Source organism: Cibotium barometz, chromosome 57 (genome assembly GCF_041138505.1).
Source record: "Cibotium barometz isolate CiBa-2024 chromosome 57, ASM4113850v1, whole genome shotgun sequence".
Lineage (NCBI taxonomy): Eukaryota > Viridiplantae > Streptophyta > Polypodiopsida > Cyatheales > Cibotiaceae > Cibotium > Cibotium barometz.
In genome coordinates this window covers 29,737,087-29,809,175 of record NC_141102.1, presented here as the reverse complement: position 1 = coordinate 29,809,175, position 72,089 = coordinate 29,737,087, and the positions used below count along the sequence as shown (strand labels likewise).

Genomic DNA, 72,089 nt, shown 5'->3' with positions numbered 1-72,089 from the left:
ATTGCGTCCACTTCAAGAGAACCGTTTGGCACACCAAGTCTAGATGGGATATTTCTCAATGAAAATTGGGAATATGATCTACATACAGAGACTCTAACTGACCTATACACAGGTTACACATACCATGTAGGTTGGTTAGAAGTCCTACGATCTACATCTAGCGCCACTAATCTAGAGGAGCAACAACACATGATATGTGAGGTGATTCATAGAATTATCCAAATTGAGAGGCAAAATAGGGGAGTGGACCTAGTTTCCACTGGCCCTATGAGGTTTTTGGATACGGGCAAGGCCAAACAACCAACCCTATCACAATTGGAGACTCCCTCGGTGAGTCCCATAGACCCTTCGTATGTTGTTTCGCCTGGAGTCTCAATGCAGGTTGAGCCCACGAGTAGTAACTTTAGCTTTCCAACCTTGGCTCAACTCTCCATTAAGGAATCCACAATGCCTACCCCAATGATGAGCATGACAGAAAGCGCACCTGTTACCGCTGTAGTTAGTACGACACCGCTACCTAGTAGTGGAACAGTACCTACAACAGTGCGTGCCAGTGCCTATCGACCCTATGTACCTATTTCTACTCATGCTCAGGTAGCTCCTACGCCTCTTAGTATGCCAATGGCGTATGCTCCACGACCGCTTTATCACCACCCTTATCCAAGAGGAGCTAGGCCTAGCCACATATCATATCCTACGTCATTTGCCAACTTACTCAGACCAACGCCAACTCCTATCAGCCAGGCTTTCCCAGAAGTGCCTCCACCAGTTATGCCTGCTCACCTAGGTGATCTCGCAGCGTTTGCCCAAACGATCGGACGATCTATTGCGGAAAACATGCGGGGTATGCCTGAGAGAGAACCTAGAAGCAAGGCAGTACAAGTGGCTAAGCTCACTCAAAACTTCAGTGGTAATGAGGATGTTAGGAAGCACATTGAAGTCTTTGAACACGTGTGTGATTCCTTGGAAGAGCACAATGAGCTGCATAAGTGTAAAGCCTTAGGCTTAACCTTGAGTGGGAAGGCCGGAGATTGGTATCGAACCTTAAGGGTTGACGAGCGCACTCACTACCCCACTCTCAAGAGATTGTTCTTGAAGGAATACATACGTGAGGGTGTGCTTTGGGGAGTAGCATCTCAACTCCAAAAAGCTGAACGTGAGGAAGGGGAGTCAGTGAGAGACTTTATAAGTCGATTGAAGCATCTAAATTCTCGCTGCACTCCCGATGAACGCTTCAATAATAACCAACTCCTCGATAGATTCATCCGAGGATTGCGCCACGAGGACATTTACAATGGCCTAGTCATTAGAGGTCTTACAACGTGGGAAGCAGTCACTGCCAATGCAATCCAGTTAGAAGACAACTTGATGATTGCAGGTAAAAAGGTGTCTTCGGAGACAAAATCCGTTAGTTCGCAAGTATCTGGGCACGAGCCAATGACGGTAAAACCTATTGCAAAGGAGCCCAAGATATCTGAAATGTCTGTGACCGACCTTACTAAGGCTCTCCAAGAATACTTTAGGGGTAATCGAGCTCCTCAGAATAGCCATATGTACCCAAGGAGAGAGCAACAATGGTGTTCGGTGTGCTTAGGACCACATAGCACGAGTGAATGTCCCACATTCAGAGTCAAATTCAATGGGAATTGCAATGCATGTGGTAAGTATGGCCATCAATCTAAAGATTGCCTAACACTTAAGCGAATGTTGGCAAACCAGGCACCACTAGCTTGGTCAAACACACCTCAAGTACCCGCGCTAATGCCTGCACAACCTATCGAGCAACCATCACAGCACATAGTCCCAAGGAATCCGAATGTAGTCCAGTCTGTGCCATTACCACCGCCAGTGCTAGGACCACAACCTCCACATCCAAGGATTACCCCAATAAACCAGATGGGTTGTGAGTCACATAGTGCATGTGGGGATTATGAAGAGGAGATAGACCCTACTGCTCCATACGGGATTGATACGTTTGAAATGATTCCCCAGTACTACATGGAGGATCATTTCGGACAAGTCAAGCCTGTATATCAAGCGGCTGCTCTCGCCACTAGAGGGCAAAACCTTAATACCATGGCAAGGAGACCACCTCTTCAATGCTACGAGTGTGGTGGACCGCATCGTGTAGCGGAGTGCCCTAATAGGCTACAGAAGATCGCTACTCAAATGCAACCAAATCAAGGGAGCACATCGGGAATGCCGGTACTTACATGTAATCGTTGTGGCATAGACCATTTGATTGCTCAATGTCCACATAATCCTAATGCACCCAAGATTACGCCATTGAATTTGGTTGAGGTCACCAACCAAGCACGAGGAACCACACCTGTTGTACCCGCGAATGTAGTTACACGATCAATGCTTCAAAATCAAAACTACATTCTTGAAGAGAGGGATACTGCATCAATCGCTCAGGCAAAGAAAAAGAAAACACGACGAAAGAGATCGCTTAATGCCACGAGCTCCAAGCCCAGTTCAAAGACTAACATAGGGACGGGAGACGACCCCGTGTATATGAATGATCCTGAAGATGATTCTGATTCAATAGAAACCATGGGGACCAAAGCCACTACCTTAAAGGAGGAACCCACTCGGGAGCTTAATGAAGGAGAATCAAGCGAGTACATAAATAAGGGAAAACAGAAGGAAACTTCCTCGGTCCCACAACCAAGTCAGTTAATGCCCTCTCGACCACCCAAACTGACTGCCGAGATTCCCCAAGACAAGCCACGTGGGCCAAAAACCCTCAAGAAAAAGATTGGTACTTACCCAAACCCAGTTGAGGAGATTGAATAAGTGCAACACTTAAGGGGTTTGGTGGAAGAAACACAAGGAGAACTGGAGCCAAACCCGAGAAAAATCAAAATTCCAGACACAGTGTTTCCTACGCAAGTTCAGCCTCACCGGAACCATAAACCGTTAGCTATACCTAGTATCATTCGGGAAGAAAGTGAGGATAGGACATCTGGAAGTGGGCAAACACCCTTCTTGCTGGAAAGAATGTTTAGTGAGGGAATGCCTGACCCCATCGAAGAGGAAGTGATTCCATCTTCACCAGTCCCTAGTCAAGGGGCGATGTCTCGAAAAGTACCGTTGAATGTGTCTAAGCTAATGGATTTCATGTCCTCTGAGATCAGAACCACGATCATATCCAAATTATACGGAGATCCTGAGCTATTCTTAGCTCTTCGGGCATTTCTCAATGGAGAACTAAAGGCGGGGCTACCACAATTTGCAAATATGGATAGACCCGACACACTTCAAGATGAAGGGGAGCATTGGGATCTACAACCCAACTTAGATGAAGATTCGGTCGTTGAAATACCTGTGAACAAGTTGGGACAGTACTTTGAAGGTGATGAATCTAATGCCACCCTCCCTATTACTACCAAGGGATTAACTCTAAAGGGAATCCTTGATGGTGGTGCTGGAGTGAGCATTGTGACTAAAAACTGTTGGGAATCCATGGGGAGACCTCACCTCGAAGTCACAAACATAGTGGTTAAGATGGCAAACGGAACCATAGCTAAACCTATTGGAATGTTAAGGGACCTTAAGATCAAGGTCCTGGGATACAAGGTACGACATACCTTCATTGTAATGGACTTCTCCAAGCATCCTATGTCATATCAAATGATCTTAGGACGTCCTTTCATGAGGGAAGCACAAATGGTGCATGACTGGTCGAAAAACCATGTCTATCTACAATTCCAGGACTCTGTCATTCGAGTTGATCTTGAGAATGGTCGTGCGCATCCTTTAGGAAGCAAAGTTATCATTGATAATCGATCGGATACCACTATTCACTCTGCCCCATTAAGATATTGCTACACATGCAAAAAAGAGACTGATGATGGGAAAGATTCTCCTTATATGGATGTCCTACCGGGTATGACTGAGTCAGATAACGTGGATTGGGTACACCTAGCGGCAACCATAGACACATGGGGAAATAGAGGCACAAGTTGGGTAACACCTGAGGGGCAAGATATGCCACCGTTAGTGCCAATAAACATGATAGGTGTTATGCACTTGACTCCTGATGGCGAGAACGTGGCAAACTCCACCGACACTGAAAGTAGCGAAGAAACTGACCCTGAGCCTGATGGAAAAAATGAATCAAATATTCACCCAAATGTGGAAGCAAGGTGCTCAAGGCCTGGGACAGTGGCCTCCTGCAGTTCATCCGAAAGTGAAGATCGACCAAGTGAGTCCGAATCTGATAGAAACAAAAATCAAAAACTTGGTAAGAAGAAAACGAGACATAAGCGCCAACGCTATCGAGCTAATGTACGCACTGCAATAAACAAGGAAAGATCCACTGCAGAATGGCTCAGTTATGTAGGAGCCATTGATGCTCATCGAAAGATAGCTAATAATTGGGGACAATATCTCCAAAGTGTCATGTGGTGTATTCCGCAACCTCATGACGTCGCCCAATTAGAAATCGAAGAGAAGCCGAAACTAAGTCGTACTGCAAGAAGGCGGCAAAACCAATAGTTGGCTCAACAACAAAAGGAAGCGGAATTGAAAGAAAAAAGTCTGGCACAACAAGAACCAGTAGACTTACACCCCGCACCCGAGCATTTCAAATCATTCACCACAGGGGAACGTAAAGTAGTCTACACAAAAGCCCAACGAACGCCTACCAATGGGAGTAGCGGTGTCTACGATGGCCCTGCGGTAGTTAAGGAGATAGACTTAGCAGATCCGGGTGAGGAGTCTAAACCAGTTTTTATTGCTCAAGACCTCACCAAGGCGGAAGAAGCTGCACTTACGAAGCTTCTTAAAGAATTCAAGGACATATTTGCTTGGACATATCATGATATGAAGGGTGTTCCACCCTCGGTGGTGCAACACACGATTCCAATAATTAGCACTGCTAAACCAGTCCAGCAACGTCCCTACCCAATGAATCCTAAGTACGCAAAGATTGTACAAGAGGAAATTGAAAAGCTGGTAAAATGTGGATTCATATACCCAATTGAGCACTCAGAATGGGTTTCTCCGATAGTCATCGTACCAAAGAAGAATGGGAAACTTAGAGTGTGCGTTGATCTCAAAAAGGTTAATGCAGCCACCAGAAGGGATCATTACCCCTTGCCATATTCTGAACATGTTCTTGAAAGAGTGGCAGGCAAGGAGGCATATAGCTTTTTAGATGGGTACTCGGGTTACAATCAGATCACAATTGCAGTCGAGGACCAAGCTAAAACAGCATTTATCACGGAGTTTGGAGTGTTTGCCTTTCGCGTCATGGCTTTTGGCTTGACCAATGCACCTGCAACATTCCAACGATTGATAAACACGGCCTTTAAGGAATATCTAAGGGACTTCTGTGAAGCTTTCTTAGATGATCTTTGTGTTCATTCCTCTTGGGACGAGCACTTGATGTGTTTACGAAAAATATTTGAAAGGTGTAGATTATATCGCATCTCCTTGAATCCTTTCAAATGCCAATTCTGGGTTAAACACGGAGTTATCTTAGGGCATATAGTGTCCAAAAATGGGATTTCCACGGACGAGAGTAAAATCAAGGTCATTCTGGAATTACCCCCACCCACCAACTACAAGGGAGTCCAACGCTTTATGGGCCACGTTGGTTATTATCGAAGGTTTATTCTATTCTTCGCCGAGATAGCTCGACCATTGTATAAGCTTCTCATCGAGTTTATTTGGACCGAAGAATGTGACCGTGCCTATGAGCTATTAAAGAAGGCCTTGGCGAGTGCCCCAATCTTGAGAATGCCTAACTGGGATTTACTCTTCCATGTGCATATTGATGCATCAAACTTTGCTATTGGGTGTGTGTTAACTCAACCTGGAGAACATAAGCTAGACTACCCCATTAGCTTTGCCAGTCGCCAGTTGAACGATGCTGAGATGAACTACACCACTACGGAGCGAGAAGGGTTGGCAATGATATATGCAGTAAGGAAATTTCGTTATTACCTCCTTGCCACCAAGTTTGTTTTCTATGTGGATCATCAAGCATTATTGTATCTGGTAAACAAACCATGCTCCACAGGAAGAATCACACGATGGCTATTGATTCTCCTTGAGTTTGATTTCACAGTTGTTGTGAGACCTGGCAAGAAACATGTTATGGCTGATCATTTGTCTCGCATACCTAATGGTGAGGCTCCTACGGGGGTTGATGATGACTTACCTGACACTTCCCTGTTCATGGTGGAGACAATGCCTGAATGGAGCGAGAAAATTGTTAACTTTTTGGTTAATGGCTTTCCACCCAAGGAGCTTCGTAAAGATCTAGCTCGGAAGCTGATCAAAGAATGCGAACCCTATTGCCTGATAGCCGGGACTCTTTATAAAAGAGGAAAGGATGACGTTCTTAGGCGTTGTGCCCGAGAGGATGAGTATCTATACATTTTGCAAGAGGCACATATGGGCGTAGCCGGTGGTCACTTCTCTGGAGACTTAACTGCGCGAAAGATCTTACAATCAGGGTATTGGTGGCCCACTATGTTCCAAGATGCATCACTCTTTGTGAAGGGTTGCGATGAATGCCAACGATACAAGAAACCCCAGAGGAAAGACCAGATGCCCCTACATCCGATCAAAGTAAACCAACCATTTGAAAAGTGGGGTTTAGACTTTGTAGGTCCAATTAGCCCAGCGGCCCGAAACACACAATCTCGCTATATTATTGTGGCCACTGACTATATGACCAAATGGGCTGAAGCGAAAGCGACACGTAAGGCAGATGCAAGGACAACAGCCAAGTTCCTCTTTGAAAATATAATCACACGATTCGGTTGTCCTTTTGAACTTGTGAGCGACAATGGTACGCATTTTATAAATGAAGTGATTAAGGAGCTCACAACAAATTTCATGATATCCCATCATAAATCTACTCCTTACTATCCGCAAGCGAATGGCCAAGCCGAGAGTACCAACAAGACTTTAATCTCTGTTTTGACAAAGACAGTTGAAGCTCATCGCACGGATTGGGATCTAAAGCTTACGACAGCTTTATGGGCCTATCGTACTGCGTACAAAGTGGCTATTAATTGTACACCATTCAAAATGGTATATGGCCAAGAAGCAGTCATGCCGTGGGAATTTATCATTCCAAGTCTTCGTGTTGCTACTCAAGAGGGTTGGGATGGTAATCCCTTAGCAGAACGTCTGTATATCCTTGAGCGGCTAAATGAAGAAAGACAATTGGCTGTATACAATGCCCTTGTGGAGAAGGATAGGAGGAAAAAATGGTTTGATCGCCATCTAAAGGACAAGGACATCAAGGTTGGGGATAAAGTCCTGATGTATGGAGTGCGAAACGAAAAGAAGAAGCTCAAATATGCTGGTAAGGGACCATATAGAGTATGTGAAATTACCCCGCAAGGTACCATCAGAGTGGAGACTCTCGACGGAGTTGAAACCATTGGATTCCTTAATGGGAGTAAATTCAAAAGATACTATGACCCCCTAAGCCAGGAGGAGTTACATGCAATCCATCAAAAGAAGGCAGCTAAAGAACAAGCTGAGCTTAAAAAGATACAAGCGAGAGTCGAAGCCAAAGAACGTCAACAGCGTGCTAGGCGACAACGAGAAGCCAACTTGGGAATTACGCAAGTATTTTTCGAGGAAGCAGAGGAGGATGCACTGGAATCTGACCCACCTCTAAGATACCCAATTGAGTTACAGAGTCCTTACGGGGAGGTGCTGTATAATGCATTATTGGATACAGGAGCTCAACATAATTTGCTATCATATGGCGTGTGGTGTCAACTGGGAAAACCACCTTTAACCAAGAGTTCTATCCAAGTTCAAGGAATCAACAAGAAGAAAACCCCTGTATCAGGAATTCTGCACACTCCGGTTGCCTATGACAAGGGAACCATAATTCAAAGCTTTTTGGTTATGCCTACTGGTACCATGGGAGGGACTGTAATCTTAGGGCGCAAATGGATGATGGCCACCAAGTGCAATATCGATTGGGCAACCAGACAAGTCACAACGCAAGAACCAACACTAGGTCTGACCGCTCAAAATCCCGCACCTAAGTCATCCACTCAAATATTAGATAACGAAAAATCACAAAGTCCAGTGGTGGCAAAACCATCTTTGATTGTTGGCCACCCCTCTAACGCTTCAATGCCAAGAGTGGAAACAGGCAAGGTGGTCCCTAAAGCTTCACTTACTATGCCAAAGAGTACATACAAATGGGTCCCCAAAGCTTCGTTAACAGCTACTTCCCCTGCTCAATCTCGTTCAGCCACCAAGAAGCCTCGTAAAAGGAAAGCAGCTACCTACCCGAGAAAGGGCAATGTAACATCGCGATGGATCCCTAAAAAATTATTAGTAGCCCAAGGGTACTACGAGGGGAATGACCAGATTTGGGTCCCTAAACATAAGGTGAATCCCTCTACATCACCTGTAAAACCTTGCAAACCAATTGTTGCCACCCCAATGACAATTCAAGACCGTGGTAAGGGAAAGGTAACAGAGTGCTCCGCACCACTTCCAGAGTTAGTTTGGATTCCCAAACGATATCGATCATTACCACCTAGCTCAGGAAGGGGGGAGCCACATGAAGCTTCTAGCTCCTCATGCCAGGCACACAATCATATAGAAGTTTCTACATGCTCTACACCTACTCTTGTCAACACCCAACAAAAAACCGATGAGTCTACGTCTCCCCTTGTAATAGTATCGTCCGAAACCATTTCCTCCATTCGTCAATGGGAGCGTACACTACCATCTCTACAATTGGATGTGGCTACAAGGGTCATAAAAAGTTATCTGCCCACATCACAACCTATGACCCGCTGGACAAATTGGTTCCAAGAGGCTGCAACATCATTGCAAATAATATGATCCACCCAAGGGAAGGGAGAGCATGTACTCACGCTCGACATTCTAATGCTTTCTCCTTAACCTTCTCCCCTGACCATGTAATTGCCAAATTCAAGGGGATGTATATATATAGCTTCATACATAAAAAAAAAAAAAAACATAGACAAGAAAAACAAAAAATAGTAAAAAGAGCAAGAGCACAAAAAGAACTAGATTGACATGTCACAAACCTACTGATGCTATATCTGTGTTTGCAGATATGGCAGATGCACGATCATCATACACTTCATCCACTCCTACCTTTGATGAAAGGTATCATCTGTACCTTTCGCAGATATTTCACATGTGCTATCCTGTAATTAAAACTGAATGGGATCATATAGATGTACTAGCCAGAGAGGAAAATGTTGAGGAATTAGAATGGCTACTTCGCCTATTGACCATGACTGACCCCTACTCCGTAGAGGAAATATCCCCGATAGCCCAATGCTTTCCTTTCCCACAAGATGACTATCCTCGCATGGTTGCATTCTTGATGAGTCTGTGTGGATGGGACAATGAAGAGGAAATATCTGACAATGATGAATGGACGGATGAAACTCATGGAACTACTGAGGTTGATTTTATTTATTTGGATGATGCGGATAGAGGCTTAGCCTTAGGGCTAGAGCCAGGACTCTACAACATCCTCTTACCGTATCCTCAGTAGTAGTGTGGTGACTGGTAGGTAGGTTAGTGTTTTCAAGTTTTTTCTAGTTTAGATTCCTTAAACGAGTCTTGAAATCTTCACACTGATGTGCCTCTCGAGGTATAGTGCTTGTTAGTTGATTGTACAGGTTAAAAAGTTTGAGGTGGGTTCGCTTCCAAGTCTTGAGAGACTGCCGCAACGTTCATCAAAATATATCTACATCAAATTGCGAGCATTTCTCATCGAATCAAGGAGATCTCCAATATACAGGTGTAATTCTTCCATACCCACTCTCTTTCATTTTTTCTGTTCAATTAATTGCATGAACTATAATGCATGACTACATGGAAATTGTCAATGTACTACTTAGTTTTTGAAGTTGCTTGCATGCTAGTGTAAATCATTAATGAGCTTAACTTTATTGGAAATATTCCTAGGTAGCATGACGTCTTTAGTTAACCTTGGAATACGATTGTCTTAGGTCTAGGGTCAAACCATCTTAATGTTTGAACACCTGGCTGTGTGTGTGTTGACCTCTAGGACATAGCCTTTACCCCTTGTCGAAAGGATGTAAGAACACATTTTAGTTCAGGAGCGAAGATCAAAAGAAACTTTATATGAAAAAAAAAAAAGGCCTACAATAAATGGCAATACAAGTCTATGATGTGCTTTAATGTTGGCCTATCGCCTTATTGATACTTGGTAGGCGAGGAGTATTCTACTCCAGACCGATGCCTTGGTTGGTAGGGGGTAGCCTTGCCTAAAGTGAGCTAATAGATTCCTGGATAATGCCTTGTGTTAAACATGGTACCAGGATCGATGTTAGTTTTGCCTTAGGAAGGTCGCCATTGTGTATAAAAATTGTCACATGCATAAAGAAATAAAGGCAAAAGGCTCCTGTAACTCTAATGTTTCTTGTGTCCCTAGGCTCGTGGTATTAATTTGTTCTTAGAGTAGACACAGTGTGGTCATCTGTTTATTTATTAAGCTTGGTTATTTTCCTTGACTTAGGCCAGTTAAAAACCTTGATTAACCTTTGACACCTTGCTAACTCTTGATTTACTTTCAATAATTTTAAACTCCTGTTAATTTGCTACACTAGCACTTTAATGTGACCCTTAAACTAAGTTCTCATAGCAACATCCATTGTGGTCTAACATGCTTGAATTTATACACTTTATATCTTTTGAATTCCAGCATACTTTCACTCTTTTCCCTGTTTTGCAGACGGTCAACCACAGCAACCCTATCGAGCTTACCATCCCATAGCTTCCGAGGACGGAATCTACATCAGGAAGGGGGGCATGTTAACCCATGGCGGACATTGAGACGTACTATATTTTACGTCATTAATTTAAATATTTTGAGTCATGGGCCGGGCTTGTCGGCACCATATGTTAAGGATAAAGGGATTGGGTGATCGCCGATGAGAGGCGCACCTTGGATATCAGTAGGGTTAGGGTTAGGATCGGCCGGCCATGTATGGGCGCCCAAGTGTGAACGGCCAAGTCACCTATAAGAGTCAAATGTAACCCTAAAATCCTCATTCTCATGTGTTGTGAATAGAAGAGTGCTCTTGCCTTATCTCCTTGGTTTCCTTCTCCTGCGTGTGTGTGTGTGAGAGAGAGAGAGAGAGAGAGAGAGAGCGATCGAGCGCACTGTGTAGCGGCACGGCGAGGCGACGGAGAGGCGGTAGAGCGGCGACGGCGGCTCCTCCTTCACGGCTGCAACGCGGGAATCCTTCAAGGCGGCGGTTGAGCGGTGAGTGACACACCCTTTGGCATTCTGTTTGAGCTTCCTTCCCTGGTTGTATGCTTGTAGCCATTAGTGGCTCGCATACGGTGTCTGGCAAGTCCCCAGCTACGACCTGTGCGGCAAAAGCGCACAATCAATCATCTCTACTGGCCATAGAAGTGATTTGAATATCCTCACATGTTGAGATAATCATCTTATGAAATTGTGCTTGTATCTTGGGGGTGCACACGCAAGATATTTGTACAATAAATTTGAGAAATAAGATTGGGGAGAAAACCTTTTGTGAGAAAAAACATAGGGTGATCAAATTAAGAAACTAGTGAGAGACTGAATGACTAGAAGGATAGACCGAAACTTGTTTAGAGAAATTTTCAGGATATATCTCATTAACTTGCATATTATAAATTATTAAGATTGTAACTCCATTAAGATTTGAATAGTTGACGTGTGAATGCCATCCATTCGATACTGTACACTAGGACGATCATCCAAGATCTTTAAACCATCTCAGACAAACATGGGTCGTCTTGGATGTGTAATTCCCAGAGGATCATGCTCTTAGATGTGTTAGTCCCAAGATACCAGACGTGTAATTCTCAAAAAAATGAAGATCTCAGATGTGTTAATCTTGACTACCTTTAAATGTGGTGCTATGATAAGTATTTGATAGTTTTGAACTTTTAATGGATACAATGAAAGAAGCAAGCTCACCCTTGCTCGCGTCTAAAAATCATAAGAAATGCTAAATTAGTTGGAAGCATTGTTGTCAATCTAACCATTGCAGCTAGAAAGTTAGAAGCATTGTTGTCAATCTAACCACCACTGGAGCTAGAATCAGTTATGGGATGCCATGAAAGTATACCTTCGTGAAAGATTTTGTCCTCCAGGATTTTGAGAGGATAAAATGAATGAATTTTCTGAGCTAACCCAAGAAAGGAAGACCCTAAAAGAATACCACCAAACTTTTGTTAAAGTTCTCCGATTTACTCCAGAGATGGATAAGGTAACTCTTCTCCATCGATTCATTTGGAAGCTTAATCTACCTTTGAATAACCTCATCAAGAATGTAAAACTATCCTCTATTTCAGAAGCCATAATTATAGCCAGAGACTATGATAAAGTTTTTTTTATATAGAAAGTGTCGAGAAGGACATGAGTCCTTCCATGTTAATCAAGAAGAGGTCTCGTAATTCAAGAGGAACGTCTAGCCCACCCCTAGCTACAAGGAATCATGAGCTAGCGTAAAAATTAGGTCAAGAAAGAGAGATAGCTGGGTTAAAGATAACCGAATTCAACAAGTATTTCTATGAGTAAATAGAAGAGGATTGGTGCAAGATTCATGTGAAGTAATGTGCATGATGAATAGAGGTATTCTACAAGACGATACTAAAATTATGAAATTGCTATCATAGGTTAGATTGCGTAAAGAATTGATCTCCTTACATTTTTCCATGAAAATTTGTTAAGTACCATATTACATGGGGGTATAGAATAAGGATTTCGAAGGTTCATATCATATGAGAGGTATATGGATGCATGAATTTAGGATAATAAGGCCTATTAACTTTAGAATGATAGACATTTTAGAGGCACAACAAAACAAGCCAAACACATGAAATAAAAGACTCTTTAAGAACAATGTTTAGATAAAAGAAGATTTTTACCTAGTGGTGGGGACACCAATTTGAAAGAGACAGGAGGATTTACTTAGATACTACCCTGGCTCGCGAGATGAGGACATCTCGAATCTTTTAAGTGGGGGAGATTGTAACGTCCCTCCCAAGCCATGTATGTATGTGTCTCTTTTAATATAGATTTTAATAAGAAAAGAGAGTGTACTTAGAGAAGAGTGAGATAATAAGGCTAGAAACATTAGGAAAGTGTTAGAATAAAAATATTAGTTCCAAAAATCCTAAAAGAAATAAGAACATAAGAATAGTTCTATTGAGAGATAAGTATATCCAAAAATAGAATTTCGATTTTAGGTGATAAGAGGTCATATTTAGAGTACTTTTACACATTTAGAGTCCATGCATACTAAAAATTGTGAAAAAATAACGCGTTTCTAAAGATGGCGCGTTTGTGGCTATATACAGACGTTTTTGCCTATTCTGCCCGCGTAGGCTTGTAGAACAGATGCCTTCCCGTTCTTTTGACTGGTTATATGACTATATTCTGAGTTTTTATCAGAGAGTTATGGTCGAAACAGTTTTCTGTTTCTGTCAGGGTCTCTACACAGAGAAAACTGTGAGAAGGCAGCAAGTAGCCTCAACGTAATCCTAGAGTTTGAGATGTATATGTCCCTTCATTCTTATCTAATATCTTAGAAAAGAAGCTTAGATTGCTATGGTCTTTCGAAGGAAGAGACCAAAACTCCATAGCTTTTTTGTAGAGAAAGAATAGTAGACCGTAGTCTTGTAAGAGAAGGCTATTTTGCCATAGATCTTAGAAAGAGAGAAGAATCACAGTATGAGTAAGAGGAGATAAAGCTTGGAGATGATTGGATGATTTCAATCAAAGGACAAGGTATTAGAAGACTCTATTCTCATATGTCAAGTTCTAAAGCTCTTGTTAACAAGCAAGGACAACGAGATAAACGACAAATTTCTATAAGGTATATACATATTTTGTTTTTTCTTATTTACATATCATTCTTAGGGGTTGAGGTATGGCCCTGGCTTCTCTATTGATTGTTACAGTGATCTATTTAATTGATTTACCATTTAAAGTTTGTATTCTTTTAAGCAATAGCATATGCCTTAATAAAGAATGCCTTATCGCAATCTCAAGTTGAAATGCTAAAATCTTTGTGAAAAAGATTGTTTTCTTAAAGAAGGTGACATGGATCCTAGTCATATGATTTAGTGAGTAAATGGATTGTTATCTTGGTTAAATTAAGGTACATGTACAACTTCTCCCTGCCTTGACGCTGCCCCGTTCTTGTGCTTGTGTAGCCGGACGGCGGAGACGTTAGTAAGGCCCGGAGTTGGCCCATGGTATCCCTCATACCATTGGGAGAATGAGGTTTGCCGATTGAGGCAAGTGATTGTGATGATACTGCCTAGTTCTGAGGGCCCAGGCTAGTGCGGTGAATTAGCCCACCCTAGTGCGCAGACATCCCTCTGAGGGGCGGGAGGATCGAGCGATGGAGCCTAAGAGGGCGACAGGCCGGCTTGAGTCCTCGCCAGCGGCCGACGATGAGGTGTATGGTCCCGTAGGGTTTTGCCCAGCATGTGGAGGCTGGAAGGCCGAATTCTAGATCATCGACGGTATAAAGGAAAAGAATAAGAGAGCCAGTTGGCTTGTATGAAATTGATTCATGTTTAAACTTTGTTTTTATAAATCTTGTCTTTGGTATTATTGTGGAAAAAGGCAAAGGCTGTTTTAATAAACCTTGTGAAAGGGCCTTAATTAAAGAACATGTTTGTTTATGTCAAACAGTGTGGTAGGATTAATTAGAAAACAAATTGACGCGTGAGTAGGGTGGAAAGTGGGAGGATGGAATGCCCCGATGGCACCATCCTACGGACGGGTGGACCCGATTAGTCGGGTAGCTTTTCAACATATTAAGTGAAAGCCCTACGTTAGATAAATAGGTTCTCGGGCAACTCTATTCTAGAAGACTAGGCCAGCGGCTGTGCCTTGCATGGATGAGGAAAAAAGCGTTGCCTCTAGAAATCAAGTCTTGTAGTTGCCCAATTTATGTGATCAATTACCCTATGGGTGATTTGATTTTAAAAGACCACGCTCCCCCTGCGGGATAGAACTAGGTCTTACCTATGAATCGTATCCTTGAATCTCTATATGGTCAAGGTGTCGATGAGTAGGAAATTTTCTCTAAGATAAGACTTAGCGGACTATCTTAAGTGTTTCCCCTATTTGTGGAAGGGGGGAACCTTACATAAGTGCTCAGGGAAGGGTTGTGGAATGTATGCCTCATCTGATACACTTCGATTACCCTTAAGTCTTTCAGTGTTGAAATCCTTACATGGGGCTCCACACATCCACAGATCCTCTCACCCATCTGACAATGCAACTCTTGAGCCCTCAGATGAAGCAGAATCAAACTCATCTATTGGAGACCGCGTTACATCACGATATGAGTGATTCTTTAGGTTGACCCTTGTGATGACAGAATCATGTCAGAGGTACAAATAATTGTATCCCCAATCTTGAATCATTTGAAATTGTCGTATGAATGGTCTACCCAATATCACTTCATAGTTTGGATGCTTTCCAAAATCCACTACTGCAAATGTGTGCTCATATTCAATCCCACATGTGGTGACCAATATGTTCTCTAGCGGCCCAATGGGATGTTCTAAGCTTCCATCTGCTAGCTGCAAGTGCATCCTTGTACTCCTAATAGCTGGTTTGCCCCACTTTTCCCAAATGGACCTTGTCACAATGCCCACTCCTGCACCACTATCAAGTATTGCAGTTGAAGCTACTTTTCGCACTTCTAATGGGAGGGTAGCATTTCCCTGATCGTCCTCACAAAATTTTCCTACTTTATTGATAGGAATTGGCATAACATGCTTTGTCTCAATGTGTATAGTACATTGATGGTGACCCTTTTGTAGCAATACCTGCTCTGACAAACATGTGGCAATATCATTCCACAACTCTGGTCGAAGCTTTATCAAATCAAGCAAAGGTAAGGTACAAGTCACTGGTGTGCTGGACAAAATAGCTTGCACGATATCCATATCCATCTCCTTTGTCAACCTTCTATGCATGGAGGGTATCCTCAAGGTTTGAGAACAGTTCTCATATTCTCCCAAATAAGATGGTAAGGTTTTCATTGTATGCTTACTTCTAGGAGAAACAATTGTTTGAACTTCCTCCTGGATGCTTGGGCGTCTAAAGTTGTTTTTTGTGCCCCTGGTAAAATCCACTTCAGAGAATGGAGGTGAAATAATAGAGGACATATTCTCATTAACTTTCTCATGAACTGCTGCCCACATCTCATTTGCCATGTCCTCGTTAGCATCAATAACTTCATCATTGCATGGGAAGGCAAGACTAGGTGGTGGCAGAATGCCTTCTTTCAATGGGATGTCAATTGGTGCATACTTCTCGCTATGAGCTTGTGAGATCAGCTCACTTTTCATTTCCCAACTTGATGACACTTCTGGTATGGTTTCTAATGTTGGCTTAAGAGAGGTTGGGCCCCGAGGGATAGGTGGAGGTGGGCCCTCAAGTATTGATTGAGTTTCCCTAATGAGTTGCTGATGTATAGCTAGATTGATCTTCTCCTCACTCACGAGGGTTTGGGTATTCTTGAAGCTTCTTGGGTAGCTCAGATAAAGCTGCAATGCGACTTCTATGAGCATCAATGATGGCATCTAGAGTCTCGTTCACCTTATCCACAAAAACAGAACCCTCAGAACTATCCTCGGTTGTACTAGCCTCATCTTGTTTAGCACTAGGCCCAGGTTGAGGTTGATGCTCCTCATGCACTTCTTGGGATGTAAAAGCTTGATCCTTCATGTTTTGTTTAGAGACTTCTTGAGAACTAGTGGATGCACTCTTAGTTTGCTTGTTTTGCACTTATTTTTCCTCCTAGTGGTCCTTTTTCTATTGGAATGTAGGGTCTTGTCCACTAGATTTGCCTTTGCATCCCTAGTTCGAGGTGTCTCATCAGTCTGCATTTCAGCATTTTGTGTCTGTGATCTAGTCATGACTCTAAGTGGCACGACATCCTCATTCTCTGATGAAGGTGGCGATGGAACTACCTCTACAAAGTTGAGTGAGACCTTTGGTTTTGAGAGGTGCCTTCCTCATGTGGTTTCAGCCCAAACAATCCTTTGGAAAGTGTTCTACACAACACCCTAGACAATATCTTTCAATTGGTGGAAATTGTGGTACTGTTGTATTGGATCGAGCTGCTTGCCTTGGGCGATGTGGACAATCACAAGCCCAATGGGGTTCTCCACACTCATAACAAGGGCCCGGGCCTGAAGTCCTAGGTTGGTAGTCGCCTAACAACATCAAAGAATTTTGTTCCCCCGGTTGAGGCTCCAGTGCTTGGCTTGGATATGCGGGACTTTAAAATAGATTTTTCTTGGGAATGAATATGATGCATATTCCTCCTCCACATAGCTTGAGTTTACCAAGTCTCTACACATATTTGAATTGTCATAGTCAACAAACCTCACAGGAGCAGTCCCAGGAGCAGGAGGTTGAGCTCCAAGTACAGGTCCTGCTTGCTCTTGTGCCATCGGTGGCTTATGTTCAAAATTAGTATATTGTTGATGCATTTGTGGAGCCACTGCACCCCTTTGCTGCTCACGCTCTTATCTCATTCTTGCAATGCGAGTACATTCCTGTGTGGTCTGGGTATAATTCCAAGCACAGGCCTGGCACCACTTCTTTGTGGGTTTGGTTTGTGACTAGAGGAGAAAAGGTATTACATTCTTCGGTTTTATGGTTACCGCCACATGCTCCACAAAGACGAGGACCTGTAGGTAGTACACTCCTCATTCGCTGCTGCTGCTGTTGTTGTGGCTGCATGGGTGGGCGATAGGTTTGTCCCAATCTCCTTAGTACTAGGTTAGCTATCTGGTCTGGATTTACTAGTGCGCTAGACCCTGAACTTTGGTCATCGCCCCACTGATCTCTAGGTTGCACCTCAGGGCCAGTGCCATCTTGGAATTTGAAGTTATCTGTGAAATCCATAGCATCATGGCAACACTCATTGAAATTTGTATGCTTCTTTGCATAGAGATGTGTGTGCAGTGTTGAATTTTTGAGTCCTTTTAAGAAGAGAGAAATTAATCGACTCTGGGTGGGCTTCTCATCTTCTGGGCAATGATTAATGTACTGCTTCATCCTATTTACACAGTCTCTAACACTCTCAGTCTCGCCTTGCTTGAAAGAGTAGATGTTTGCTACTGTGTCATGCTGAATCCCCATCAAGGAAAAAGCAGCAATGAATCTCTCTTCCAAAACTCATAAAGAAGATTTGTCTAAAGCCTCTAGCGCCTGAAACCAAGCAAGGGCCTTTCCCTCAAGAGTAAGCCCAAACCCTTCAATTTGTGTATTCTTGTCAGTCACTTGCTCAGCTCGAACTGCTTGCCTAAATGCTGCTACATGGTCATATGGATCTCCCGACCCTTCGTACTTCTTTACCAATTTCTGAAGAGTTGATGGCCTTACTCATCTTGAATACTCATCATCAGGCCTACGGCCTCTCACTCTCAGTGGTTCCTCTCTTTGGTAAGGTGGTCCATATGCATCCCGAATTGGTGCGGGTCCCCTATGACCTACCTCACCAACCCTCTCCAAAGATCCTGTTACCCGCATTTCAGGAGGTGCATTTATGGGAAGCCAAGTTGGCTCCCCTACCCTCCGATTGTCATAGTGAGAGAAACGTTGTTGTGGTGTGATCTGTGGTCGCACTTTTGGTGTAGGATAATATCTTGGTGCTAGAGTTGGGCTACTTGCAGTGGTCCACTTTGATGTTGAGGGTCCCTCTCTAGTGAACTCTCGTAGGGGAGGAGCAACAGTTTCTCCAAGAAAGACTGTCTCTCCTAGTTTAGCTGTATTAGTAGAGAACACTTCCATGAATAATGGTTGTCCTCTCCACGTGAGCTCACGAATCTCCTTCCAATCTAAGGTTCGATATTCATTGGCCCATTTATCAACAATGATTCGGTTCTTGTATCCTGCAAGCTTCTCGACTACCACCACAAGTGCTAGAGGAAGATCTAGCTCTGGTAATCTAGTTGTGGCATAATATCCTTCTAAAGAGTCCTTATAGACCTCTTGAAGTGGGTCATCCTGAAAGACCTTTGTCATCACTGGCATTTGTCGTACAAACTCCCATTGGTTCTCAGCCCCCTGATCCATTTTGCTCTTGCCTTTCCTGTCCCTTTCCAAATTTAGATCTACAAAAAGTAAATCATCTATGGATGGCTTTGAGGACTGGGCATTGGATAGTCCAGGCATGTCCGGGTTAATGAGCCAATCATCTCTAGACTCCCTTGCTCCGGAAGGCTTTGATAAATCTAAGAACTCACTCTTAGAGAGCTCTCCTAATTTGTCTAGATTCTCTGGATGATAGGTGACTTCGTAGAGCGAACACCATCTCCACCCATATACATGTTACCCTGGTCATTGACTAGAGGTGCTCTATCAAGTTCTGAGAAAAAGTCTGCAATCTTAACGAGATACCGTTGTTGTGGATCCCTAAAGATCTCAGCTCCTTGAGCATTCGTGTAGACATATTGAAGTCTCACATTGAGTGGTAACCCCATGATGTCGGCTTCAAATGGATTAAAAGATCTTGTGGGTGTCCTATTTGGGGCTAAGGGATGACTATTTGACGGCCCTAGATTGTCCATAGACAATGAGCTAGTTGTCCTGGAAAGGGTATTAGATTGGGATTCGAAAAAGGTTTCAGCAATATCTGCCAAATTTTCTACCGATTGGGTCCCACTCTTCTGCGTAGGTACTCTAGAAGGTGCCCTAGACCCTATGGCAGTGTCTATATGACGTCCCGCCTGCTGCTGCAAGTGCATAAGGTCAAATTTTAAGGTTTTTTTTTTCCAAAAAAAATCCAAAAATTTTCAAGTTGGCTCAAACTTTGCCAAAACCCATTTTGAACCCCTCGAACACATTAGGCTAAAAAAATAGTGTATTTTTCAGGATCAAAAATCGCCTAAAATTTACCAGTTTCCCATACTGAACTCACTATGGGAAAATGGTTCGGGGACCAAAATTTCGACGATGGGTGTTTTCTAACTCCTCTCGGAAAGTTAGAAAATCTCCCAATTTTTTACGGCAGAAAATGAAAAATTTTCCAAACTTTTTTTTTGTGCACCCCTTTATCCAGTGCGGTAGCGGTCTTTATGGTGCGGTGTGTGGGTCTGTCCATGCGGTGCGCTGTTCACGCACAGTCGCCTTCCTTTATTATTATTTTTTTCTTTTTTGAAGTGTGTGCTCAATGCGTGTGCAGCAAATTCAATGCGTGTGCAGCTGTGAGATTTGCAGCGAATTCAATGCGTGTGGCAGGGAACTCAATGCGTGTGCAGCTGTGAGTTTTACAGGGAATTCGAAATGTTCAATCTTCATGTGTGTGTACAAATTTCAATTTCTCTACACAGGTGCAGGTTTAACAGAGAACTAAAATGCACAAAATTAAAGATACAGAAAACTAAGCTAAGAACAGAAAATAAAACGAACATGCAGAAAATTGAAACTGTAAAAATTAACCTCAGACAGCAAAAATTATCCTCAAACAGAATGATAGAAATGCAAATCAGGTCTCTCTCTTTCGCACACAAATTGAAATTGGCAGGTTTAGCGCCTACCTCCAATCCTTCCCGTGTGTTGAATCTTGGTCGTGACCTTAAGGGAGAGGCGTAGCTTAGCCAATCGCACTTAAATTGTAAGACAATAAAGAGAATTTAACAAAAGATTAGTCTTAAATAAGTACCAAATTTAGTCCCAAAGCCTGCTCTCCTATCTAATCGGTTTTGCAATCGATTGGAGCTTAACAAGGAGTGGTAGTGTGTGTATGGTGCTCAACTAATGTAGGCACTCGCTCCCCGACAGCGGCGCCATTGTAGAGCGGTTCTCTCTACCATGCAATATAGTGCTCATAGAGTACTACCGATCAACAAATGTGTTAAGAAACACAATGTCAATCCGAGGACTCAACCCGATTAGTGCATGAAGGCTTATCCCTTGAGGGAGAGCTCACATACACGAACCACCACTTGACGATTCAACCATTCAACAACTCAATCAATCTCTCAATCCCTTAAATCTACTACACTAATCAAAAGAACAAGCAATGCATGGCAATCTCTTAATCCCATTCAAACATTGATTAAATCTTAGCTTTCCCTAATGCGAGCAAACCCATAAGCGTGCATCTACTAACCCACAAGCTTAAGCAAGCATAGAATGTAACATTCACAAACCCACAAGCTCATAGAGAGAGTCTATCCATGAATAACTCATTGCCAATGAAGTGGGCAAGAGCTTGCATCAATGGAGACTACACACACACACACACTACAAGCATGCATACACAAGAGAAAGAAAGAAGCATTCAACTAATCATAGATTAATCTACTTCAATGATGCTAAAACAGATTAAGAGAAAGAAGTGGAGCTATACTCATTGGAGCTTGATGCTCATTAGAGTACAATAGAGAGAGACTTAAAGAGTTGCCATAGCTTGAGAGCTCAAGAGCTTCACTCAATAGCTTATGAGAATGGCCAAAAACGTCCTCTTTCTTTAGCTAACATCTCTTTTATAGAGATGTCACTAGCCCTAACCCTAGGCCTCTTTCACACATGGGCGGACAACCCCATAAGTGAGCCTTGCTTAATACACTTAGAACTCTCATTTAGAATCCACATTGGCCTAAAATAATTTACATTGCACTTCGGCACAAAAATATGAAAAAATTATATGCGTCTTTATGTTCCCATGGCTACAATCCCGCTCTCTCGCATTAATTGCTTCCGGCTTCCTTCCATAATCCGTGTTCCCGTGAGTGTTCCCATGGAACAGCTCAATTCTTATGACAAGTGTGTGGAAGATTCAGCAAAAGTAGTTTCTAATGAAAAGGCAGTTTCAGATGCAAAACTATGGCATGCTCGTTTTGGTCATCTGAACTTTGCTAGTTGGCATGCTCTTTCATTTGATGAGGCACAAAAATCAGAAAATTAGTTGGCTACAATGCAAAGTGAACATGATGCTATAATGAAGAATGGTACATGGTCTTTGTGTGATTTGCCTATTGGTAAAAAGGTCATTAGATGTAAGTGGGTTTTTAAGTTGAAACAAAAGCCAGATGGCAGTGTTGATCGCTATAAGGCTAGACTTGTTGCAAAGGGTTATGCTCAAGAAAAGGGCATTGATTTTGATGAGACCTTTGCTCCCACTTGTCGTATGACTACCATTCGTAGCATTTGTGCATTGGTAGCTCATAATGGTTGGAATGTACATCAGTTGGACATAAAGACTACGTTTTTGAATGGAGATTTGCATGAGGAGGTGTATGTATCGCAGCCTCATGGTTTTGTTCAAAGAGGGCAGGAAAACAAAGTGTGCAGGTTGAAAAAGGCTTTATATGGTTTAAAGCAAGCTCCACGAGCTTGGTATGAAAAGATACATGCATATTTGACTGCACATGGTTTTCAGAATAGTCCAACAGAAAGCACTTTGTATATTAAACGTGTGGATGATGTACATCTAATCATTGCTCTCTATGTCGATGACATGCTGCTCACACGACCAAATGAGAGTCATATTGCTTATTTTAAAGCTAGTTTGAATGCCTCTTTTGAGATATCAAATTTGGGGCATTTGCATCATTATTTGGGGATACAATTTAAGCAGTGTGATGGAGGTATTGCTTTGTGTCAGACAAAGTATATTGAGACATTGTTGCGGAGATTTGGCCTTGAAGACTGCAAGCCTATTGCTACTCCAATGGAGATAGGTTTGAAGTTGAGTCTTCATGATGCTAGAGATCACTTTGATGTCACACTCTATCAGACAGCTATTGGTTGCCTCATTTATGTATGCATTACGAGGTCGGACATTCAGTTTGCAGTCTCACAGGTGAGCAGGTTTATGCGTAGTCAAGGGTCTCAGCATTGGAAGGCAGTTAAACGCATCTTTTGCTACTTGAGTGGCACCATACATCTTAGGCTGTTTTATCTCAAGGGGGGATCATTGCCGCCATATTTACATGCTTTTTCGGACTCAGATTGGGCTGGTTACTATGACACAAGAGTGTCCACAAGTGGTTTTTATTTCATGCTCGGTAGCTCATGCATATCTTGGTTGAGCAAGAAGCAACCTACTGTGGCCACTTCTAGTTGTGAAGCTGAGTATAGGACAGCTTTCACAGCTACAGTTGAGTGTGTGTGGCTCTCAGACGGCTTATGGCTGACTTGGGTGTTGGACAGACAACTCTATCTACACTGACAGGCAGAGCGCATTGGCAGTTGCGAGAAACCCAGTTTTTCATGCTCGCACAAAGCACATTGAGGTGCATTATCAGAGACTCTCAGCAGGATCAGCTTGGCATATGTGCCAACACATGACAACCTCGCCGATCTTTTCACAAAGGCGCTTCCTCGTGAGAAGTTTGAAGCTTTTCGCAAAGCTTTGGGCTTGCTCCCCTTTGTGGACTGATCTACTTCGGGCATGGCACTTCCCTATACATGAGTGCCAGCTCTCGTTCACACCATTACTCCCAAGGGAGATTTGTTACCATATATATAGGCAGTGATGTGTGTGAACGCACTTAGGACCACAGGGGCACTTTTTCCCTCTTTAGGAGGTTTTTTTCTCGGCTTGTATATATGCCCATTATTCTAGGGCTAACTTATCTTTGTACATTGACACAATCTAATACACTGTGTGTTGTGTGCATTCTTGTTGCTTCTTCTTCTCCAAGCTTTGTGTGTTTTTCTGCAACCCTAATTCCAACAGGCTTCTCTTATTAAGCATGTTGCATAGCTTAGTGATCTCAACGAGAAGAGAGCCAAGGCGGTGTGGAGCAAGAATTGAGAAGGTGATGGGGTTAGTGGAAAGGGTTGTGGAGGATAAGGATTATGAAGGGGATAGCATGGAGGGTGGACCGATCACTCACAATATAGAAGAGTGAGATTATTTGAGCATTTATTTTCTTGTCTTAGCAATTTTAATGGTTTATTTCATCATCCATGAAAAAGGTTAGAAAAAAAAAAGAAAAAATTAATCAAAGCTTCCACCTCAAAGGTTCGAGCGCTCTCATTAATTAATTATTAGCGAAAAAGAATTTGGCACCCATATTGGGTATATTTGTCATGATGAAGAAAAGTGACCTAGCTGGCATGGATATTTATACATTCTAAGAACTTGACCACATTGTGGTACACTATTAAAAGAATGGGAATGATTTGATTGGTCGGATGTGCTTCAAACCATGTAGTAGAACCTAACAACGACTAGGTGAAGAAGACGCTTGAGAATAATTTTAAAATAATCAGCATGTAGTACATTATTACATGCTATCTAACTCTGGTAATATTGTACTATGTAAGTACATTATGTAAGTACATTATCATATGCTATATAGCTCTGGTAATACTACACTATCCTCTACTTTGAACACTAATCTCATCTCTAAAGGAAATGGCATGTTTCTTTAATTTTCAGGTGCCACCACCCCACCATTACTTGTGTATGGTCTCATATATGTATATTTCGTTTTGATGTCTTTGTGCGTACCTTAATACCATCTATCTATTGTATATTGTGTATGTTTACCATGAATACTACCATTTACATATTGTATATCATGTATGTATACCATCTATATATTGTATATCATGTATGTATACCATCTATATATTATGTATCGTGTATGTATACCATCTATATATTGTATATTATGTATGTTTACCATATATAATACCATCTATATATTATGTATCGTGTATGTATACCATGTATGTTGTTTCATCTCTATATACTTGGTTTGATGTCTTTGTAAGTACCACATATGTATCTTAATTGGTTTCGCTATCTAATCTCACTCTAGTCTTGGTTTGATGTCTCTGTAAGTACCACATATGTATCTTAATTGGTTTCGCTATCTAATCTCACTCTAGTCTCTTTAGTTTCTTTCTACTATGTGTCTACATGTATAGTGCCATCTACATCATGTATAATGTATGCAACCAATTTATGTTTACTTGCATTTTTTATGTATGTTTTCATTCATTTATACTTCTTATGATCTCTATATGTACCATGTATGTATCTTACTTGGTTGCTCCTCCCACTCTCAATTTCTATATCTCATATGTGAATTTTACCTTGTTTGTTGATGCATCCCCTCCTATACCACTATGTATGCCTACTATTGTGTGTATCTTGCCTACTAGTTTGGATTATGCATGTATACATTGACATATCATTATTTTCCTACTCCTCTACACATTAACTCTATTCAAATGCATCATATTGTTAGAGTTTATATGTTGATCCTTTTCATGTTATTATTTAAAGGCTTATATCTGTTTAGTTTTTGTGATGCAAGAAATGTGAAGCAATACACTGTCAATAGTTGTATGCTATATGGTTTAGTGAGCTGAAAGGCATTGATACTACAATAGCAAAGAAGTTGAAAGAGAACGAACATCTATATAATAGCTGAAAGGCAATAATACTACAATAGTTGAGAAGCTGAAAGTGAGCGAATATCTATACACTTTCAAGGACCTGCATGGGATGCATACTCTAAATTGCAAAAAAAAAAAGATGAAGACTATCAAAAGCGAAGTGCTTGTATGGGATGCATGCAAGCACAAAGGCTGATACTATCAAAAGTGAATTGCTTGTATCATGATGGGTAATTGATGATGTACATGACAAATGCAATGTGCCTATTAGATATGCACACATAATTCATGAGACTCCAAATCATAAGGTTATACTTTCCATATGTCTTGCACAAACAAGAAAAGAATTAAAAAATGCCTCAGTTGAAATACTATGGTACACACATCAATCCTAAGTACTATGGGTAGCCTACACAGAGCATAACCACATTTACAAGCACCAATTTTTGACACTCTCCACATGAGATCACTATGAGTTAGTTAGATCCCATCACCTCAAAGTTGAGGCTAACACTTGGAGAGGGCTTGGGGATGACAAGCATGAGTGAGTAGACTACTAAGCAAGATCTTTATAATGCAAGGGATACAAATCAAAGGATACACTCTTCAAGATTATTTCTCTAACCTCTTCACATATCACTTAATCCCATAGATTTTGATGAGTTCCTTGCTTTATAAGATACTTACCCAACAACATGCTTTATAAGCTACCCTTAACACAACATTCTTTATATGATCTTACTTTTGCTCATGATTGAGACCAGTCCTTTAAGCTGTGATTTAATAGGTCATGTCACTTGATTACTCCTATGAAAACACATGTACACACACATGTACATATGTACATGCTTACACGTGCATATGCGTGTGTGCACACGTGCGCACACACACATGCACACACGTACACATGCACGCGCACGCACGCACACACACACGCACGCACGCACACACTCATGCACACAACTTGTGCATGAGTGTGTACAACATTTACTGTTAAATGACCCGTATAATCATATTTTATTATCTAGAGAGTGATAAAACGATTGTCCCCGTCTTACTAGGTTATTGTTATTCTTTGGCATTTTAGAGAATGATAAAACAATCATTAACATCCTAGGTTATTGTTATTATTTGGCATTTTAGAGAATGATAAAATAATCGTTAACACCCTAGATTATTATTATTCTTTGGCATTTTAGAGAATGATAAAACAATCGTTAACATCTAGGTTATTGTTATTCTTTGGCATTTTGGGCAAAGTAACTTACAACTTGGATGATATGTGTGGGGCAATTGTGAATCATTGTCTAATCAAAATACAATTTCCTATAACCTTCACATAGAGGAAGGCATTTTGGGTTGTCCTTTCCCCCATGAGAAAAGCTTGTGGCTTTATATCCATTATCCTTTACTCATGTCATCTCTCAAGCAATGACCTTCACATAAACTTTTCTTCTTCTTATGCAAGATTTTCTCAAAATCCCTCGTGTCTTTCATTTGCACCATCTCCCATACCTAGACAAGAGCACTTTCACTCATCTTTGTGCTTACAATAAAGCTTTTCACTAAGTTTTTATTTTTTTTATTAATAGAACATACATATATATAAAGATTCTCAAAAGAGCATGCCAACTAGCATGCTCTTTTGCCACCTAGCTTCTTCTAGACTTCACCTAGGTTTATTGTAATTATGCCATGATTACAACCATAGGCTAATCTAGACACATATATCACTAACATTTAATGGATGCTTGATCACCCATTTTTTAACACTCCTCTTGATCAAGCATCCAAGCCATGTAAGGCATGCTTTACCAAAAATTCACACAAATACAATGCCCACTCTCTATAATTAGTGTATTTACAATGATTACAAAGGTTATAAAACAATAAATATTCAATAAAGTTGATAACAATTGTTGATTTAGCCAACAATTTTTTATGTAGCCAAAGGTCCACCATGCAGGTAAAAACCACCCACATAAATGGACAAATTGATGGTTGGAGGCCTACCACAAGATGTTAGTCACACTACACCTAATGAAAGGTGGTATAGACGAACCACTCGAACATGTTAATGCCAACCATAGTGGCTCTCCCACATGTTAATGTCAACCATAGTGGCTCTCCTCCCATGCCATGTGAACATGTTGAAATGTTGTAGTCCCAATAGATCTAATGGAAGGAGGTATAGACAAGGCACTCGAACACGTTAATGTCAACCACAGTGGCTCCCACCACGCCATGTGAATATGTCAAAGTACATCCACAAGTGACAAGAACATGTATAATAGATGTCAAAGTACATCCACAAGTGACAAGACCATGCATAAAAGATGTCAACACAAGTGACAAGACCATCCATAACATATGTAATGGTACACTTTTCTCACATAGAGAGATTTTACCCACCACAAAGGTTTTTTCATCACTAAGGATCACTCCCGAGGTTACTTTTTTTTTGGCTTTGGGTTTTGTTTTCGTTTAGAATTTACACTGGTCCTTAAACCTTGATCCCTAAAGGTTTTTAAGCCTTTAAACCAAAAGAATATAGCTACCCTAGATAGTGACACACACTAACTATTACATGTCACACAAAGGACATCACGGTGTAGAGAAGAGATGCCATGAGAAGTGATGCCAACATGCTTCCATTGATCATAGATTAGATGTTGCAAGAGGTGACATAGATATCTCCTACACCCCATTTTAGTGCCCACATAAAAAGTTCATCTATAGATCATAAAGGGAAAATGATGCAATTGGGATTGTTTCTCACATAGATCCTACCAAAAGAGAGATAGTGTTAAGGCTATCCCATAGTGTTTGCTACCAAAACTTAGCTTGTAAAGCTACCTAGATGAGATAAACCCTACCCAATCTACTACTCATGGAGCACACAAAAATTTTCATACTTTTTCACATAAAAAGGTTGCCTCCATGGCTACTATATTTATGGGATTGCCATGCTTTATTGAAGCCACACAAAGCTACCATGCACGTCTAATGATTTTGAGATGTTGATTTTGCCTACTCAGGGAAGAGGCGTTAATACTATGGTTGATCTCCACCATATAGTTGGATGAAGAATAAGCACGTGGTCACTTTGCTATTCACACAATTTCTTACTTCAAACCTTTTGAAGTTACTAACATTGGCCATGCAAAAAAAGCTCATTGTGAGCTCATAAAGGTATTGGCTTAGAAGATTCAAGGAAGATTCACCTTTGAGAAAGAGTTTCCAAGGAAGGGATCAAGAACAATCACCTTCACTAAAAATTATATGGTTTTGGCTTTGATGTAGACTCGTGGATATCCTTAATGAGGTCTCTATCCTCACAATAGACTGCCCACTTGCCTCCTTTGTGAGTTGCTATGACTTTGGCTAATTCATCATTCTTTTTCTTGAGGTACATTGGGGTAAATTCTTGTGTACATTTTTGCACCTTTAAGTTTGTCTATAAAAAGTTTTTCAACCCTATTAGTTTTGGTCAGATAAGAAATAATTGCATGTTCCACATGCTACAAAACTGTGGCTAATACCATTGGCATGACTTCATGCAAAAGGGCATAAAAGTATCCCTACTATTCTTTGTCCATGTGCCCTCTTCCAACTGAATTATCCACAGAGATTTGAAGGACTTTCAACATTTTTCTTGACTTCAGCTATGTGTTCTCTCGAATTCCCTTGACCACACCATCTAATTTTTGCTAATAGTTTGTGTAAGCCTTCTTTATATCTTCTCACCTTCACTCACAATAATTCATGGGATCTAAATTTCTGCTTGGTTTATTTTCCAAGGGCATGATCTCCCAATTTATGAAGCCACACCTTGAGTGTAGCATTCTGTACTCGAAGGTTATTGTTTTGTTTGAGCAGGTAAACGGACTATGTTCTATATTAAGAGACTAGGGGTCTTCTTAGCTATGCCAAAGTGCTCGCAAAAAAGGAAAGCTTTGGCATACTCTAAACAAATGCATATGAACCCACCCTTAATGTGTGTGTGTGTGTGTGTGTGTGAGAGAGAGAGAGAGAGAGAGAGAGAGAGAGAGAGAGAGAGAGAGAGAGAGAGAGAGATCATGTCAAGATTCACTACATAATTGGGCTTCAACAAGTTTTCACAATCACAGTGGGATGAAAAAACAACTCATTCTATGTCTCATGTACATATTTGGGCTCAAACAAGTTTTCACAATTACAGTGGGATGAAAAAACAACTCGTTCCATGTCTCATGTACAAGTTTTCACAATTACAGTGGTAGCCCCATCAACATAGAGCTTGATATTACAAAAACTAATTAGAAACAACCATACACACAAATTCAACAATTAGGTAAAGAGTAGAATTGTTTTTCATAGTTCATGCCTAAATTACGAAAAAATTTTACAAACTAAATACCTAAATGTAAACAGTAGAATCCTTCACTTGTCACTCGTTTGAGTGGTTTATCTTCATAGTTCATGCTTAATTTACGAATAATTCTACAAACAGTATATCTAAGTGTAAAGAGTAGAATCCTTCACTTGTCACGTGGTTGATTTTTGCACACTAGAAGGAGCTAGATTTTCTCCTTTCTTTTCCAAAAAGGAATAAGGGCAACTTTGCAACTTTGTTGTGTTTTTATTCTAAACAATAACTGTGCTTACACAAAGTGACTTAAAAATAATATTTACTAGCCTTCTCTACAAGAGAAAAATAAAAAATATGCAATTAAATTCATTAAATACTAATCAAAGTACATATCCTAAATTTTCAAACATCAAAATTGTAAAAAAATCCACGCTTGGATAAATTAATTATTGACCAACATCCTTTGAGAGAGCCTTTCCCCTCAATGTCCTTAGTAAGGGAGGGCCAAAAAGAGAGGATATAATTAACATTTTTTCCTTTCAAAAATGATTGTTATATATGGTTGGTTGATAAAAACTTAAAATTTTTTCTTTGAAATACACTCGGAAATTATCATCACGTTTGGAGAAGTCAACGTCAGCTTAAAGGAAGGCTAAGTACAACACCTCCGAGCACCTGGTGAGGGACCATCATCATCACCTGCGCTGCGGCAAACCCTAACCCTTCTTCTGCTCATCTTGGTCTTCTTCTGCTGCACTCGCCATTTTTTTTTCCTCAGAAGAAGGAGAAGAAGATGAACGAGGGCAGAGACCGCGCCTCCTGCAACTACAGTGAGTCCTCTTACTGGGACAAAAGGTATGCCCAGGATCCCAAGCCTTTCGATTGGTACCAGTGCTACGCAGGCGTCTCCCCCCTGGTCAGGAAATACATCCCTTTAACTTCTCGCGTGCTCATGGTCGGCTGTGGCAACGCAGGTAAGCACACACCCGCCCTCCCCCTGAGAGAGAGAGAGAGAGAGAGAGAGAGAGAGAGAGAGAGAGTTATGCACCCTAAGAAGACTATCCAACTTGCTCTCATCTTGTTTTCAGATAGGGAGAAAAATCAATATTTGAGATTCCGGATCTGCCCTAAATTTGGCAAGCCACGAAGGGGGAGCCTGTGAGCCTAGGAAGGAGTAGGGAAACCTTTCTTGTAAGGAAAACGTTTTTTTAAAGCAGCCTCGAGCCCTTTTTTCTTCCCATACCCTGGCTGTCACTGTCCAAGGGAATTGGAGCAGATTTTGAGGCAGGTGGTGATAGAATGTGCAGCGGAAGAAGGGAAAGTGGAAACACATGAGAGAGAGTGAGAGAGAGAGATGGAGAGGAAACACAGGTGAGAACCTGCTCTCAATATCATCACCAAAAGGAATACATGTCCCGAGCAAGAGGGGAGAACCTCGTAAGTGAGTGACTGCAGCTAGACAAGCTAGGCAAGCAATGCTAAGCAGTGAAATATGAGGGAGGCATGCCGGCTATATATACTACTATATGTAGGCAGCCGACTGGAGCAAAAGACCTCCATGATTGCGAAAAATACCCAGGACAATAAATGGGGAATAAATATGGGTAAAATATGAGTGAGGGGTGACCAGCCCCTCTGACTAACATGGTCAGCCCTAGAGGCTAAAATAGGACACCAAATAGGAAGCCAGCAAGTAGGGGATGATATCTAACACCCCCTCTTAGCACCGGATGCTGAGCAAACTCCAAGAAGCCAGAGACGCTGTCCTTGATCAAAGATAAAAGACTGCAGAAACAGGAACCAAGAAAGCTCCACAAGCAATCGCCTCAGCAACTCAGCTACAAAAGCAACAGAACAAGCTGCCAGGTACACCGCTTTGGAAGAAAACAACCATATAGGCTGCGACGTGCTGTGCAATAATGGTTCCGAACCCAAGTGTAAGAACACTCCCCGAAGTCGAATGTCGTGTATCCAGCCTAGAGAAGGTATGAAAAACATCATAACCAACCAAGATCAAATCCTGTATATATCAATCCTGGGAGTAGCAAGTTGCTCCTCACTGGAACACTCAAAAAATAGAGTCAATCTGCTCCAACTTTGTACCAAGAGTAGCCAAATGCTGTATAAAAGCATCCTCTGAAAAGGTCGGCATCGCAAGATGTAAAGACTCTGTAAAAAGATGGGGTCCATCTGCACAAACTCCATAACATGAGTTGCCCAATGCTGTACATAAGTACACACTACTGAGGTGGGCATCGCAAGATGAAAGAACTCCACATCCCTCTCTGAAAAAAGAAATCGTCGGACTGGTACAAGCCCAACCTGATTCTAATCCAAATCCAAAAACTCTGAAAGTACCACTATGTCCCAGGCACGGTTAGCAACCACAAATCCAAAGCATCCCATTGGGTCCAAAAAACCATCCTCCAAAACAACAAGCCTGCAGAACTGGCAGGGGAAGAGGCATCCTTAGAAGCATCACAAAGAGATGCAGAGATAGACTCCTCACAACGAGGAAGGGAAGCAGGAATATAAACTGCAGTGGTAACAAAGTCCTCAAAAGCATCATAGATAGCAGAAGACTTTACCAGAAGTAGAACTAGATCCCAAGAATCAGCAACAAAATAAAGGATCCATATGAAAGGATCACACCGCAAAAGGGCAAAACACCCTCCTTGTTTTGCAAATACTGCAAAGAACACAAGCTCGGACAAAATAAACTCTGCTCAGGATCTCTGAAAAGATCACTGCTCTCCTCCGAATAACTGTAAACTCCTTTCAAAGAAAGTCTCCACAGATACAACACAGCTCTTGAAATTGATCCTCAAGTGAAGTAGCCGGAGAAAGGTCTCCTCTGAGTGTAAAAAACTCCTGGGGGAAGCAAAAGGCAGCCAAAATACTGCTATCCAGCAAAAATCCACCGCCAATAGAAGGCAAGGAACATCTAGAAAACGGGAAACCGTGTAGGCAAGGAACAAAACACAAGTATAGATGCTCCAAAATCAGCAAAACGCTGATTGAAATCTGTAACTTAGAATCCTCCTCAAGTACCGAACTGCCTCCAAAGCCACAATCGAAACAAGAAACCCCCCCTGCAAGTGATCTGTGTCCACTGGAGAAGAAAACGCAGCCAAACAACGGCTACAAACCTGAAAATTCAAGTCAACCAGTGTCCACACCTCCTATGAGGAAAAACGCTGAAGAGAAGGTGCCTTCGGGTCCAACGGATGAAGCCCAAGTTAAGGTAGAGCTACCAGCAAGATCGGTTTAGAAAAACGCAGCAACCATGGCTGCAAATCTGAAAACGCAGAAGTATAAGGGGTTGCAGAATGGGCTGATTATGGAAACGCTGAAGTCTTAGATCAAGAACTCCTGCAGAAAACAATCCGGGGGTGGGAGGGATGGCACAAGATAACCAGAAAGGATAGGCAAAAGGGAGCCGAGAGAGCTCCAAGATCAGGGCTGGGAAAGCAAGCCCAAACAGGCCAAAAAACGCAGCCTGTTTGGGACAGCTATGTTGCTGTCCAGTCCTGAGAAAAAAAACGCCTGAGAAACCCCTGGAAGGTGCCACCAAAGACAGGTATGCTGTCCAGAAAAACACCCTTGTCAGGCTGCCAAGAAGCTGCAAATTGACATCCTGAAGAGAGGAAACTGCAGCCCACTGGATGGGGATCAATCAGCCCTCGAAGAAACGCAAGCTTCAACGCATGAACAAAAAAAACGCAGATCTGTCCATGGGCGGAAAAACGTAGAACTGAAGTGGTAGAGGAGGGAGCATCCAACGCTGAAAATCACCGGCGCTCTGATACCATGATAGAATGTGCAGTGGAAGAAGGGAAAGTGGAAACACAAGAGAGAGAGTGAGAGAGAGATGGAGAGGAAACACAAGTGAGAACTTGCTCTCAATATCATCACCAAAAGGAATACATGTCCCAAGCAAGAGGGGAGAACCTCGTAAGTGAGGGACTGTAGCTAGACAAGCTAGGCAAGCAATGCTAAGCAGTGAAGTATGAGGGAGGCATGCCGGCTATAGATACTACTACATGTAGGTAGCCGATTGGAGCAAAAGACCTCCACGTCCTGGAAAAATACTTAGGACAATAAATGGGTAAATATGAGTGAGGGGTGACCAGCCCCTCTCACTAACATGGTCAGCTCTAGAGGCTAAAATAGGACACCAAATAGGAAGCCAACAAGTAGGGGATGATATCGAACAGGTGGGAATAGATTTCGAGGAGCATGATTTGGACTACTCAGCAGTATTTCTGACAACTTAGCAGGGCTTGGAAGAAATTCTAATGATTTTGACGTGTATGCTTTGCTTCACTTGATGGTGCAGATTGAGCCTTCATCAACTTGAGATAATGTTGATGGTAAGGTTTTTTTTTTTTTTTTTTTGGGGGGGGGGGGGGTTGGAGGGGCTACATGCTGCTCGCCTAGGAGATGTCGAGGAGGGTTTGCTGCAGAGAGCTATGGTAGTGGAGGACAGTAGTCGAGGAAGACAATTACCTACCTTTCTTCAACATGCTAAGTGGAAGTGTCCTGATTATGTGTTGGAAAGTCCTGACCTTGGCCGTCACTGTAAAAGGAGCAGATTTCGAGGTGGGAGCAGATGTTAGAGGAGCACGATTTGGACCACTTAGCAGTATTTCTGACAACTTAGCAAGGCCTGGAAGAAATTCAAATGATTTTGACGCGTACGTGTAGCTTCACTTTTGCTTGAGAAAGATGTGTGCATTGGATGGTGCATTCATCGACTGGGGACAATGTTGATGGCAAGGTTTTTTTTTGGGGGGGGGGGTGGGGTGGGGGGAAGGGCTACACGCTGCTTGAGCTGAACTGCCCAAGAGATGTAGAGGAGGGTGGCAATGAAATGTTGCTGTAGTGGAAGCGTGTTGATTATGTGCTGCAATTAATGCTAATCAACACTCAGACTAAGGATGCACAAAGAGAAGGGACCCATTGCACTTCATGCCCAATGCAGTAGTCATTTGAGTGGAGATGAAGTTGTCGATAGAGCATGAATAAGGCGGGCTGATTTTGAAGTTGCCCCTATGCTGTGCATACTACTCTATCCTTGCTTGCATGACCTGGATTGCCTTGCACAATGGGGCACCATGCTCACATGCACTTTAGGCTCATTTGCTTTCTTGACATTCTTTGTACATTGACACGACATGTGGACTTTACTACCACATTTAAAGCATTTGCCCTCTCACATCATGTACTACGCCCTTTGCTGCTTGAGACAACCCAAATGTGCTCCTCTTGTTCCATGGCTCCTACTCATTGGCATTTACAGCTATGAGAGCTCATCAATGCATAATGGCATCATTAGAGTACTCAATGGTATAAAGGCAATGCCAATAGCTTGTAAAAAGATCAATGGCATGAAATTAAGGCTTCTTTATGAAACCCCAAATCTTGAGCCATAGAATCAAGAAAGAGTCAATTCTTGCAAGAATTAAGCCATTGAGATGCAAGATGAACCTCAGGAAGGTTCCTAGGCAGTTGTCGCATTTGCACATCGGGATGTACTATTTCGTGGTTTGTGTGAGCGAGTTTGCCCGTTTCCGCTCCCAGTAGCCACACCAAGTAGTATGGCCATTACTCCTTTGCTTCACAATGGTTAGAAAGCTTAACCAAACACTCACAGGCTACGAAACCCTAGAAGCACGGGTGACAGAGAAACAACTATAGGCGGTGATGAGTTTTTTTTTAATTTTTTTTGAAACACTCTCACATCCACGACCAAAAATGCTTACCTTTACACCATATCCAAGGTGTCCATGGGATGAAAAAATGATCAAAACCCTTTAAATTTGTCTCAAATTAAGCCTGTTTGATGCCCAGTTTGATCTCAAGCTCACCATAGCTTGGATTCTTAGCAACAAACTTGAACATTATCCATGCTTGCACCAAAACTTTCAGGAAAAGTTGGGGAAGATCAAGAAAAACCAAGAAAATCAAGAACCTCACATTTTTTTTTTGAATTTTTTGCAAGAAATGGAAGAAAGAAAGAAGGTGAATATGGATCAAGAGCTAGGCTCTGATACCAATGCAAGAAAGGTTAGCACTCAATGGAGATGGAGTGTACACATCCTAGCATTCAGTGCATGGAATCACACATGAGTAGTCTTACTCACACCATTTTTGGCATCTCTAGAATTCATGTGTGTGGATAGGCTTTGGATGCCCAAAAGATCAAGAATGTACAAGCTTTGGGAATGAGGGATTATCCAGTACAAAGGACCAAGTGTTGGTAGCATGGTCCAGGCACTCGAGACGATTTCTTGGACACAGAAATGGGCTTTGGAGCTCAAGTGTCAAGTGGAGAGTATATATATGGCGAACTCTTGAGGATTTGGAAGAGATCGAGCAATGAAACAGGTTCCTACGTGGTGCCTACATGTATTTCTCATGTGGTGGAACACAAAGAGATCATCTCCTAAAGTTTAGGGAACGTTGCTATTTTTAGCAATCTCTGATGGAATTTCCGTTCGCGTCATTACCTCTGGAATTCAACAAAGATCGAGTATTGCCAAAGTGCCATTGTGAAATAAGCTATCATCTGGGATATTTTTAGAGCTTGAAGATTGTGGAATTTTTGGCCTTTAGATTTGGGACATGTGGCAGATAAGAGGATAAAAGTGAGACAAACGTCCTCACAACTCTACACATGGCATTGTAACATTTTCTTGCTTATTTGAACATGAGAGAGTTATCTCTTGGGCGAGTTTGAGCTTTAAGCAAGTTTTTGGAGGCTGAAAACTCTGATTTTTCTCCATTTCTTTTTATTTCTAAGCCCACCATAGCCATATCTAGTTTGGGGAAGATGATTTTCACTACTTTACACCATCTTATATACCCCGGATGGCTGTTTTTCAGCAAAACAATCCTAAAGCTTGTTGAAATTTCTAGTTTTATGCGATATACTGATAGAATGTGCAGCAGAAGAAGGGAAAGTAGAAACATAGGAGAGAGAGAGAGACGGAGAGGAAACATAGGTGAGAACCTGCTCTCAATATCATCACCAAAAGGAGTACATATCCCGAGCAAGAGGAGAGAAAACCTTGTATGTGAGGGATTGCAGCAAACAATGCTAAGCAAGTAGCGAAGAATGAGGGAGGCAAGCCAGCTATATATATGCCCATATGAAGGCAACCGATAGGGAAAAGGGTCCTCCACGACCAGGGAAAAAAGCCCAAGACTCCATAAAATGGGAAATAATATGGGAAAACATATCTGAGGGGTGACCAGCCCCTCTAGCTAACATGGTCAGTCCTAGAGGCTAAAATAGGACACCAAATAGGAAGCCACCAGAAGGGGATGATGTCTAATACCCCCTCTCAACACTGGATGCTGAGTGAACTCCAAGAAGCTAGAGACGCTGTCTTCCATCAAAGATGAAAGACTGCAGAAACAGGTACCAAGAAAGCTCCACAAGCAATCTCTTCAGCAACTTTGCTACAAAAGCAACAGAACAAGCTGCCAGGTATACCGCTCCTATGGAAGAAAACAACTACGTAGGTTGCGAAAAGTTGCTCCAAATAATGCTTCCAAACTCAAGTTCAAGAACACTCCTCGAAGTCGAATGTCGTGTATCCAGCTTGGAGAAGGTATGAAAAAACTCATAACCAACCAAGATCAGATCCTGTATATAATCAATCCTGGGAGAAGCAAGCTGCTTGTAAACCGGCCTTCAGAAACCAAAGGGCGGTGGAACAAACACTCGCACATAAAACACTTCAGCGCCATTGAGGACCTAGAAAAGGAAAACAAACAAAGGGAGATAGAGTGCTCCTGCAAACAGTACACGGACACCGATTGGCCCCAAATCGCAGTGGCGCCCCTTGCGGTATTTCTTTAATTGATTAAAAGAGCTTTGATTACAATATAAGGCTGGGAACTCAGCCGTCTCAGTAGAACCCCTGAAGCCTGCAAAGAACCTGCATCTGGCTTCTTCTCCACTCGGCATCCTCAAACAAGTCCAGCCATTGTTCATATCAAAAGGCTCTCTCACATTGAGTCTGCATACAGAAGCTTTCTCCCATGATCAAGGCTGCCACAACCATCCATAGCCTCTCACACTATGAACAGCATCACACCCTGACACATCCAGTGCTTCTGCATCACAACACAGACTCCCAAACTGTCTCTCAAAAGAGTACTCGCATCACAGCACAGCATACCATACAGTTGACACACCTGTACAAACCCTCTCTACCATCCAAGGGTACTATCCATCTCTGTCATGGATTCCCTGTCCCCTGTCCTATCAGTAGCAAGGCTATACCAAACATGTGTCCACTCCTGTACCTTCTGCCTGCATGTGACCTTTCTCCTGGAGAAACCCAAAAACATGTCTCTTGGAGAAAACCTATGACCTGTTTCCAGGCCTGTTTCCCTTTGAAACTTCTGTCCTGTTTCCATACATCTAGTTACCTGTTCCCTCATGAAACATCTGGCAACATAGAGATGCCCATAACTGTAGGTCCCACTGTTCCTTTCTAGCAGGAAGAAAACAATCTGCTCCATGAGCACGCAGCCATGCGAGCTTGCATCACTCCCATGCCAAGAAACATATTCAAGTGACCTGTACTTGCAGCCAAAAACCCAAGTACATTGCTGAATTTGCGACCAAACAAAAACAGCCCATAAACTGTCCCAAAACAGTCCCGAATCAAAGCATAGAAAGGCTGAAAGTTCCATCAGTTGAACGCCATCGACATGATGTCTATGTTCATGGAAAAACAGCCCTTGTCCACCTTTGTAGCAAGAGAAACCAACCCTTGTCTACTCTTTAGCAGAGGGAGAGAAAGAAAGAGAGAGAGAGACAGAAAGCGGTACTGGCTGTCCCCACATGTACGCCCTTGTTTCACCTGCAGTTCCCTCTTTCCAAAAGAGCCTCTCATGCCCTGCTTATCTGCGCAGCTTTTCACCAAGAAAGGGGAGAGTCCCACGCTCAGATCAGCCACTGCCCAACTGTCCTCTCTTCCACGCTGCCGCCTTGTACCTGCAGTTCAGCCCACGTGCATCCACCATGCAACTGACTAGGCCCTGCAGTCCAGCCCCTTGCGCATAGAGAAGAACATGCGCTGCTCTGTCCAGCGCTGCCTGTACACGCCTGCAGCAGAACTGTCCTGCGCCAGAATCTGTCCTGTCCGTACAGCTGTCTGTACAGCTGTCCGTCCAGCCGCCCACCCTTTCCAAGAGAAAAACACATGTGCAAGCTGCAGTCGACTCTTAGCAAGAGAGAGAGAGAAAAGCCAACGTGCTGTTCATCCCCATGTTTCCTTGCAGCCCACCTCTTCCAAAAAGCACACGTTTCCTCAAGAGTTAGGCGCCTACTTGCCTGCCAGCCCCTCCTCTTTCCCAAAAAGCACACGTGGCCCCAAAATAGCTTATGGGCCATGTTTTCTTCATAAAAGGCATTAAAAATTACTTTAAAGGTTTTTAAAACCTTTTAAGTTAAAATTCCTTTGCCCCCTTTAACACATGGGGTTATCCACACATGGGCCTCCATCTTCACTCCCACCTGATGCCATTCACACTGTCCACCATGTCCCCGTGCACACCTGCATCTTGTCCAAAGAAAAACACAGGGTCATGACATACCCCCCTCTTGAAAAATGGCAAGCGTCCTCGATTGCACTCAATGGCACAGTAAAGCATCTCATGAGCAAAGACTCCCATATGGCAAAAACAATGGCCTTCCAATGCATCTGGATGATAGAACAATCATCCTGCACAATAAGCCACACTGTCCTCTTGCTTGTTCCTTCAGAACCTACAGCAAAAGTCTAAAACCAAATGGAAACACGTTACCTGTGTTAGCCAAAAACAAAACCATGCATCATTCTACATATGGCACACATATGCATGACACACATATGCATTCGCAAACAATATGCTCCTCAAGATGCTCTACCTATTCCAAAGTAACAGTCTAAGGGCTGCTCGCAAGCCTTACGCCCATGGGCATCCCGCAAGACCCACGACTGAAGGTAAAACATGAGCATATGAAAGCACTCAATGCATCCAAACACTACATCTACCAAGTACTTTCCCACATATGTCTCATGGCCATCCCGCAGGAGTTACACCCCATGAACATAATAAAGCACTTGATGCATCATACCAACATACATGCAGCACATGACACAATGCAAAGTATTTCCCAAAGTATTCTCAATGATACCAGGATCCAATGGCACCAGAATACAACAATACCTCTACCTCAAAAAGTGAATGCATACATGCACAAACAGAGTTCGATCCACATATCCATGAATCAAACCAACTCTAGGACTGCTCGTAAGACTTATGTCCTCCATAAAGTTATCCATAGTTGCAGTTAGAGTTCCAGGTGCGCGTGACTGTGAACCATACTCAACCACCATCTCGAGTGACTAGTACACAATACCATAGAAGTCCCATAAGCAGATGTACTGTCAGCCTCAGTACCTTCGGGTGAATACAAAGATGTCACCAAGCGACTCCTAGATAACAAATGAGCCTGTCTGTAACAACAAGGGAGTGGAGGTGCTACCCCCCTCTTGAGCATCAGGCAATGCTCCAGACCTATGCTCTGCTGAACCTGAATGAGTCGTAACAAGAGTCGACTCCAACTCATAGGCATCAAGATAAAGCTGCAACTCCTGAGGTGAATCTGCTAAGTCACCCTCCTCCATCCACTTCGCATCCATCAGTGAACCTCCTCCATTCACTTCGTATCCATCAGTGAACAGCTCTTGAACTTCACAGGATAGCGACGGGAAACCTTACCCTGTACCTTTCTTTCCTTAAGTGCCAGTATACGCTCAGGAATAAGAACCTCGTCAAGTTCCTCCACTTCCATCTGAGCCCTATCTGATACATCATCAGGCACCCAAAACCTGCTTGCACTCCACCCAAGTGATAAGCACAAGTCCTCGATGAAGCATAGTAGATCACCACTGTCTTCCGAACCCATGAAGCCTCTATGGGTGACAAATTGTCGAAAGCCATAGCCTTCAACGCATCTCCTGCACCATAACACTTCAACTGCTTCTTGTTCCTGGCCGACTACTTCTTGTCCTTGGTGTCTTTTCTCCTGAGCTTCATCTTCAGCTCTTGCTCTTCACCTCATATAGGCAAAGACACAAAATCTTGTACAGTGTCCTGCACTTCCTTTCCACTTTCCTCATGTTGAAGCTTTTGATGTGACTCTCATGAGACAACCACGAGCTCACCCCCTTAGGAAAGTTGGCGATTGTCCCGACCAAAGCAACCACGGACTCGCCCACTTGAGAAAGTCGACGATGTGTCCCGGCAACGGAACCTTGTAAACCGGCCTTCAGAAACCAAAGGGCGGTGGAACAAACACTCGCACATAAAACACTTCAGCGCCATTGAGGACCTAGAAAAGGAAAACAAACAAAGGGAGATAGAGTGCTCCTGCAAACAGTACACGGACACCGATTGGCCCCAAATCGCAGTGGCGCCCCTTGCGGTATTTCTTTAATTGATTAAAAGAGCTTTGATTACAATATAAGGCTGGGAACTCAGCCGTCTCAGTAGAACCCCTGAAGCCTGCAAAGAACCTGCATCTGGCTTCTTCTCCACTCGGCATCCTCAAACAAGTCCAGCCATTGTTCATATCGAAAGGCTCTCTCACATTGAGTTTGCATACAGAAGCTTTCTCCCATGATCAAGGCTGCCACAACCATCCATAGCCTCTCACACTATGAACAGCATCACACCCTGACACATCCAGTGCTTCTACATCACAACACAGACTCCCAAACTGTCTCTCAAAAGAGTACTCGCATCACAGCACAGCATACCATACAGTTGACACACCTGTACAAACCCTCTCTACCATCCAAGGGTACTATCCATCTCTGTCATGGATTCCCTGTCCCCTGTCCTATCAGTAGCAAGGCTGTACCAAACATGTGTCCACTCCTGTACCTTCTGCCTGCATGTGACCTTTCTCCTGGAGAAACCCAAAAACATGTCTCTTCGAGAAAACCTACGACCTGTTTCCAGGCCTGTTTCCCTTTGAAACTTCTGTCCTGTTTCCATACATCTAGTTACCTGTTCCCTCATGAAACATCTGGCAACATAGAGATGCCCATAACTGTAGGTCCCACTGTTCCTTTCTAGCAGGAAGAAAACAATCTGCTCCATGAGCACGCAGCCATGCGAGCTTGCATCACTCCCATGCCAAGAAACATATTCAAGTGACCTGTACTTGCAGCCAAAAACCCAAGTACATTGCTGAATTTGCGACCAAACAAAAACAGCCCATAAACTGTCCCAAAACAGTCCCGAATCAAAGCATAGAAAGGCTGAAAGTTCCATCAGTTGAACGCCATCGACATGATGTCTATATTCATGGAAAAACAGCCCTTGTCCACCTTTGTAGCAAGAGAAACCAACCCTTGTCTACTCTTTAGCAGAGGGAGAGAAAGAAAGAGAGAGAGAGAGAAAGCGGTACTGGCTGTCCCCACATGTACGCCCTTGTTTCACCTGCAGTTCCCTCTTTCCAAAAGAGCCTCTCATGCCCTGCTTATCTGCGCACCTTTTCACCAAGAAAGGGGAGAGTCCCACGCTCAGATCAGCCACTGCCCAACTATCCTCTCTTCCACGCTGCCGCCTTGTACCTGTAGTTCAGCCCACGTGCATCCACCATGCAACCGACTAGGCCCTGCAGTCCAGCCCCTTGCGCATAGAGAAGAACATGCGCTGCTCTGTCCAGCGCTGCCTGTACACGCCTGCAGCAGAACTGTCCTGCGCCAGAATCTGTCCTGTCCGTACAGATGTCTGTACAGCTGTCCGTACAGTCGTACAGACCAGCATGAACTCTCCTGAGTGCAGCTACAGTCCAGCCGCCCACCCTTTCCAAGAGAAAAACACATGTGCAAGCTGCAGTCGACTCTTAGCAAGAGAGAGAGAGAAAAGCCAACGTGCTGTTCATCCCCATGTTTCCTTGCAGCCCACCTCTTCCAAAAAGCACACGTTTCCTCAAGAGTTAGGCGCCTACTTGCTTGCCAGCCCCTCCTCTTTCCCAAAAAGCACACGTGGCCCCAAAATAGCTTATGGGCCACGTTTTCTTCATAAAAGGCATTAAAAATTACTTTAAAGGTTTTTAAAACCTTTTAAGTTAAAATTCCTTTGCCCCCTTTCACACATGGGGTTATCCACACATGGGCCTCCATCTTCACTCCCACCTGATGCCATTCACATTGTCCACCATGTCCCCGTGCACACCTGCATCTTGTCCAGAGAAAAACACAGGGTCATGACACTGCTCCTCACTGGAACCCTCAAAAGAAAGAGTCAATCTGCTCCAACTCTGTACCAAGAGTAGCCAAATGCTGTACAGAAGCATCCTCTGAAAAGGTCGGCATCGCAAGATGTAAAGACTTTGTAGAAAAGATGGGGTCCATTTGCTCAAACTCCGTACCATGAGTTGCCCAAAGCTGTACATAAGCACACTTCACTGAGGTGGGCATGGCAAGATGAAAGGACTCCACATCCCCCTCTAAAAATTTATGTCGTCGGACTAGTACAAGTCCAATTTGATTCTGATCCAAATCCAAAAAACTCTGGAAGTACCACTGTGCCCCAGCCACGGTTAGCAGCCACAAATCCAAAGCATCCCATTGGGTCCAAAAAACCATCCTTCAAAACAACAAACCTGCACACTGCAACAAACCAAATGCAGAACGGACAGGGGCATCCTCAGAAGCATCACAAAGGGAGGCAGAGGTAGACTCCTCACAATGAGGAACGGAAGCAGGGATATAAACTACAGTGGTAACAAAGTCCTCAAGAGCATCACTGAGAGTAGAAGATTGTTCCATTAAGTAGAATTAAATCCCAAGAATCAGCAACAAATAAGTGATCCATGTGAAAGGATCACACCTCACAGGCAAAACACCCTCTTGACTCGGACAAAATAAACTCTGTTTAGGATCTCTGAAAAGATCACTACTCTCCTCCAAAATCTGTAAACTCCTGTCACATAAGAAAGTCTCCATAGAAACAAAACAGCTTCCGAAACTGATCCTCATGTGAAGTAGTTGGAGATGGGCCGCCTCTGAGTGTAGAAAACTCCTCTGGGAAGCAAAACGCAGCCAAAACACTGCTGTCCAGCAAAAAACAGCACTCCACCGCGAACAGAAGGCAAGGAACATGAAGAAACCGGGTAACTGTGAAGGCCAGGAACAAAACGCAAGTATCGATACTCCAAAATCAGCAAAACGCTGACTGAAATCAGAAATTCAGTAACCTCCTCAAGTACCAAACTCCTTCCAAAGACAATCCAAACAAAACACCCCCTCTGCAAGTGATCTGTGTCCACTGGAGAAGAAAACGCTGAAGAGAAGGTACCTTCGGCTCCAATGGGAGGAGCCTACTAGCAGAAACAACTCAGAAAAACGCAGCAACTATGGCTGCAAATCTGAAAATGCAGAAGTATTTGGGGCAGTAGATAGGGCTGAATATAGAAAAGGAGAAGATATATGGTACCATCAAGTCCTCAGATCAGCAAACAGCATCAGAAAACCCTATGTAGGAGAAAAAACGCAGCAAATATTGCTGCTGTCCTGCACAGAACAGGCGGCCAGCACAACCGGAAGGGGGGGGGAATGCTGCAAAACTGCATGTAGAAACCCACCTGTAGAAAAACGCAGCACGCTAGGTGCTGCAACCTAGAAAACAGAGCAGAAAATAGGTGAGGGGGAAGTCTCAGGAGGTCAAGCTGCAATGGAGAAGATGCCTGGAAGAGGCAGGCGACCAGTAACAACCTGAGAAAAAAACGCAGATCTGTCCACCTGCTGAAAACGCAAAAACACAGGAGGGAGAGGAGGGAGCATCCAGCACTGTTCTTCACCAGCGCTCTGATGCCATGATAGAATGTGCAGCGGAAGAAGGGAAAGTGGAAACACAGGAGAGAGAGTGAGAGAGAGAAAGAAGAAAGAAAGAAAGATATATTAACGTCTACGAGAGGCCAAAGTCGGCCTATGAGACAAAAAATAATACAACTGTGTTCTTCCGGTCATCGGAAGAAAAGAAACAAAAGAAAAAGTGTGCATGTGTCTGGATACAACTGTGAATCATCATGGATCGGTGGAGCCCATATACAAACAATGTAAGGGGGGTGGGGATGTGGATGGAGTGCTAAGGCAAGATGCATCTCTATATGCTGAAGGGGTGGTACAAGCATGCTATGCAGATCTATGTCTAACTCCATCCAGTGCCATAAGAGGGATATAAGATATCATACATCGCCGATGCTGAGGCTGTGAATGGCATGAACATGTACCGTGAGTCTGAATGAAAGCGAGCTAGCCTCTCCTGTGTCTCCATCTGGTGTCTCATTCGGATAGCTGCTATCTCTCGGTGACGGAGTCGGGGTGCTCTATGTCCAGTCTGTCTAGGTCTCCTCCTGGCTCTCAATTCCTCTGCTCTCTGTGCGGTCACCCCACGTGGTACCTCAGCTAGCACTGGCATAGCTCTCTGGAAGAAATCTGTGAGCTGGGACTGTCTCCCACCCCTAGTGGGAGCGGGTGTCTGGAGGAAACACAGGTGGAACCTACTCTCAATATCATCACCAAAAGGAATACATGTCCCGAGCAAGGGGAGAAAACCTCGTATGTGAGGGACTGTAGCAAACAATGCTAAGCAAGCAGTGAAGAATGAGGGAGGCAAGCCAGCTATATATATGCCTGTATGATGGTAGCCGACTATGTGAGAGAGAGAGGGAGAGGAAACACAGGTGGAACCTACTCTCAATATCATCACCAAAAGGAATACATGTCCCGAGCAAGGCGAGAAAACCTCGTATGTGAGGGACTGTAGCAAACAATGCTAAGCAAGCAGTGAAGAATGAGGGAGGCAAGCCAGCTATATATATGCCTGTATGATGGTAGCCGACTAGGGAAAAAGGTCCTCCATGACTAGGGAAAAAAGCCCAAGACTCCATAAAATGGGGAATAATATGGGAAAACATATGTGAGGTGTGACTAGCCCCTCTAGCTAACATGGTCAGTCCTAGAGGCTAAAATAGGACACCAAACAGGAAGCCAACAAGAAGGGGACGATGTCTAACATATACATGATGTTATACTAGTTCATTTTCCCATGGATGAGCCACATGGGCTGGTTTACATGTTTTGGCACTCATGGATGCGACATAGAGGCTGTTATACAGGTTTATTAGTTCATGGATGACCCACATGGGCTGGTTTACAGGTTTATGAGTTCATGGATGAGCCACATGGGCTAGTTTACAGGTTTATGTGCTTGTGGAAGAGCCATATGGGCTGTCATACAAGTTTATGTGCGTATGGAAGAGCCATGTGGGCTGTTATACATGTTTGTGTGCCTATGGAAGGACATGTTGGATAGCCATATCGGATGAAGGAAGGGTTTATGATTGTATATGGATAATCCGACGTCTCCCATGGGGGACCCTAAGGACCCACCCCTTATGGGAGTGATGAGTACCATGAGGAGCACCCTTGTCTATTTATAGGCCCCTTCATAAAGACTTGGCAAACTGGCCGACTGCTGGTCGGCCAGTCTACAGTACAATAAATGCCTTTAAATACTGTTCGACTGGGCTTCTTCATGTGTCATGATGCGCGTGCAGCCCACCTTGTCCTCTGGTTGTTTAGCCGACCACCCTGTAAGCACCCGACAGCAGTTCCTGTACAGCCGACAGCTCTTGTCTTAGCCGACTGTCCTTCTTACATTCTAACGCAGCTGACAGGTCATCCTTCAATGCCTTCCATGCCCCTGCTTCAAGTCTCACACTGCCAAACAGCACTCTGTGTCCATGTCCTAATTCTAATGGTCTTTTTCTTGGCTGCCCCTTCTGGAATATCTCTGAGAATGTCCATGGCATTTTATGCACACGACAAGAGGTTGTATTGGACACAAGGGCCCCCTCTTGAGTGGAGGGAGAGGATGATTTCTTGGGATGAAATTGGTCATGCAACCTAGCAAAACGCAAGAGTTGGCATTCACACTCATATAGGCTAGGCATAGGCTCTAAACTAATGGTCTGTGCGACAAAAGTAAAGAAGCTAAGAGGCAACTTGTTTAGAAGAGTGATAACGTGATCTTCTTGGGACTTGGCAGAGCTAGCGGTGGCAAACTCGGCGTTAAGGCGCCGATATTCAGCAACTTTGACGGTCTGGTCATCCCCTTCTTTGATAGAGAAAATTTGAATTTGATGCTCAAGTTCAATGTGACGCCGCGTACGATCACGTGCGGCATATCTCTCGGCGAGGTGTGTCCATCTGTCAGAGACATAGGGGAACTGCTTGAGTTGAGAATGGAACTTGGGCAGGAGGCCTTGCACGAGCTCCACTATAACAGTGGCATTTCTAGCCTCCCAATGGCTGATGACGTCAGGAGGAACTAGAGAAGGGTGGGGTTTTGGTTCAAGGCCCTTGACGAGGTTCCAGGAACCTTGGGATGTGAAAACTTGTTCCATAAGATTAGCCTAGGTTGTATAATTAGACCCGTTAAAACGAGCTTTGTGAAAGCATTTCTGGACATGGAAACATGAAAGGAAGATGGTGGGGGAGTCCAGGAAGGCTGGTGGCCATATCTAGAGTGTAAGTGTTGAGGAGAGAAACCCGATAGTCCATCAAGACCAAGCATGGATGAAGGACCTGTCGAGGGTGCTCCATAAGATGGAATCAAGTTTTGGGTACTCATCATAGGAGGAATACTAGGTTGAGGTACGAACCCTGGAGAGGGCACATAATTGGGAAAAACACCAGTGCCAAAGATGGGTTGGTAAACCACCTGATACCCTGGAATGCTGGGTGAGACCGTAGTGCCAGAGGGCGTCGTGTTAAAAGCTAACTAGGATGGGTAGAAACCATACGCAGGACCCAAAAGAGGTGCAGGCAGTGATGACTGCATGCGAACACTAGTAGGAAGAGGTATGGGTTGGGAGGGAGGGTTTTGAGTTTGGATTTGGGCAGTATTCCATAACACATTAGGAGTTGAACAGAAAGTGAACCAGAGGAGAAAACAATGTTACCTCCTTGAACACTGGAAGTCGGAGAGTGAGTTATACTCCTAGACCCTCCTCTATTAGGGTTCACAAAATGCCAGGGATCGAGGGTAGTTGATGGTACTGTTTGTTGAACCTGTGCCACAGAAGAAGATACCCATGCAGAGTTAGGAACATACGTACTAATAGGCACATACGAACGCGGTCACCGACAGAGATGATGATGGATCTCCGAACGATCGAGGAGGTACGTGTCCTTCTTGAGAAAGAGTCTCGTACTATCGAAGTCCAGTTTGTAAGGTAGAATGAGAAGCAAAGCTCTCCAGTTGAGGCTAAATACCTGGGTCCACTACTGGCACTGTGGGCATGTATCCTCCTCTGGAAGTAACGACTGATAAGCTTGGAGAAGAAAAACCATACGCCAAGGGTGAAGAGGGTGAGTGGGTAAAAGTAGGCTGGTCGTCTCCCAATGAAAGACCTCGAACAGGGCTCTAGCGAATGAGGAGTTCCATCTTGTGTGTCATCTATATCGGAATAAGGGGAGTCGGTATGTGGTATGAAAAGCTGATTCTCCAGAATCGAGGGTAGACGATCCATGGTGTGTTCTTTCTAGGTCTTCAATCCCTTTCCTCACGATCGCTCTGATACCATGTGAGGGCAAAAGAGACCAAAGGACCAAATATATGAAAGATCAGAGTAAAACACATAGCATGCAATGGTGATGTGAATATAAAAGATGAAGTCCAATACAGGAGCTCTATGTGAGACTCCGGATAAGCAGAAAGAACTGCTGTCCCATAAAACGCGGTTAACAAAGCTGGAGTGACCCTGATGAAGGCGCCGATATAAGCCTGAAGCAAACACCGAAGACCACTTGATGTAGACGATGAAGTGAGCCTGATGTAGGCGATGTAGTTCAGCAACAGTAGGTGATGTTAACGCTGCTTTAAGCTTGATGAAGGTGACGAAGTCAGCCTGATGTAGGTGATGCAGGAGAACCTGATGTAGGAGGCGAAAGTGCTGCGGAGAGGCTGATGTAGGCGCCCAGACCAATAGCAGTTAACGCTGCTGCGCATAAACTGGTTGTAGACGGTGACAATTTGCAGTAAACGCAGCGTATGAACTGGCTGTAGGCGACCCGTGTGCTGACCAGCAGGAGATGGCGATGCAGTTGTGAGGCGACCAGGGCACAAGCGTTGGAGCGCTGATGTGAGGCGACCAGGGCATGAGCGATGGAACGCTGCTGTGAAGAGAAACGCTGATGCGCCTGGTCCACGAAGGTTGGTTGTTGAGAACACGAGAAGGGTCTCATATTTATATGAGAATTTTAATGACCAGCATAGAAGTCGGCCCTTTTTGGGCTGCCTGTTTTAGGTATATTTTCACACAGTGATTAAATGCCGAAATGTTTAATTATGCTCATGGTCAACGCTATGCACGCTCACTCTCGCGCTTCCCAGACGAGTTACACTTACCACCATGAAACCTTGAACTATTAGCTTCAAGAGAGATTGTATATTCCAAAAAAGTTAGTAAATGAACATCTCCATGGGCTTATAAACTTGGCCCCTTCCATACTACACTTATTAATGTCTCTTTTACACCAGTCCATGGCCTTTGGCCCATACCATTATTTACATGGCATTAATAGCTTTGTTACACCAAATGTCTCCAAGAGATGTTGTAGATATCTATACTGGCTGCAAGATCCATACTAAACCGGTGTGAACCTGGAAGCACCCCCTTGCCTTAGGCTTGGGCGGAGGACTTGTTTTATGTTGTTTTTATCCTTGGTACTTGGAAATTTGGTGCAAGAGCACCCTCTTCATGTATCTTTAAATACTCCCTGTAATAAAGTTTTTAGGAAGGGGGGGGGGTTGGGGCGGCCCGTTCCGGACCCATTGTGTTGTCAAGTTTTCCAAATCTTTTATACTCACTAAACTGAGTGTGGTTGTAATTGGTAAAAGTTATCTGTACTTACTATCTTTAATGTGAAGTTTAATATTCCTGGGACCACCCACCTCGGTTTTAGAGCCGGCTCCTCACACACCTGCATTGGGACCCGTGGGGAGTGGACTTGGCGTGATCCAGCTAAAAAGGAGGAGACACTGGGTACCCCTTTCTTCGCATACACCGTACGGCTAGGTTGCATGATTTAGATTCCTGATGTTGAGGGCACCTTGGCAGTCACAGGGTCTCTCACAACGTTTTCTCTCAGATTTTTGGAAGAGGCTTTGGGACAGTTTTGAGCCTCTAAAGATCACCCTCTTTCTTTGGTTGTTGGTACACCGGAGTTTGGCAATTGGCCATTTGCGGTTGACCAGCTGCTTGTCCAAGGTGCAGCCACCCTCAGGAGTCTCAGTGACATTGTCTTTGGGATTGCCCGAAGGCTTGTCAAATTTCTACACGTTTCATGATGGACAGGACCTTGACGTGCATCATTTCATGGGGCATTGTCACTTGGGCCACTGAGGCTGGGCTAGTCATGGCCTACGAGGAGGAAGGTGGGGGGCTAGCCCTTCAGGTCTCTCACCTTGCATTTCAGCAGTATCAGTCCGATCCCATCCACTGATCATTGGACTTTGGGTTCATGCCAGAGATGGGAGAGCTGTGGCAGCATTGCAGCTTGGCACATCTGGCAAGCTAGATGTAGCGAAGCCATCGAAGGCACCCACACTCCTCCTACAGAGTCCATTAGGAGCATTTGGCTTGATATCATTCATACCCTCTGCGGCCAATGGGGGAAGTTACAGGGTGGCTCTGATCGCATGCGAAAGTGGCGGGAAGCCTTTTTGAGGCTCTGGCAACTTGGTCCTTTCCTCACAGATAGAGGTGCTGAGCCCACTTGGCACTACAGACCACCTGTGTGGTTATTCCCTCCCCCTCCCCTCCCCCTGTATGAGATAGCCTTCTCCTCATAGAGCGGCTAGCCAGAGGAGAAGAGTTTCTTTCTCCACCCCTTGAGTTCTTGATCCTCACCCCGCTCATGGTGGGGAGTTTGTATCTCGCCCTTCGTGGTTGTATTTAGCACTTGGTGGCTGTTTTTTTGTTAACTAATGGAAGGATCTTTTTCCCGGAAGAAAAAAACATTCTAGTGCTCTCTTTACTTCCGCTCTATGCACACTCTATCACTCTCCAGACCCAACTGTGGTATCAAAGCAGGGAATAGTTAGTGTTGCTGCTGTCGTGCGCCTACAATTCCGTCGGGGATGTTTGCTGTTCATAGAGCATCTGGCCGTTACTGGGGCTACATTGTGCTCCTGTTGATGGGGGGAGGGGTTTGGGTGGTTGTGCTCCTCTTGTTGGTGGGGGAGGCAGCCATGTCTATTTGAGAGAGCCCTGTGGTAATTAGACAATTCCTTCTTGTTCACAGCTGGTATGCGCCTGGTCGTTCTGTTTCAGGGGGGTGTTGGAAGAAAAGAGCTCCCTCCTCTCTGGACACATGGCAGCTTGTGGAGTTATCCCTTAGGCGCTTCAAATTGACCCTAGGGAGGGTATAAGGCTGGAAAAGAAGTAGGAGCCTGGCATCCGCGTGCACGCCTTTTAGGGCATGCCAGTGCTTGGTGGATGGCTAGGTGGGAGTCCTCTCGCTCGAGACCCAACAATTGGGACTGTATATTCAGTTTCTGGGCTGCTGTTTGTACAGTTTGTACATATGTCTGTAGAGTTCTTTACACGTCCGTATAGTCTGTACCACTTTCATACTATCATAAACTGCTCATGTACAGCATGTTTCTACCCTGTACCGGCTGATTTATAGTTTGTACCAGCTGCACCGGCTGATCACTGTTTGTACCAGTTGAACCAGATGATGTACCAGCTATACTGGCTGATTTACTGGTTGTACCAGCTGTACCGGATACGTATTGACTGATTTATTGTTTGTTTCTCTATTTTTGGACTCTGTCTAAGCTGAAAAAGGCAGATTTCTACCTCATCGGGACTATATATTCAGTTTCCAAGCAATATACACATGGTTTTTAGGCTATACCAGCTGAGTTATGTGATGTACCGTCTGTTGGGCACTGATAACCACCTGATTTAATTGATGTACCAAGTGTACCTGGTGATCTAATCGATGTACCAGCTGATTTATGTGATGTGCCATCTGTTGGGCACTCATAACGGGATGTTGATACCCTGTTTCTAGTGTGGGTTGCATATGAACCAGTTTGTGCAAGTGTACCCGACTATACACACATGTACTTGCAGTTATTTATGGAGGCCGGCTGTATTGGGTGTTGGATTAAGGGTTTGTTTGTATGGGCAAGATCACCCCCACGGCAGGTGGAGGATGACATATGTTTATGGTATTTTTGGCCTATGTTAAAATCCCCCTTGTGTCTAGAATATTGGGGATTTGCATCTAAATAATCGGGTCATTTTCATGTGAAGAATAGAAAAGCCCAAATGCTTGTACAGAATAAAATACTCCTTGGCTAATAAAATATTCCAAAGAGGGGGGAGGGGGGGAGGTCGGTCTATTTTGGTCTCAGTGTGGAGTAACTTGTTCATTTCTTTCAGTATTTTGAGTTTGGTATTGTGGCTGTTAGTTAAGTGTTTAACCATATTAATGGACTAAGTGGTATGAAACCCCTCTGGGCCAAGCTACACTGCTTGTTGCCAAAGTCATCAAACTGCATGACCAATAGTTCCTTCAATTTTAGTACATTTTATCTTTTTAAATAGTTGCAAAGATTGCCTGTTTTGTAGTCGACTTTGCACCTTGCCCATCCGCCTATGTTATGTTTGACCTATTGTTGGGTGGCTTTTTCCTAAAATCAATGAATTCAGCCTACAAGTCTATTACCATTTAGTTTCAAAACTAGTGCTATGGTACAATAATGCCATATGCAACACAAGATCGTGGCATGTGATGGATTAGAACATGCTTGAGTAGGGTTAATGAAGTACTTAAACATGCTTAATTTAGAAAGCAAGGAGAAGGGTTTCACTAAATGTGTGCAAGATTGGTTCTTTTCTATTTTTTAATTTGAATGTCGTTGACTTTGGGTGTCACAACATTGAAGTAGTAGAGGAATATAATTGATACCTTGTTTTGTGGGTTTCTAGCAGTAATGTCAGAAGATATGGTGAAAGATGGATACAATGACATTGTTAATATCGACGTTTCACCGGTTGTCATTGAGGCAATGCAGAAAAAGTATATCAATGTGTGTCAACTCAAATGTATCCAATTTTTTGAAGATTGAGGTTTGATACTGTGCCTAGAGGCAGTGACGATAATAAGGTTGCAGTCTCACAACATAAAAAAAAGGATATAATAGGTGGAGAGATGCTAACCTGTGGAAACGTAAGCAATATGTGTCCTTGATTAACTCATACAGATATGACCATGGATGTTCTGGATTTGTCCTCCTTTGATGATTGCACCTTTGACTCTGTCATTGACAAAGGTATGTCACTTCAGGTTGAGTGCTTTCCAAGCTTAGTCAAAATTGGCTCAAAACAGCTGGTAGTGGACAGCAATGAGGTAACAATTGGATTTAGCACATGTTCGCCTGCAGGTACTCTCGACTCAATAATGGTACAAAACTGGAGCTTGCGCAACTGCAGTGGCACGCCACGTCTAGTCTCAATTCTTAGGAGTAGCCTGAGTGCTTGTGAGGGATTTGAATTCTGATTCCCAGTATTATAATCATGTTATAAGGTAGTTACTTTGCTGATTATTTTGGGCAGTGTGGAGTGGGTGCGCCGTATAATGCAGCAATCATGTTAGCTGAGATTAGCAGGTCCTGTTCTTTGCAGTTCTATTCCCGGCAGTGCCTGCTGAAAGAAGAAAGCCTCTTCTGTATTATTCTCACCAAACTTTGTAAATAAATACACACAGATGATATTTCTAACAGCAGAAAGCTTATGCTTCATCGTACTTATCTGTGGTTGCTTCCTCTCTATGGCATGTTTCCAGGGTACTGAAGCCCGGTGGTGTTTATATGCTGGTATAACTGATTTGTTTTCTTTGCACTGTTTTCATTGAGCCTTTTGCTTCTTCTGATGTATTTGTGTTTTCTCTGGGGATGGGTATACTGGCATTTGAAATGCAGATCACCTACGGGGATCCTCGATTGCGAATGCCACATTTAAACAGGAATACTTTTGGCTGGAGCATTAGTCTATATGTTATACGTAAGTTCTTTGAGACAACGTTTATTGTTTTATGGAAAGGTCCTCTTTAGAGTTTGCAGGCTAGTGTCATACAATATAAGATTGAAAACGTGTGCTGTATGCACTTACATTGGTGTTGGAGCAGTGTGTGGATGAGATTATTCCAAATGGGGCTAACGACCTTGGGAATAGAAAAAAATGTTATTACTGCGTGCCCTCTTCATAGTAGAGAGAAGGATTTGTGTCACCATTGTAATGTTACTGCACGCCCCAACTTCCAAGTGATGAAGCTGGCCCTTGGTTGGCCATCAGTCGTGCCATTTGGTACTACATCCTTTGTGTGTCCAGACAATTCATAAGCAACGGCGTTATGACTTGTTTGGCCTGCCCGTTATAGCTGGGGACACCCAGGCCAACGTGAGTCTCATACAAATAAAGAGGGCGGCCTTGTGTGGATGGTGGCTGTCCCAGGTAGGCGCTGCAAGAACTTTGAGAGGATCTGTTCTGTGATGGCCTGAACCAACCAATGAGTGCATTTGGTTGGACAGTGTAGCTAAAGCCACTGCATTGTTGCAAAAAGGAGGGCGTGGATGCTTAGGATAGCTAGCAGGTCGTGCCAGTGCCACTCTTCAGGGTCTCATTGCACATGAGCCAGGGTGAGTTCTCCATAACAAAGGATCCTTGAAAAAATAAATTGGTGAAGGGTTGATGCAAGAGGTACGCCCACACCACCATGAAAAGGTCGATGCTTGAGGTACGCCTAAGGCAGCCCACCACACAGGCAAGTTGGACAAGCACACATAAGTCTACGGCAGAAGTGGCCTTCAAGATGAGGAGCAGCTGTTCTTCTTGACAATGGTGAAAACCAAAGGGGTTCCACCTTTTATGGAGAGTGAGGATCCAAAGCTAAATCTTTCAAGGGAAGAAGGTGATTATCCATAGAGGAGAGGGGATTGGCGTGTGAAAAGTGGATGGCAGCTTGACGGTGAGAGGGTCATCATTGCATCACTTAGACCTTTCTTTGAAGTTGGGTGGGCCTATTAGTGGGTGTCAGAGGTGCAAAACCTTCCGCCTAAAAGTTGGCAGGTTGGCAAGAATTGCTGCTTCCATGGTACATGAGTTTCAACAGAAGCACTTTAATTGAGAAGTAGAGAGAAAAGGCAGAAGTGGAGCTTGCATGGTACAGTATGGGGTCCCAACCAGACCCCTCTGGTGTGCTTTAATTATGCAAGTGAAATGAAGTACAAAACTTTGCAAGAACTTTCCACAGATGGACTGACCTGAACTGAGTGTTTGTCCATCAGAGAACACCTGTAAGGACTCAACTTTGGCTACCCAGGACTGGCCTGAACTGGTCATCCCTTTCCTGGTTTCTGGATACACCTTCTGGGCCTTGCACTTTCTTCCACACAGGCTGGAGATTTGTGGTTGTCTTCGACTAAACTGGCATGAGCTTCAGTAGTGGATCTGCCCCAGGGTTGACTCCTCTATGCCTTGCGCTATGCTCTACTAATGGAGGTTGGGCATGAGTGATGGGATCTAGGGTATTCCTAGGGCCCCTTGCATAGTGGTCTATCCTGGGGGCATGGAGCTGGCTGACTAAGAGCATCGAAAAGAGTGCCCCAAATGGTGCCTAGTTGGTCCTTGTCCTTGGGCGCCTAGGTTCCTTGGGCCTGGACCAAACCATGGCCCGTGCTCAATCATGTTGCCCACAGCCCATGGCTTTGATTTCCATCTCCCTCTTTTTGGTGTCATTAGTGCTGCCTTATATGGGTTCATACACACCGACTATTTTCCCTAAACCTAACACCTCTTGTCGGACTGTCTGGGCATCCAACAATAGGTCTAATAAGTGTCTGGGCAGCCTTGTACAACATTATATCTTTGAAGTGGGTTACAACTTCATGTGCGGGACTTGGACATTCGACTTGACACTAACTTGACCTAGACTTAGATGGTGCCTGGCAACTTGTCTCTGGACAAGGGCTCACAGTTTGCATAGTGCCCATTGAAAAGTGTGATATGCAGCGGAAGTCTTTATATTGGAAGATCATGTCACACAAATGCTCACACCGTCTTCTGTATCCTGAGTTTCGTGACTTTAGCAATCCATTTCAATACTTCAAACTTTAAAGAGATGAGAGAGAGATATGAGAACTGTACACCAGATTGGGTCCCGAATTACCTACTGAAGGGCCCCTATCCCGATAACGAGATAGTATTTGCTTTATTTCTTTAGAGAGAATGACTGTGGACTGTAGATAAGCCAAACGCAAGATCTTGGAGGATCGGAGAGTGGCTGATCTGTACACTGCTGTAGAAACACCTCGATGACCTGATCTCGAGCCTATGCACTCTTCCCAAGGGCATGAGGAAGGACTGCACACCTGAGGCTGAGAGAAGAAGGTGGTGGACTGTTCTACACTATGTTAGAATGCTGAAAACACTTATGAATGCTGTGTTACCTTCACCAGATGACTGCTGCATGTATGGCTGATGCACAGAAGGCTGGATACTGATGCAAACTGCAGATTCAGGGCTGGAAACTGCTGTAGACTGTTGATTCAGGGCTGGAAACTGCTGTGGACAGAAACGCAGACCTGTAGGGAACTGATGGACTGAAACGCATGAAATACAGGTGCTGCTGGACAGAAAAAACGCAAGGATCTGATCCTGCTGGAAAACACAGGCTGCTGGACAGAAACGCTGAAGGACTAGTCGCTGCTGATTTCTGGCGTTGATCTGAGGTAGGGCTGTAGGCTGAATAAGGGACTGTGGTGGACTGAATCAAGGCTGCTTTGATGCTGAAAACAGGCTGATTGGAGGCTGATAGCAGGCGCCTAGGGCTGTATGAAGCAAGGGGTTCTCAAGGGCTGGAGAAGCAAGCTTATGAGCTCCAAGGGCTGGATTAGTCTAGGGCTGAAGGCAATGATGCTCCTAGGGCTGAGGAGGAGAGCTCAATGCAAATAATGCTAAATAAATACTAATAAATATGGAAAAAATACCAGATAAATCCCAGTAAATTCCCTAAGGCTTCGGGGATGTTCTAAATGATGCACAGGCATATGAATGCATATTATGCAGGATGCAGAGTGCTTTCTGATGCAAACCCTAAGGCTTCTACTGACTCTACATGCATGAATGATTCTCTCCAAGTGGGTTAAGGGACTTGACTGACTGACTGACCCGCTAAGGCTGAGGAATGACCTACGTAGCTCGTGCCTGACTTATCCTGGACTGAGGATGTACAATGGGGTCACGGCGTACGACAATTATCATCCTATTGGGTTCTAAAAATGTACAACTGATGCACTTCTGATGATGAGCCATCTTGTCACCATGCACTGAGTGCAGAGTGCATGTGACAAAAAGGTATTCTGAGAGTACTAAATGTAGCATTATGTCGATGTGGCACCCTACTACAGCGGGTGTGCGTGACATCCCCTCAGGCTTAATTTGTTCTTCTGGACAACAATGCTAGTAGGTAAAATGGTGTGCTCTAGGATCATACTTGAACTGAGTCTTATCTTCACACATAGGCGAGGACCCCCTATGTTTGGTATCCATTGATGAATGATGGTCTTGGTCTTCATGGTTCTTGTTACATTGGGTGGATGCTAAAGTGTCTAGGCACATTTGAAGCCTGGACATCCTTAACATTGCTTGTGTCCGGCATTCTCCTTAGCTCGTCTTTGTGCACTTTTTCTCTTGCATGTTACAGACTTCATGAGAACACTCATTCTCACGATTAGCAACATGGTTAGCTATATGGAAATGAGTAGTAGTAAAAGCCACACTACTAGGACTCTACTAACTAATTGTGATTGCAATGGAGGGTGAAACTTAGTACATGAGACTTTGGGTGGCACTCCCCGAATACTTCAACCATGCTGAAACCAGAGAATGAAGAAAACAAAACAGGGGGAGCTAGAGTGCTCCTGCAAACGATACACGAACACCGATTGGCCCCAAAACGTAGTGGCGCCCCTTGTGGTATTTCTTTAATTGATTAGAAGAGCTTTGATTACAACATGGTTGGGAACCAACCGGCACAGAAGAACACTTCAAACCTGTCAGGAATCTATAAACTCAAGCCAAGGAGAAAGGAACCAATACCATAGCCAAACTCCTCCATGAACACCCATCCAGTTTCTGTACCATGGCCTCATGTTCCCTCGGCATCCATAAAACAGTTCTAGCTATTGTCCACATCAAAAGACTCTCACACATTGAGTCCTACATACAGAAGCTTTCTCCCATGATCAGGTTTGCCACAACTACCCATAGTCTCTCACCCTATGAGCAACACACATCCTGATACGTCCAGTGCTCCTGTCTCTCGGTAAAAAGGACTGCAATCTGTTTCCATAAGAGAACTCTCGTTACAACCAACATACCATGTAGTAGGAACATCTGTACAACACCTTCCTGCTTTCTTAAAGATCTTCTCCATCTCAATCATGGATTCCTCAACCCTTTTACCAAACAGCAGTAGGGCTGTACCGAACCATATGTCCTCCCTGTAACCACAGCTTGCATGTAACTAGTCTCCTTGAGAAACCTACGACCTGTTTCCATATCAAAGCAAAGACCTGTTTCCCATGAAACCGTAGACCTGCTTCCCATGAAACCATTAGGCCTGTTTCCCCTTGAAACCTTTGTCTTGTTTCCACATAGAACCATACACAACAGGGCTGTTTCCCACAGCAATAACCTGTGCTTTTTCCACAACCAAGACATGGCTGCTTTCCCACAGCAAACAGCATGTGCTTTTTCCCCATAACCAATCGAGAGAAAACATAGAGAACCTACAAGCGAACCGTGAATACACATAAGTCCAAGGTGAAGAGGAACCACACAATCTCTTCCATGAATACCAACCATGATCTGTCATCCATGGGGATGCACTGCCAGGGCTCCCTTCCCGTGGGCGATGAGTTTACAGATTAAAGCTCTGCTTGGTGTCTTGAGCTCGGTCAATGATACCAAGGCGTCCATGATGATGAGGAAGATTGATTGTGGAGATCTGGTATAGCCACTGTGGTGAGCATTCTCTCCCGTTTAGAGAACATTCCGAATCAGCTGCCCAGTCTGGCTAATGCAAGGGCAGGAGAGAGACCAGCAGGAGGTGAGGAAAACTTGCTTGACCACAGCTGCCCATCCTGTGAAGGATTCTTGTGATGCATGCCAAGGGTTGTCATCTTCTGTTCTAGAGAATTTCAATGCCCACCCACATGGCAGCCAACATTTTCGGTCAGGTGCCCCTAGGGGATCCAGTGGACCCCCTCTCCTCCCCATGCTGGTGATACCACAGGACTTGGTCACCCAAAAAACCACAGGACTTGATCCAACAGCCAAACACACAAAGCCAAGTGCGTTTTGATTCATTTAGACAGACAAAATGTAAATTGAAACCTAAAGCAGTTAAAATACCAACCTGTCACAGTTTCCACAACATGGCCTCCACAGCAGCTTTTCTTTCTGACTAGCTTGGTATCAAAGAGGTATGTAGGAAAATGGCATTAAAATGCCCATTCACATCTGTTATTGTAGTTGTTTTTCCAAGCATCAGCCAGGTGATCACCCAGCCATCTTGCTTGTACCTACATTTAATCACACTAATGGATGTGCAGCAGGGCCCACCAAATACCTGGGACCTAACCATGCCTCGAGACTCAAAATGGAAGATGATCAGCAGGATTGCCTTCAGGGCAACTCTTGGGCTACGAATGAGCACTCAGCAGAGAGCAGCTTTCTTTTGCCTCGGACCCGTGTGATGGGATTGTTTGGTGGTATAGGCTCCCAATGTGGTCCATTCCCCCTGCCCCATAACGTTTATCCTCTCCAGCAATGCCAGCCATGGAGACTCCCCCCCCCCCCAACCCTCCTCTTCTCTTCCTCTTTTCTTCCCCCCTCTTTCTTCTCTAATGTTGCAAAGATGGTGTTTTTTCATGTGAAAAACAATTATTGTGACCGATTTCATGAATAAGTGCATTCTCAGCTTCTGATTAAATTTAAATGCGGTTGGTCTTGTCATCCCATGTTTTTCAGATGTGATCCTTTCATTTTTATGAAGTCTAACCCAATCATTCCTTAATACACAGCTCAACCTGGCTCAAGGAAGGCTTTAGAGGGTTGTTCAAAAGCATACTTAGAACCAGTTTTACTCAATGGCGATGGCACCTATGCAAACAATTATGTCTTGGAGGATCTAGATTCTCACTTTGTTTACGTGTGCACGAAGGTAAGATGTTTCATCTCTTCACCCTTCTAAACACTGAAAAGTAAGGATAAAAGCTGTCTGGAACAACTGAAGTTCATGCAAAGTGCTATGATGGTGTTGGTTTGCAGGAGCCTTGATGGCAATTGGGAGAAGCTCATAGGCTTTCAAATTTATATAAGTGTGCCTTCCTTTGAAATTTATTTTCAAGTGATAGGCTTGGAGTTGTGGACATTTTAAGGATTTTTGCAAGCAAACATGCAATCATTCCAGTCAGAGGTCCCATGAATGGTGCAGATTTCTGTAACTCTTTCCCTGTAGAGGGGTTGCTCTATGTTACAAAGATCAACAGTGAGGACCCATTTGTGGAAATCTAATGTACAATTGAGGATGTTGAGTGTATCAAGAGACTTGTTCTTCTTGTAGTGATGAGGGGGGTTGGTTTGTAGGGATGAATCTCTTCAAATGAAAGAGGCCGAGGCTTGTGAATCAGTAAATGTTGAGGTATGGGTATTGTTCTACTGTTTCAATTAGATAGTTCAGAATGTTGCACCTACTTGCTAATGTCAATGCCATAAGGTGCAAACTTAGATTTAAAAATGTTTAGGCAGGAAACATTAATCTTAATAGGAGAAGACCTAATGCATGGAAACGTCAAGAGAAACATGATTGAGCCTACATTGTATTCAAAACATTCTGCCAGATAGCTATGCAAGCAGAATAGTAGAAGACACAGAAAGCATTAGCACTTAGTGCTGCGTAGGAATAAAAAGCATTTATATGTACTCTCTCAATGGGTCTTGGTTACTGTCCTTCCTTAGCTTCTATGCCTGGTGCTTGTAAAGCAAAATTAGTCATGAAGCTACTCACATTTTACTCCCTCAATGGCTTATTTCCTTAGTGCTTTGTTATGCTCACTGCAGAGGCACCATTGGTTGCAAATTACTTTTGCAATTAGTTCATCCTTTTCCTCCTTAGATCTAATGATTATAAATGTGCGTAAATTTCCATGGATAGTATGGATCATAGCTCACCCCTTTGTCATTTCTTGGCTACATAAAGCGGTAGCATGGTTATTGTATTTTTGATTATTGATTGGTACATGAGAACATCAAGATTATTTGAGGTTACAGTTCAGTTCAACATCAAGAAACCAAAGCTTTTTCTGAAAACAGGACGATTTCTTTAGTTTTTTTGTATAGGTTCTGTACCTATGGACTCTGTTAGGAATGCAGTATTATTTCTTTCAATTAATGTACAAGTAACTTGTGAAGCAGATTTGTGAAACGTGATCTACCTTATCAACAGCACCTACAACGGTATGTATGAGCACATGATTGAACTACAAAGAGGAGTTTTAAACTATTCATGATGATGTAAATAATTTTAAGGGAGAGAATGTTATATTTCCAAACTAATTGGAGTGAAAAGCTGTTAACTAAGGTTATTCAAGAGTGAAAAATGGCTGACTAAGGTCATGGGATGTACACAATGACGTCAAGTTTTGTAAGGGATGTTTCATTCCTAATAGAGCTAATCTTTAGACATTTTTATAGCTGGAGAAGCTGTTCTCGGCTCCTCGCTTTTCCTGTGTCAAATGCCACCTTTTCGATAGAGCTTTGTGGTTCCTTTTGTAGCCAAGGAGGGTAGGTTGTATCAAAAAGGCTAAGCTTGATCCATATCCCACTACCTTGTAGTATATATCCAAGCACTCTGTGTCAGACTTGTTTAGAAGTGGCTCTTGCCCACAACAACTTGAAATCAACAAGGTAAGAAACACTCTTCATCTACTATTGCAAGGCACATCTCACAGGCAGACTTCTGATGGTCAACTCGTAGAAGGACAACAAACAAACTTGAGCAGAGAGTCGAAGCTCAATGATCAGACAGAGAGAGCCCAAGAGTAGAAAGGCTTGTACTAGCTGTGATAAAAGAGACGGCAAAAATTGTGAGTCTCTCGGAGGCGATGGAGTTCTCTTGGCAGCAAGCTCACAGCAAAAGAGGGGTTCGCTCAGGTGAGGGTGGTTCCAGAGCAGGATTATGGCTTGGACACCCTTGATGCCAGGGGGATCGCACGTGGTTGCTACCATGGATGGAAAGGAGGGCATACAAATGAGCAACACAAATAGAAAGCTACGTGCTGAGGAGATGGAGCATGCCACGAGTCGAAGACTTGCAGGCGAGCGATGGCCAGGACGGCAGGAGAAAGAAGATACAGCAACACGACGACCACGACCAGAAGATAAGATTTCTAAAAAGAATATAAAAGGTTTGGTGTAAACGAATCCTCCATAAGAGATGGTCACACGCTTAAAATAAAAATCATGAAAATGGCAAGACATCACACAGATCAGTATGGGCATCATTGAAATTTTTATCATTGAGTTGGACATTACAATATGTGCATTGTATGTGAGATCGTCATCGTCAAAATGTTTTCAACAAAAAATATGTAATCTTTATAAATGCCGTCAATATGAGCAAGCAATTGCATGACCAAGAATTGAAAAATAATGTAACCCTTGATGAAGCACGGCCCAATGAGCACACGGGGAGTAAATGTGCGAGGGCAAAGAAAGAGCTCTCGAGAAAGAAATGGGCAAGAGCCACTGAGTCGTCCACAAGCAAAAGGAACAAGCTAAAAGTCTCTGAGTCCAAGGTGGAGAACAAGGCAAAGAGTTGAACAAATGAGGGGCACCAAGGGTGCTAGTAAAGAAATGGCATGGCTCCTAACTCCTGGTTTTAACCCCACTCTCCCGGTGTATAAAGCATCAAGACAAAACCAACATTGTAGCTCATGGAGAACCTAGACACGGACTGCTTCAACCATATGAGTATGGACTGTAGGTCAGGTCAATACATGTTAGACCCTCATCACATTGAGGGGAGGTGTTGAGAAAAACAATGTGTGAGGGTGCAACATGAATAGAGCAAGGGGAGGAGCATGCACATTAGAAAAGAAATAGATTAAGGATACATTGGCAAAGGTTGATTTGTTTAGTCATTTGTAAAAGGTGAAGTTAAAGGTCAAAAAGGGAGCATAAGTAGTGTGAGCATTTATGGACACATGGTTAGCACTAGGGTGCACACATCTTGTGAGTTGGAAGCTCCATGAGAGCTATAAAAGGATATACTTGAATAAACTCTAATGCAATGAGATTATGTGTTGTTTTTTGTGTCTATCTTTTAATCAAGTCGTTAATCTCATAATCATGGTTGTGATTATCTTTGAACCACCATAGCTATGCTTAGATCCATCAGTTTCTTAACACGACGGTAATTAATCATCATGAGACCATCACTACACACATAGGCAACACTTACGTTAAATATCTTGTGACTTCTAAGAATCATCATATTAGAGATACCAAATGGATGCCAGAAAAGTTTTTCCATTCTTACCAAAATCTCATCCGCTCTTACCACCCATGCAATTGAGGTCAACTGCAACCAGAGCAAGAGGGAATGCTAGTCATAACCTTTATGGGGATTTTCATTATTTTATTTTGGATGCACCTTTTATTTATATCATCTAGGATTAATGTGTTTAATCAGTTGTGTGCACTGGTATGATATAGGCAGGATTAATGTGTTTAATAAGTTATGTGCACTGACTAATATTATTTTGGATGAAGGCGTTGAGTGAAAGATTATGTATTAATCATGGGTATAACATGTGTTAGATCACTATGAGATATTTTGGAAGACATGTGAACACCTTTAACTTTGCTTTTGGAGTTATCTTTTTGAAAAGCAAGCTTTCTAATACATATAAATATAGAAGAGTGATACAAGGATCACACTTATCCTAGGGCCAATTCAACCTAATCTTGTGTCGACAGTGATCTCTACTCTATTTTTTATCTCTCTTATTTATTTAATTTTGTTTATTAAGGTTTATGCTTTTAATTTGTGTAGGTCTATGCTATGCTCTAATTTTTGTTCTGCTTGAGAATTAGAATTCCTTCTCCAAGTGTCTTAAAGGTCGTAACAACAGTGGTGAGAATTTGTGTAGGTCTATGCTATGCTCTAATTTTTGTGCTTGAGAATTAGAATTCCTTCTCCAAGTGTCTTAAAGGTCGTAACAACAGTGGAAAGTGTAATAAACATGAAAATCCTTGAAGGCCTCTAAGCATCTAGTCTTCGAGATATGCCATGCCACAATACTAGCAATAATCTTTTAAGTGCTTGGGGAAATAAAGATAGTTCCACCTCATGAACATAATATCAGGTGTCCAATTATGAACATAATAGCGATCCAAGTGGACATAAATGCAAGGTGCACCACTTCTGTAAATTACTTCAAGAAAAGAGGAGTGAATCTGGCTTTTTATAGAAGTCATTCTTTAACCAACAATCCCTATTATAAAAGGAAAATATACTCTCTCCCAAGATGCCCTCTTAAGCGGATGAATGATGCTTTTATGCGTCTCTTTATTTATGGGTTTCTCAAGTATGTTGCAGTCACCTCCAATGATCCAATGATCTGCATGAGGGAGAGAGTCCATGATGTCATCTTCAATTCACCCTGTATAAGCATAGTCCATTGTGTGTTGAGCAAGGATAATAACTTCATGACCAATCTTGAATCCACCCTGTATAATCATAGTCCACTGTGCTCTAGGCAGGGATAATAACTCTATGACCAATTATATAAGGTATAATTGTTACAGGTCTCACTTTGTATGATTTTATATTACCTACAGAAGTCTCTTTTCTGATGAAAAAAATGGCATCTATATTTTTAAGGTTCATATGGATTCAATGTAGCCATAATATGACCTCTACATTTTCAAGGTCCATATGGATTCCTTCTCGAGATATTATGTGTTCGAAATACTTGCTTTCTTTGTGTAAAAGGAATCACATTTCTCGGCTATTGAAATACATTTCTTAGATGTTCAATGCGCTCTTTCTTAGATCTGCTACTATCAATAAGAAATGCTACCACAAACTTTCCAAAAAAAGGCTTAAAGAGAGTATTCGTGAGTGTCATAAAAGTGGTTAGCACATTGGTTAATCTAGAAGGCATAACCTTGAACTCAAAATAAATATCGTTTTGGGTATATACTCAAACGTAATGCACACCTGATGGTACCGAGGTCTTATATCTATTTTGAAAAATACATGTACTCTTAAAGTTAGTCAAAGAGCTCATCAATGTGAGGCATTGTGCACTGATTCTATTTTGAACTCTTATTTAAGGCTCAGTAGTTATCAAAGAGCTTATCAATGTGATGTGTATTTATTTATTTTTAACACTAGTTTGGTAATAGGACAGAAAAGTGTCTGTGGACATATTTATATCCTCATCTGACCAACGTTACGAAATTATCTGAAACACATGGATAGTGAAAATCAAAGGTTTCCTTTTTTCATATCATTAGGTACATAGTGAAGGAAAATTAAGATTTTTTGAGATTACATTGGTCACATCTAGGCTTTTCACTTCCATAAGAATTCATAGGTCAAATTATAGTCGTAATGCAGAGCTATTTGGACTATACTTGGATCAAAGGCTTTAATTAGCTAATTTCTCATTGCTTTCCAAAATTTTTGGATGTGCATTGCTTCAAAAACATATCTATCATATATGATACAATCCATCTTAGGCTCAAAAATCAGTTAGAACTCCAAAATTTAGGTCTTAATACTAGTCTTGTAAAAAAAGGCCACTTTTGTGTCTTTTTGAAGGTTTTTTTTAAATATTCAAATCTCTTAAGTTATTAAGTTTCAAACAAAATCCTCTAAGGAAACGCTTCTTAATACATATAGGCCAAGTGAGTACATCCATGCATGTCAATCAATTCTTTTGCTTTTAGCGAATACTACAACATGCTTTCAAGATTCATGCAAAGGCCGTTGCATTTGGAAAGTAAGCCTCCTATGACATCTACTTGGACCTTGTGCCGCATCCATTTGAAATGATTCAATGCTTGCTCACCTTGGCCATGCTACCCATATTATGTGATTGTTGTATTCCAAGAGATGGCAATCTAACATGATGGCTTTGATTTTGTTATTTCACTTAGGATTTAGAAGTTAGGATTTAGAATGCATTAGAAAATAAAATGAAATGTATAATTTGTAAGTTTATTATTATTTTATTTAGGTAAATTGAATATGCTTTAAGACCTATATTTGTGGGAGGAGGCATTGAGTTACATCTTCTTAGCCTCTCATATGATTATTCATTGAATTGTTCCAAAGTCCACATTAATCATCAGTCAATGAGATAAGTTTCTGCAAAGCAACCAACTAATTAATACATAAGAGTATTAATTAAAAAATGAAGCACCATTTACTAAGAGTTTGTGTGTGTGTTTCTGTGAATGTGTGTGTATGTGTGTGTGTGTGTGTGTTGGAGGGAGAGTGTGTTATAAAACTACAATATGAGGTAAATGTGTGTGTGAATGTGTGTGTGTGTGTTGGAGGGAGAGTGTGTTATAAAACTACAATATGAGGTAAATGTGTGTGTTGGAGGGAGAGTGTGTTATAAAACTACAATATGAGGTAAATGTGTGTGAATGTATGAGTGTGTGGGTATATATTTACAATGAAGACCATATTAGAGAGTTTGGGAAAATCCCATTACTTTGGGAGTTTTCTTCTCAATCTACGAGCTCATCTATGTGCTACTTACTAAGTTTCAATATGGTTACCTATTCCTACTTTTGATAATCTAAACAAGGTCCTGAGTCACTTTTAGGCTATAGCCACTTTAGTGGCTTAATTACAAGACTAGTGTTAATGAAAATTTTAGGGTATTCAGTTGTCTCAAAAAAATTAACTTTGAGGATTTTTATAGTTTATAAAAAAATCATAGACTAGGACCAAATCTTACACACGTCCTATACAATGTTATAATGGTGTTAGTCAACCAACTCAGGAGCAGCACAAGCAAGAAGATAAGTGGGTTTGTGATGAATGCACGCAAGTTGATGATATTGAAGTAATGGCTATCACTAGATCCAAAGCAAAGGGACCAATAGATTGGAAGGAGCAGAAAGGAATTAGGGATCAGTTCTAGAAGCAGATTCAGAAGGAGCAGAGGAAGCAGGCTGTGCCTACTTCGAAGTCAAAAAGTCAGTCCGACCAACAACAACAAAAGGACAACATTAAACTTGAGGTAAATCAGGACAAAGATTGGTTTGAGGTACTCATCACCTCTCCCTTACAATTGTCATTGGATCAGTTATTGTGCTTAGTGCCAGCTTTTAAGGAGAGGTTGTTGAGGAAACTTGAGGATCAGGATAATGAATTATTGGGTTCCCAGCAACAATAAATAACATTGATCCAGCAGATGTTGATTTTGTTGTGCCTGTGTAAATCAAAGTTCAGTTTGAGGGCAGGATTTTTGCAGATGTATTGTTGGATGGAGGATCCGGAGTAAACATTTTCTCTGAAGCTGTTTATACACAAATGGGCTTGGGAAAGTTGGCCCCAGCACCTTTTCAGGTGAAGATGGCAGATCAAACAAGAGTACAACCATTAGGAATTCTCAAACAACAACATATTGCAATTGCAGGTATGACCTTCTTGGTCAATTTTGTGGTCATGAGAATGTCAGATTCAGCGTCCTCTTATGAAATGCTGTTGGGAAGACCTTGGCTCAGAATGGCCAAAGTCAAACAAGATTGGGGAGAGAATGTGGTTGTTATAAGAAAAGGGAAGAAGAGAGTGACTATACCTATGCAAGGGAGGATATGCAAGGGAGGAAGAATATTCCACTCAAGGAAAAACCATTGTTTGCACAAACTATCAACTTGGCAACAAAAGTTGAAGATGATGAGGAAGAAGAATTTCTGAAGGCAAATCCAACAGTTGTTCCAGTATTTGACGTAGATGTGGAACATATATTACAGCCGGATAAAGAACAGGCTCAGGAAAGGTCCGATGTAGCACCTGGACAAGAGATTCAGGGAACAGAATTCAGACACCTGATGGAACACACAGCAGAATCTTCTACCAACAAGGAACAGATTGAGCAGGAGGAGAAGGATGCAAGAATTATGGCCGAAAGAATCTATGACAAGAAGTTTGGCACTTCTAGTAGGGTTAAGGAGGATGAATTGAAAGAGATTAATTTGGGCACAGAGGCTGACCCAAAAATGGTAAAGGTGAGTGTCCATGCTGAAGGAGAATTTTTGAAGGAGTTGTTACAGTTGTTGCAAGAATACATGGATGTATTTTCTTGGGAGTATTCTCAGGTGAAAGGTATAGACCCTGCATTACATCAACATCATATTAACTTGCAAAAAGATGCAATTCCGATTGCGCAGCAAAGGTACAGAATGAACCCTAGTTTTGCAAAGCAGGTTAAGGAGGAGATAGATAAGTTGTTGTTGACAATAGGCTTCATCAAGCCAGTGAATGAGGTGTCATGGTTGTCTCCCATTATAGTGGTACCTAAGAAGAATGGGAAGCTGAGAGTATGTGTGGACTATAGAAAGCTTAATGCAGCAACTATTACTGATCCTTTTCTAATGCCGTTTTGTGATGCAGTTTTGGATGTAGTTGCAGGGGCATGAAATGTATAGCTTTCTAGATGGGTTTTCTGGGTATAATCAGATTCACGTTGCTGAGGAGGATCAATATAAAACAACCTTCATTACTGAGTGGGGTGCATTTGTGTATACAGTAATGAGTTTTGGCTTGAAAAATGGACCACCATCATTCAACTTTGTCGCACATAAGGTATTTGAGCCATATTTGCAGGAGTTTATGAGGGTTTTTGTAGATGATTTTTCGGTTTTTGGCAAGAAAGACTTGCATTTGCTGCATCTGAAGTTATGTCTGGAGAGATGTAGACAGTTCAGAATGGCACTGAATCCTTACAAGAGTGTCATAGCCGTTAAAAGTGGGGTACTACTTGGTCATGTGGTTTCAAGTGAAGGGATGGCCATTGATGTCAAGAAGAACCATCGAATCTGCCAAAGCTCCAGTCAATGTTAAAGAGTTGATGAGATTTGTGGGTCAAATTAAGTGGCATTCAAGGTATCTCAGATATTTAGCTAATGTGTGTTTACCACTAACACACTTAACTAAGAAAGAAGTAGCTTTTGTTTGGGCTGATCCTCAGGAAAGATCATTCCAACTTTTAAAGAAGATGATCTCTCTGGCGCGCCAGTTCTACAGTCTCCGGAGTGGTATTTGCCTTTTCATGTCTTTGTGGATGCGTCTGACGTGGCCATAGGAGCCATGTTGATGCAGGAAAAAGCCAGAGGTTGGTTTAGGTCAGTGTATTATGAAAGCAGAGTCCTCACATCAGCTGAGAGGAATTATGCTGTCACTGAAAGAGAAGCATTGGGCATGGTATATGCTTTGAAAAAATTTAGGCACTATTTGTTGGGAAATAGGGTAATTTTCCATGTTGACCACCAAGCTTTGTTGTACCTAATCAAAAAGCCAATGCTAACAGGAAGGTTGGCTAGGTGGATGTTGTTATTACAGAAGTTTGATTTTGTTATCCTTCACACTCCAGGAAAAGAACATGCCATTGCTGATTACTTGAGTAGGTTAGAGACAGGAGAAGAACCAGTGGGAGTGAATGATGATTTACCAGATGCTTCATTATTTGAAGTTCAGCCTGCTGTGTTAGATTCTTGGTATGACCAATTATTGACATTTTTGACTGACGGCACTATCCCAGGTGAGTTTACTGCAGATCAGAGGAGGAAGTTTGCCTTGAAGAGTAGACCTTTTTTGGTAATTGCAGGGGCATTATATAGGAAGGGCATGATCAAGTCATCAGAAGGTGTGTTCCAGATTTTGAACAGAATGCTGTTATTCAAGAAGCACATTCTGGTGCAGCAGATGGACATTTCTCAAGAGATATAACAGGCAAGAAGATTCTCCAGGTTGGGGATTGTGGTGGCCCATAGTTTTGAAGGATGCACATGAGTATGCTAAGAGGTGTGTCATATGTCAGAAGGATGCACATGAGTATGCTAAGAGGTGAGTATGCTAAGAGGTGTGTCATATGTTAGAAGACTGCTCAGCCAGATAAGTATGCTAAGAGGTGAGTATGCTAAGAGGTGTGTCATATGTCAGAAGACTGCTCAGCCAGATAATAAGGATAGAATGTCAGATCATCCTATTCTGCCACTAGAGCCTTTCCAGAAGTGCGGGATGGATTTTGTGGGACCTGTTAAGCCTACAACAAGGAAAGGGTGTAGGTATATTTTGGTTGCAACAGACTATTGTACTAAATGGGTAGAAGCTGTAGCTTTGAAGGATAATAAAGCTTCAAGTGTTGCAAGGTTCTTGTGTCACAACATAATGACCAGATTTGGGTGTCCTGTGGAGCTTGTGTGAGTGATAGGGGATCTCATTTCTTAAATGAGGTGATAGCTGAATTAACGAAAACCCATATGATTATGCACAAAAAGTCTACAGCTTACCATCCTCAGGCTAATGGGCAGGCTGAAAGTACTAACAAAACATTGGTTGGAATTTTGAAGAAGATCGTGGCAGACAATCATAAGGATTCGGATGACAAATTGGACTTAGCCTTATGGTCTTTTAGAACGGCCTTTAAGGTAACAACAGGGATGACACCATTTAGATTGGTGTATGGATTAGAAGCTGTGGTGCCTATGGAGTTTGTGGTGCCAAGTCTTAGAATCACAGCTGAGAAGATGTCTTCTAAACTATCAGTTCAGCACAGGAGTAAATATCTGATGCAGTTGGAAGAAGACAGGTTGATCAGTTCATATATTACTGAGGTGATCCAGAAGAGACGACATGCATGGGTGAGTATGAATGTCAAAGTTAAAGTGTTTCAGGTTGGTGACTGGGTGATGGTGTACAACTCTAGATTGGGACCTCATCCAGGGAAGTTGACACTTAGATATAAAGGACCTTATCAGATTGACCTTATCAGATTGTGGAAGATTATGTTGCTTTATGTTGGGCTGAAAAGGGTGAACAGGTCAGGTGGGCACATTTGTTGTATGAAAGGATGTACAGTGAAGTATTTGCATCTAACAAATGGAAGACTCAGACTAACAATAGGCTGTGTGCTTACTTGGTAGCTTTGTTTTACTATGCTCAGAAAGTTGATGCAGGGGATGTGCTGTTACCACACAAGGACAAAGATTTGGAGGGTGAGCACTATCAGCATGCAGAGCCGCAGGTTTTGCAGAAATCAGAGATGTCTGATTTGTCTAAGCTGGATAAGGACAAAATAGAGGTTTTCAAAACCTGAGGAAAGCTAGATACACTGTACAAGAAGCTTTACCATTAGCTGACTCACCACAGTGTTCGCAGTATTTTGGGGAGTTGGAGATACATTCTCCAATAGAGGTAATGGAAGCACAAACACCAACTAAGTTGGGTAAGACTTTCACTTTGTCCAAGAGAAGAAAAGCTGATAGCAGCATCAAGAAGTTGGTGACTAAGTTTGATTTTGGTGGTGATGAAACTGTTTTTACTCCGTCTGAGTTTCATATAAAAGATGGAGTCATGGCTAATAAGATGTTGACAGCTGTACAAGATTTTATGGGTAAGCAACAAGTTCAATTTGAACAACACAGGCAGCAGATGGTAGAGTATGGTGCAGCCTCTGATGTGTTGCAAACAAAGGAGTTTGCAGATACAACAATTTCGGAATGAACTGCACAACAAGTGAAGGAGAAGCATAGTAAGGAAATGAAGGATATGTTGGAACATCATTCACTTGAAATGGTACTACAGGTGAAGAGGTCTTTGGGAATGTTCAAGGAATGGACATAGAACCTGGAAGAGAAGGTTGGTTTGGAAATGCAATAGTTGGCCCAAAGGAATATAGAGTTACAAGTTCATAATGATGTGATGAACTTGAGGTTGCAACCATTGCAGCTTATGGAGAGGCAGGTACTAGCTCAAGAGGAGTTGGACATAAATGGAGTTCTGATGGCAGAAGGTGATGTCACAATGTTGAAGCAGCAGTTGACTTCCAATATGCAAAATATGTGGA

The 72,089-nt window shown here is 42.8% G+C and overlaps 1 protein-coding gene across 2 annotated transcripts; it reads left to right on the top strand.

Moving 5' to 3' along the window:
* Positions 1-30,366: 30,366 nt before the first annotated feature.
* LOC147606648 (uncharacterized) lies at positions 30,367-61,017 on the top strand. Of its 2 annotated transcripts, none has more exons than XM_086791701.1 (9): positions 30,367-30,733; positions 52,861-52,974; positions 53,133-53,201; positions 53,313-53,332; positions 53,485-53,537; positions 53,714-53,744; positions 53,850-53,931; positions 60,015-60,154; positions 60,262-61,017. In XM_086791701.1, exons 1-9 carry the CDS (start codon positions 30,553-30,555, stop codon positions 60,268-60,270), a joined length of 699 nt encoding a protein of 232 aa, XP_086647827.1. In that variant the 5' UTR covers positions 30,367-30,552; the 3' UTR covers positions 60,271-61,017. The 2 variants fall into 2 exon arrangements, with proteins under 2 accessions (XP_086647827.1, XP_086647826.1); XM_086791700.1 differs by having other exon boundaries at positions 52,858-52,974.
* The last annotated feature ends 11,072 nt before the right edge of the window (positions 61,018-72,089 follow it).

What these genes read in the sequence shown, in the direction of transcription:
- LOC147606648 (XM_086791700.1), top strand. Translation starts at nt 30,553, where the DNA reads ATGAACGAGGGCAGAGACCGCGCCTCCTGCAACTACAGTGAGTCCTCT. An exon ending in CAATGTGTGTCAACTCAAAT is followed by an intron (nt 52,975 to 53,132) that starts GTATCCAATTTT and finishes TAACTCATACAG; the next exon opens with ATATGACCATGGATGTTCTG. An exon ending in CCGGTGGTGTTTATATGCTG is followed by an intron (nt 53,745 to 53,849) that starts GTATAACTGATT and finishes TTTGAAATGCAG; the next exon opens with ATCACCTACGGGGATCCTCG.